This window comes from Astatotilapia calliptera, chromosome 16 (assembly GCF_964374335.1).
Source record: "Astatotilapia calliptera chromosome 16, fAstCal68.1, whole genome shotgun sequence".
NCBI lineage: Eukaryota > Metazoa > Chordata > Actinopteri > Cichliformes > Cichlidae > Astatotilapia > Astatotilapia calliptera.
This window is the reverse complement of record NC_137437.1, coordinates 17,715,747-17,787,104: the sequence shown is the minus strand read 5'-3', so window position 1 is coordinate 17,787,104 and position 71,358 is coordinate 17,715,747. Positions and strand designations below refer to the sequence as shown.

General features: G+C 39.3%; 4 protein-coding genes and 1 pseudogene across 21 annotated transcripts in view; 1 reads left to right on the top strand and 4 right to left on the bottom strand.

The window, feature by feature from the left end:
- LOC113017332 (nectin-4-like) overlaps positions 1-7,213 on the bottom strand; it is a 12,023-nt gene extending 4,810 nt beyond the window's left edge. For both annotated transcript variants that reach the window (XR_013902256.1, XM_026160489.2), the window contains exons 1-4: positions 7,116-7,213; positions 5,497-5,838; positions 5,077-5,379; positions 3,646-3,739 (exon numbers count right to left, since the gene is read on the bottom strand). Coding sequence is in view for 1 of the 2 variants with exons in the window: in XM_026160489.2 (XP_026016274.1) it covers positions 3,646-3,739; positions 5,077-5,379; positions 5,497-5,838; positions 7,116-7,191 (815 nt within the window). In the remaining variant the exon portion in view is untranslated. The remainder of the gene's footprint in view (positions 1-3,645; positions 3,740-5,076; positions 5,380-5,496; positions 5,839-7,115) is intronic.
- A 5,220-nt stretch (positions 7,214-12,433) lies between these two features.
- On the top strand, positions 12,434-14,369 carry LOC113034396 (uncharacterized). The gene is made up of 5 exons (XM_080290981.1): positions 12,434-13,114; positions 13,226-13,294; positions 13,388-13,482; positions 13,898-14,024; positions 14,185-14,369. Exons 1-4 carry the CDS (start codon positions 13,043-13,045, stop codon positions 14,004-14,006), a joined length of 345 nt encoding a protein of 114 aa, XP_080147107.1. The 5' UTR covers positions 12,434-13,042; the 3' UTR covers positions 14,007-14,024; positions 14,185-14,369.
- A 23,739-nt stretch (positions 14,370-38,108) lies between these two features.
- Positions 38,109-50,127, bottom strand: LOC113007416 (nectin-3-like). 16 transcript variants are annotated; one of them, XR_013902253.1, is made up of 10 exons: positions 49,570-50,127; positions 48,941-49,282; positions 48,522-48,824; positions 47,281-47,374; positions 46,094-46,269; positions 45,138-45,234; positions 44,462-44,602; positions 44,073-44,147; positions 39,388-39,527; positions 39,062-39,198 (listed from the first exon to the last, which is right to left on the bottom strand). XR_013902253.1 is itself a non-coding variant. In XM_080290697.1 (9 exons), the coding sequence occupies exons 1-9, from the start codon at positions 49,685-49,687 to the stop codon at positions 38,418-38,420; spliced, it is 1,431 nt and encodes a 476-aa protein (XP_080146823.1). In that variant the 5' UTR covers positions 49,688-50,127; the 3' UTR covers positions 38,109-38,417. The 16 variants fall into 16 exon arrangements, 12 of the variants coding, with proteins under 12 accessions (XP_080146823.1, XP_080146824.1, XP_080146827.1 ...); XR_013902254.1 differs by lacking the exons at positions 39,062-39,198; positions 39,388-39,527 and adding an exon at positions 38,109-38,502 and having other exon boundaries at positions 44,462-44,549; XR_003269906.2 differs by lacking the exons at positions 39,062-39,198; positions 39,388-39,527 and adding an exon at positions 38,109-38,502 and having other exon boundaries at positions 44,462-44,549; positions 46,094-46,248.
- Positions 50,128-56,177: 6,050 nt separating this feature from the next.
- On the bottom strand, positions 56,178-66,611 carry LOC113007574 (nectin-3-like protein). Its single transcript, XM_080290696.1, has 8 exons — positions 65,705-66,611; positions 63,919-64,260; positions 63,494-63,796; positions 62,672-62,765; positions 62,224-62,323; positions 60,736-60,846; positions 60,283-60,386; positions 56,178-59,578 (listed from the first exon to the last, which is right to left on the bottom strand). Coding segments are annotated over exons 2-5 (480 nt in total). The 5' UTR covers positions 63,920-64,260; positions 65,705-66,611; the 3' UTR covers positions 56,178-59,578; positions 60,283-60,386; positions 60,736-60,846; positions 62,224-62,241.
- A 2,144-nt stretch (positions 66,612-68,755) lies between these two features.
- LOC113008240 (poliovirus receptor homolog) overlaps positions 68,756-71,358 on the bottom strand; it is a 21,245-nt pseudogene continuing 18,642 nt past the window's right edge. Inside the window, exon 7 of the transcript XR_013902251.1 lies at positions 68,756-71,358. This exon is cut by the window's right edge and continues 357 nt beyond it. The product of XR_013902251.1 is annotated as a poliovirus receptor homolog (transcript).

Here is a 71,358-nt window from a genome sequence, read left to right as displayed (position 1 = left end):
CGCTGTGTGAGAGAGAGCATGTGAATGTTTAGGCTTTTTATGATAAGGTGGAGGCACCAGAGGCTATAAGAGTTTGAGCAATGCTCCACCATTTTGAGATTTTGAGGCTGTCTGCATCAGTGTCCATCTCCCACGCGTGTGTTCATTAAAATCATCGTTTGACTCAACCCGGCCGGACCAGTGTTGTTATTGTGGTTTTTTCTCTTGTCTCCATCCCCAATATTTTGAACCTTAACAGTATAAAAGTATAGTAAAAATGCAAGGCAGGGTGTCTGTACTGCTGTGATTGGCTGAAAAGCCAAGAAGACAAATGAATCATCAATGCTCACAGCTGATCTTCTTGAGAGCCTCTTTACCATCTGCCTTTCTACATCTAGTAGCAATAAAGGGCATGCTGAAGCAGTTTTCATTACTTTTGAAGAGTCTACCTAACAGATGCAGCAGGTAAATGTAATGCTTTAAGCATTTTGTGTTGCTGTGTTTATGTTTTGTTTTTAATGCAATTTTTGACTGTTTTGCTTTTCCATTACTTTAAGTGGGAACACAGAAGCTGGGAACAATTCTTGCCTTTGTCACTGGAGCTAATACTCTTCCACCAGTTAGCTTCTCTCCACAACTTACCATTTAGGTTTTTTTTTACCAACACCAATCCAGGAACCATGTGTAAACTACCTCATGAATCCTCATATCATGAACAAATTAAATGGTCTTGGGTTGCTTGGCTGCTATTACTTCAACAAAGAATTCTACACCCAACCCTAACATGAGATAATCATCTGTTGAATAAGATTTTTTTTCTTTTTTTTTTAAAATTAGGCGACTTTATGAATTTTACACTCTAGTTGTTGAAAACTTTTAGCAAGGTAACATGGTCGCAGTCTTGTTACCTTTGTTGCCCAACACCAATATAGCCCTGGTTTTGAATCCAAAAACTTGGACTTATAAAGATCTAACTAAACACAAAAACCTTTTAACTATTTGGAAGCAATATCTAAAAACAGTAAAAGGCTAATGTGTGTGTGTGTTAGTCCCCATAGGGAAATTGCTCCTCTGCATTTAACCCATTCACCCAGTGAAGCAGTGGGCAGCCACCAATGCAGCGCCCGGGGAGCAGTGTGTAGGGACGGTACCTTGCTCAGGGGTACCTCAGGGTAACCGTTCAGTGGAGTCGAACCCCCGACATTCCAATCATGGGGCCACCACTCCACCTACTGAACTATCCCTGCCTTAATGTAATTGTCTGGACATTGTAACAACAATTAAATAGAGCTCTTATGCAAAATTCTAGTTTATCCTCACATTTAGACTTTATGTGTTTAAAATCTCACTGTAGGGTTTGGTATAACCTTTGTATGCTTAGGTGAAGTGTGTGTGTGTGTGTGTGTGTGTGTGTGTGTGTGTGTGTGTGTGTGTGTGTGTGTGTGTGTGTGTGTGTCAGTATGACGTCGTAAGGAAAACTGCTTAGCTAGGTGCAATGATGTTTCATTATGTTATCTGCTAACTGTTTTGCTCAGAAGGATGAATCTCAGAGCCAGCGCCAGGGGCTTCCTGGGAAAAGATAGTGGGAGTAGCTTTTAGGTCTTCATCCACAGGCCGTGGGACCTAAAGATACAGAGAGTTGTGTGTGGAGGGGTAAAAGAGAAGCATCCGAAGGGCAGAGCAGGCATGACTGTGAACTGTGATGTTTGATGTGTGTGTTGGCTCTCCTGCCCAGAAATAAATAGCTCTTTCCGTGTTGCAGACTTTATTCCACTTTATTCCATTTTGCAAAATTCCACAACAATACTGACTCACTGTTGGTATATGTATTAAATAGCAATATTTAAGTCCATCTAATTTTCTTTGGACACATGGGCAGCATCTCTGTATTCCCATTCACACATGGAAAATCCAACATCCAATTAGAGTCATCATGTATGTGCTCTAGCGGTCAAGACAATGGCATTACTGAAGACACCAGTGTTACAGTATTAACCTGAAGTGACCTCCCTATAACTTCAAAGTAGTTCAGAGTTAAACCATCTAAAAGTTACATTATCAACCACATTATATATGTACTATACACAAATGAACTGGGTTTATATAGTTTATACAACGATATCAATTAAAGAGGAAAGTGAGGCCACATAGGCAATTTATGGAAAAGCAGCACACTTGATGGTCTCTCAAATGTAATCCCTGTTCATACAAATAAAGGTGGATCAGTTACACGTATAACTGAAAGTCTTATCTTTTCTCTGGCTATTGGCTAAAAGATCAGAAAAATAAAATCTCAATAGCCGAATCTTGATAGCATCTGCAAGAGCTTGCCAAAAAAAACAGTACCTAAAATACTGGTATGAATGACGTTAATGTCAAAAGGTGATGTCGCTATCAATAAATCATCTCCTTGGGTTCCCCTCCAGTTGCTCTTCAGTTTCTGGGATAACACCAATGGGATAGAAGTATGCATGCAAAATAGCTGCAGGTTCAGGTAACTGTCTGTTCTTTTTTTTTCCTTTTTTTAAAATTTTCTTTATTTTTTGCTCAGACACATGAAAAATTAGAGGGAACATTGATCGTGGGACAGAAATAAAGTGAGTAAAAAAACTACCTAAATGCATTTAGAATATATTTAGAACTATAAATTAAATTATCTTAGCAATTATTGGTTTTTTTAATGTCATAATTCCAACCCTCCTCCTTTATCCAGGCTTGGTACCGGTGTTCTGACAAACCATTCTATTTTGGCAAAACGTCCTACTGTAAGTAGTTTATGCACATTTCTCCTGTGACAGAGTAATTCCAGCACAAATATAAGTAGGTATGACAGTTTGCCACTTAACTTTGCCCATCAGAGTATGCTTGTAGCTCATATTCATAAAGCCAGGATGGTTTGCACTTAATTTTACCCTTTAAGTATGCTTGTAGGTCACATTCACAAAGGTAGCATGATTTGGCACGTAATTTTGCCCATCAGTCGCTAAGTTGGCAACACTGTTCATAAGGACAAAGACATGAGCTCACCGGTCCTCTGGCCAGGTCAGCTAACAATAACACAACTTTCCATGGTACCTTATCATTAAGAATCAGAAACTTTATTGTCATTGTCATGAGAACAACGAAATTAAGAATGGTCCCCGATCATTGCATCATCCCTAGCAATATCAAAATATAAATAAAACAATAAAATTCAATAAATAAAATAAGAAAAGAATGACCTCATAAACTTTTTAAAACAGCACCAGTTCTTTACTTTCTAAAAGGATTGCATTAATAGAAAAATGGCTCCTTTCTCTGTCATATGCGTGGGCATACATTTTCTAAATCCATGTTATGGATGTTATTTTCTTAACAAACTGAACATGAGGAACATTATGCTTCTGAGAGAAAGTGAGGTGGAGGATTTTTTTAGGGTATTAAATCACTGAGCAATTAAGTTTAACTGGCTGACCTTTTGATCAGATCGCAGATTATGTGCTTAAAGTACTCACACTGAGCTTTCATCTGATATCATAGTCTGCAGTTTATTTTGCAAAATTCACTGCCAGCACTACAAAAAGAGTTTTTACCCACATGTGTACATGTGCCTCTAAATATAAGTCTCTTTCTCTCTCAGCATTTAAATGAATATTTCAACCGAAACCATTACTAAAACTGCTTTACCTGATCCAGGTGAATTTTGCATTTGGGTTAGCTTCTGTCACACACTCAAACGAATCCTCTGAAATTGCTGAAATTTTCACTTCTGTAGGAGAAACTGCAAAAATCAAAGAAAAAAAAAACAAAAAAAAACTGTAAACCCCAAACTAAGGAAATACTAATCATGTCAAAATAATGTTTCATAAATGTTTGAACCCTGTCACGTCAGGCAAAACCACAAATCTTGATTTTCATTCAGTTTCAAAGATTAATCCTTTCAAACACAGTCAAAGGTGTCACCGGCTCACGTACAGTCACTTTATACTAAAAACAAAATATTAGGTTTCTTGATCTTTTGGGGAATTCCACCAGAAACAGAACACCACAGTTATATAACATCACTAAAAAAAAAAAAGAGCACACAATACTTCAAAACAGCCTCAGTTAATTTTACTTATAGTTTGACATATAAATTGCTTGTTTGATAATACCCATGTTTATATTATATATATATATATAATGTTCTTCCTCTACCCCCCTGCAATTTTTGCACAAGTCGAGGAGCGTGTCAGGTTACATTTCACTGTTTTATACTTGTATAACTATGCATGTGACAAATAAAGAACCTTGAACCTAGGGGAACTGCACAGATTTTCTCACTGGAAAGAGAATGATGCTAATTGAACTCATCATCTAGCTTGAGAAGACAGCTTTTACTTAGTGACATGGTGTTTTGTCATGCAGGAACCAGTAGGACATAACCTCAGGCCACAAACTCTGCAGGACAGGCTGAATATCTGAAATAGTAGTTTATTGGTACTGAGAGGTGAAGGTCTGCAGAGAGAGCAACTAAAATTACGGAACAACTGACAAAAAGTGACATACATTATATTAATAATGTATCTAATAAGAATGCATGTATAGAACCACATTGCACACAAATATTCCAGTATTGTAGTACCAGTCACTGAGGAAACAGACTTGTGTCTGGACTCAACGCCAATAGTTTCATCTCACTGGAATAACTACTGTGGTTTGACTTCATTGTATTTTTTTGGTTACATGATTTCATCTTTTGCAATAGTGGTGTAACAACACCCTTTATACGAGTCTAAATGTCGCCACTTAGTCTTTCTGGTTTTTGAGGAAATCTCTCCGTCTGCTGTGACAACCTAACATTAAGAGACTTAACGCAGAGGCAAAGTCATGCCAGCAGGGATAAGGTTGCAACTGCAAATGCAACCCCCCCCCCGCTAAAACCTTCTCCTGAACAAAGACAGAAATATGAGAACGTTTATGTCTGTTTTTGTATAAAACAGGCTGAGATTGATCCTGGGTGTGTTGGTGTACTTTATTAATGATTTCATTAAACTGTTAAAATTCTTAAATGAACAGTGATTAAAAAAAAAAAAAGAAGAGGAAAAATAATAAACTCCATGAACAGCTGATACTCACAGTAGACCTGTATGGTGAAGGCCAGGGTTTCTTCTGCAGACAGGGAGTCACCACTGATAACACACTGGACCTGGTAACCATTAATCTCTCTCGTAGGAACACCAAACAATGAGCTGACTGTGGTAGTCGTACCGTTGTCATACTGGGTGGAGTTTGTTGTCGTCCTCACTTTGTCTCCCAAAGCACCAGTGAGCCACCTCACCTCTGCAGGAGGCTTCGATCCAGCAGCCGTGCAGGTAGCAAATAAAACCTCTTCTGTGCCCAAAGTGGGAAGATTGTCCATCACACTTGTGAAAGGAGGCACTAGGAGAGTTACAGCACACAAATAAGTTGACATGTAAGCATGACAGTAAAAGTAACTCTATCTACATCGGTTATACAAACACCTAGAATATCTTAAAACACATTTCATTTGTATACCGAGCAGGTTTAGAGGAATCTCAATCTTCTGATTTCCACTTGGAAACAGGGTGAAGATGCACGTGTAGCTGCCTTCATCCTTCAGGGCAACATTGGATAACTGGAGAGTTCCATTTTTGTTGTTAAAATTCCCGACATATTTAAATCGATCATCACGTCCATTGACAAACTGGAGTCCATTTCTGGGTTGGATAGTAATAAAATTGTCATTATGAGGGTTTTTTCTAGTCTTCCTTTGCCAGGTAATCTGTGTCAGGTCATCATTGGTGTCAGTGACATGACACGGTAAGATGGCCGTACCTCCTTGAACCGCTGTCACACTTCCACCAGTCACCTTTAGAGCTGTAAAGAGCATGAAACACTAAGATCAAACCTCAGCTTAAAGATAAGAGACAAGAGAGGAGATGCTTTACACAGATTTAAAGTTACAGCTAAAGCAGTTAATTAGAAGTAGTCTAACATAAATGTAAATGCTGTAATTTGATTATTTTAATAAACCATATAACTTGGATGGATTCGATGCTGGCGTGACCACAGTGCACGTCTGATTTACACAGATTTAAAATTACAGCTCCAAGTCCATCTAGGATAAATTGTTCAAAACCCAAGCAAAAACTCTCAGAGCATAGTGTCTGATTTGGTTATTTGGCCTGTACAGAACCATTTGGAGCCATGGGTGTGGCTTCCTGGTTTTTACCTAAAATGGGACACTCAGCTACAATGCGTCCAGGCTTCATACAATAAAAACACATTTTTCCAAGTTCAATATAGAAGAACTAGAAACGTTGGTACGGCCACTTCCTTTAGCATCAGGATGAGATATTTGTCACTAGTGCGGACTTAATGGGTGTCAGGGTATTTCATACATTATTCCAAATCAAGCACCATGGTGACAACTCAAAACAGTCACTTTATTCAGTCTTGCAAAGTTGCCTGCCTCCAACAGCTCTTTTGTACTAGCAAACAAAAGGAACAAAAGAAAAAACACTAGCAAAACAGTTTTAGTAACTGTAGGCCACAAAGCACAATATAATTACAATACAACAAACCACAGTACAGTAAAGACAATTAAAACTCAAAATACCATTTACCACACAAAATGTGACCGACATAAACACAACTGCACAATTACAAAACTCAGACAAATCAAAGTAAAAATAACCTGTTGGGTAATCGTTGGGTAATTGCTCCAAAATACACTCTGAAAATCTAAAGCATACGCAAGAATCCATGTGCTACCAACTACTACTGACTTGTTTTGCCTTATTAATCTAAAACCTTCCAGGTTCCTACCTATCTGTAAAGTCTGGCTTCAATTGAATTTATTCAGCTGAAGACAAACTTGTCTTATATAATCAGCATTCGCCGAAAAAATGTGAACAAAATATAAAAGTTTTTGAACTTTTCACTTTTTACTTTATAAAAAGCGTTACTGCTGTTTCGGTTTAAATTTAACTTTGTCATACCTGGTTTTTCATTTCTAGTCTGTTTTCCCTTCACTCACGTTATCTAGTCCCACATTTTTCGCTGTTAGATTTTTACAGCCTTCAGTTGTAACATCTGCCAGATTATCTCCCTTCAGCTGCAGCCTATCGAAGTATGGAAAACAAACTACGTACCGTCAGCTTCTCTGGCAAATAGAAGCGCAGATATTAGCAACAAACGACAAGTTATCAGGGGAAAATAGCGTTGCATGACTTCTCGCTGTAATTGCCAATGAAAAAACAGAAAAATCCACTCGCTCTGCTTACTGCGGTCAAGTGAGCCCTCACTTACGAAGTCACAGTCAAGCTAGCCGCCCCGCCAGCCGCACCTAAAATGTGGTTGCACTACTCTTACGCATATTACGGTACAGGTGCCGACTGGCTTAGAAACGAAGTGTTTTCTGTCCTGACACTATTTTACTTCACAATCCACTCCCAGTTTTGGTTTATCTCCACTTTCCCCCCTGTGATCCACAGCCCAAATTACTGTATGATTCAGAGAAAATTAACAATAAAATTTGCCCAATTTACTCTACTGTACTCTTAATATTCTCATCTTTGAGCTCAGATTACAGGAAAACTGTAAGAGGTGACACAGATATTTCACTGGATTCTGACTCTGGGTGACCCCCACTCTTCACACTGTCATCCACAGCAAAAATTACTGTACGGTTTTTGAGAAAATTGATAGTAAAATCTTCCCATTTTGCTTTACTGTACTCTACATATTGACATCTTTGAGCTCAGATTACAGGAAAACTATAAGAGGTGACGCAGATATCTCACTGGATTATGACTCTGGGTGACCCCCACTCTGCACCCTGTGATCCACAGCCAAATATACTGTACGGTTTCTGAGATTGCTGTGTTGACAGAGTATGATAAAGGCTAAGAAAATATACTGCCTAAAATAATATCAAATTTATACAACAAATTACAAAATTGCCACATCTGCTGTTATTGCCATGTGTTAGAGCATTATTTAGTCATAGAAAATACATATCATTGTAATATCATCAGTAAAAGAAATACTCCCACTATGTAAGACATGTTTTTAAATTCAGTTAATAAATATTGTATCAAGTCCATACAGATGTTTAAAGACATAATGCAAAGCATGTTTGTTTCTTATTGCTTACAAATGTGTTTGCCTTTAACATAATTTACATTTCATTTATACATTTTCACAGACGAAACAATAAAAGAGGTTTCCTGAACTGTTCTTGATGGCCCAAATTTTGAATCCTTTTGAGGGTGATGCATTATCCAAGAAAGTGGGAAATTTGTTCATTGATCTCTGACCCTAGCTGACTATGACGCCTCCTAATTCTGCTTCCAGCCTTGCTGATTAATTTGTTCTTCCTTTTGGCATCCCTGTCACTGATGCTGTCACCAGTTGTACACAGCATCTCTGTTTGTCCACCAGTCTAATCTGTAATTCAGGTGAACCCAGAATTACATGTATCTTAAGATAAGATAAGATAAGATAAGATAAGATAAGATAAGATAAGATAAGATAAGATAAGATAAGATAAGATAAGATAAGATAAGATAGAACTTTATTAATCCCTCGGGTGGGTTCCTCTGGGAAATTCGACTTCCAAAAAAAGCACAGCAACGACCGAAGTTACAGTTACAGAATTGTTATATATATATATACACACAAACACACACATATATAAATACAGAGACAAATATAAATAAAATATACAAAGGGGATAAATAGAATAAATAGGAATAAAAAATAAAAATACAAGTGAATTGCACATTTCAAGTATTGAGTCTATTGCACTGTTGACTATTTACAAAAAGTATTGCACAAGGTATTGCACAGTGAGGTGAAGAGGCACTACAGCTTAGTTGTTCCCTCCTTTGTCCTCCTGTTTCCCCTCCCTCTCCCCTCCAGAGAGGAGTTAAACAGTCTGATGGCGTGTGGGACAAAGGAGTTTTTAAGTCTGTTAGTTCTTGTCTTGGGGAGAAGCAACCTGTCACTGAACAGACTCTTCTGATTGTTTATGGCCGTGTGCAGAGGATGCCCAGCATTGTTCATAATGTCCAGCAGTTTCTTTAATGTCCTTTTCTCTGCCACTGTCACCAGAGTGTCCAGCTTCATGCCGACCACAGAGCTAGCCCTCCTGATCAGTTTCTCCAGCCTGGATGAGTCCCTCTTTGCTGTGCTGCTCCCCCAGCACACCACAGCATAGAAAAGTACTCCAGCAACCACTGACTGGTAAAACATCCTCAGGAGCTTCCTGCAGATGTTAAAAGACCTCAGCCTCCTGAGGAAGTACAGTCGGCTTTGGGCTTTTTTATACAGGTGCTCTGTGTTGCATGACCAGTCCAGTTTATTGTCCACCCACAGCCCGAGGTACTTGTACTTGTTGACCACCTCCACCTCCTCCCCCTCTATCTGAACCGGCAGTGGACCTTCTCTGGACCTCCCGAAGTCCACAACCAGTTCCTTAGTCTTTAAGGTGTTGAGTTGCAGGTGGTTTGTGTGACTCCATGCGACAAAGTTCCTCACCAGACTTCTGTACTCCTCTTCCTGATCATCCCAGATACACCCCATGATGGCCGTGTCATCTGCAAACTTCTGAATGTGGCATAATTCAGAGTTGTAGCAGAAGTCAGAGGTGTACAGGGTGAAGAGAAGAGGGGACAGCACAGTTCCCTGTGGTGCTCCTGTGCTGCTGACCACAGTGTCAGACGTGATGTCCTTCAGCCTGACGTACTGTGGTCTGTCGGTGAGGTAGTTGGATATCCAAGCCACCAGGCAGGGGTCCACCTCCATCCTGTTCAGTTTTTCCTGAAGCATACAGGGCCGGATGGTATTAAAGGCACTGGAAAAGTCAAGAAACAGGATCCTGACCGTGCCTTTTCCCCCATCCAGGTGTGAGTGGGCTCTGTGTAGGAGGTACAGGATGGCATCCTCCACTCCGACACCCGCCTTGTATGCAAACTGTAGTGGGTCCTGGGCATGTTGTACCTGTGGTCGGAGGAGGTTGAGGAAGAGCCGCTCTAGAGTCTTCATAAGATGTGACGTCAGTGCCACCGGTCGGAAGTCATTCAGCTCATTGGGCCGGTTCTTTTTGGGGACCGGGACAATGCAGGATGTCTTCCATAGGGCGGGCACTCTCCCCAGTCGCAGACTGAGGTTGAAGACTCGTTGTAGCGGCTCCCCAAGTTCAGCAGCACACGCCTCTTTGTAATGTTTCAAAAAATATACACTATATGTTGATGGGCATTGTCACACTTTTCTTTCCTTTATAAGTAAGAATCTCTATGGTTTTAATGACAATTCATATACAGATTGTGGAGGACATTTAATTCAACATTCAAAAAAGTTCCTCATCAGCAGACTATAGTACAATTTCAGCCCACCGTTAATAAACCCATCCAATGCAGGGTTATCAGAGAAATTATGCAAATGTTATGTTTTCATGTACTGGTAATCTATTTATCATTTATCATGATTCCTGCTCTGATGATTACTTTCTTCTACTTCTGTAATTTTAATAGATAAAGGATGTTGAACATTAAGCTCCAAACAGGATGAGTGAGGAAGACCACAGAGGAGAATCATGGATGTAGTAAAAGAATGCATGCAACCGTTTTTTTTTTCATGGTGGAGGAGCAACTTCTGATACTATCTTAAAGAAAAAACACATCAAATTGAAGAGTAAAAATAATGACAACAATATGTCTACATTTTTTTTATTAATTCCTTAAAGTAAATGCAGTCTTGTCATGGTCAGAGTTGCCCACTCATATTTAACTAATTCAAATACAATTACTGCATATCAATGCTTATGTTCTAATAAAAGGCATTGTTTAATACTTCTTCCATGACAACCCAAATAAATCAATGAGAGGGAAACGGGAAGATTAGTAATCAGGCAAGGTTTACTGTTCATTTACCATTCCCTGATAACAGTAAGCTTAACAAAAGAAAAATGTTGGGGACGAGAACCGGGCGGCTGAGCCAGATCAAAGACATTACTAAAACAAAAAGACGCCAACAGCTTCCCTAAAGTGGAAATAAAATAATATGCAAAACAAAAGGCCTGTCTACCTGCTTGACACATACAGTGGGGCAAAAAAGTATTTAGTCAGCCACCGATTGTGCAAGTTCCCCCACCTAAAATGATGACAGAGGTCAGTAATTTGCACCAGAGGTACACTTCAACTGTGAGAGACAGAATGTGAAAAAAAAAGTCCATGAATCCACATGGTAGAATTTGTAAAGAATTTATTCGTAAATCAGCCTGGAAAATAAGTATTTGGTCAATAACAAAAATACAACTCAATACTTTGTAACATAACCTTTGTTGGCAATAACAGAGGTCAAACGTTTACTATAGGTCTTTACCAGGTTTGCACACACAGTAGCTGGTATTTTGGCCCATTCCTCCATGCTGATCTTCTCGAGAGCAGTGATGTTTTGGGGCTGTCGCCGAGCAACACGGACTTTCAACTCCCGCCACAGATTTTCTATGGGGTTGAGGTCTGGAGACTGGCTAGGCCACTCCAGGACTTTCAAATGCTTCTTACGGAGCCACTCCTTTGTTGCCCGGGCGGTGTGTTTTGGATCATTGTCATGTTGGAAGACCCAGCCTCGTTTCATCTTCAAAGTTCTCACTGATGGATGCAACTCAGTATTCTTCTTCCTCCAAACACGACGAGTTGAGTTTATACCAAAAAGTTCTGCTTTGGTTTCATCTGACCACATGACATTCTCCCAATCCTCTGCTGTATCATCCATGTGCTCTCTGGCAAACTTCAGACGGGCCTGGACATGCACTGGCTTCAGCAGCGGAACACGTCTGGCACTGCGGGATTTGATTCCCTGCCGTTGTAGTGTGTTACTGATGGTGACCTTTGTTACTTTGGTCCCAGCTCTCTGCAGGTCATTCACCAGGTCCCCCCGTGTGGTTCTGGGATCTTTGCTCACCGTTCTCATGATCATTTTGACCCCACGGGATGAGATCTTGCGTGGAGCCCCAGATCGAGGGAGATTATCAGTGGTCTTGTATGTCTTCCATTTTCTGATGATTGCTCCCACAGTTGATTTTTTCACACCAAGCTGCTTGCCTATTGTAGATTCACTCTTCCCAGTCTGGTGCAGGTCTACAATACTTTTCCTGGTGTCCTTCGAAAGCTCTTTGGTCTTGGCCATGGCGGAGTTTGGAGTCTGACTGTTTGAGGCTGTGGACAGGTGTCTTTTATACAGATGATGAGTTCAAACAGGTGCCATTCATACAGGTAACGAGTGGGGGACAGAAAAGCTTCGTACAGAAGACGTTACAGGTCTGTGAGAGCCAGAGATTTTCCTTGTTTGAGGTGACCAAATACTTATTTTCCACCCTGATTTACGAATAAATTCTTTACAAATCCTACCATGTGGATTCATGGATTTTTTTTCACATTCTGTCTCTCACAGTTGAAGTGTACCTCTGGAGCAAATTACTGACTTCTGTCATCATTTTAGGTGGGGGAACTTGCACAATCGGTGGCTGACTAAATACTTATTTGAGTTAGATTTAAAACCGTTGTAATTGATTACAATGAATGTTCTCATAAGAAGAATTATTTGAATTTAGTTACTATTGTCTTGTTGAAACACAGGTCGCATATTTGTGGAAACAACAGGAAACGGAAGTTGTTGTTTCTGTGGTCCCATCTCAGATTAGAGGTAACAACTTTGTCATACGTCACAGTGAGTTCCTGACCCTTAGACCACACAGCTGGCTTGTTGGAGAGGTATGTAAACTAGTTATTTAAAAAAAAAAAGTACTGCATAAGGTTAACGTTAAAGCTGGTGCAGGACATTAGTTTTTCCCTACACATTCAGTAAGTACTACTTTAGATCGACATTCCAGGCATATCCTCATGACTGAATACTGAGTATACGTAAGTTAAAAAAATCTTTATTAAACTTTGTATTCCAAAACTTTATCATGTTTACAAAGTAATAAAAGGTTATTTATTATACTCCTCAGGTCATTGAAAGTCTCCTGCACCACTGGGCCATTCGGCTAAATCAGGGGAATAATATCTACATTATGAACCACTACACGAGCGGTGTGATCCTCTATGGAGAGAGAGAACTAATCAGGAGACAAAGCTTGTCCAAGGTAAAAAAATTTTTTTATATATTCTAGAATTAATTTTTTAAAAGTTCATTAATATCTCGAAATGGAAAAGGTATTGTTGCAAATTTGTAATTAATTCCTAATATGTCACAGGTGAACTTTGACAACTACAGAGCCGTTTTATCCTTTGTGAACATTGGAAATATACACTGGAAGTTTCTGGTTAGTATGAGCAGCATTTCTGTGAAAACAGTTTGTTTCAATAACACATTATTGAAAATTTATGTACTTTTTAAATTTATATATCTATCGCAGTACATAAATGCAGATGACAGCTGTCTGTATTTGGTCGATCCTTCAAGAAACTCTTTGGAGCAGGAAGAGTCTGACCGTGCAGCCAAAAGATTCTGGTAATTATGCGTTATTACATGTATATAATAACATGAAGTATTAGAGAAGTGACAGGAGGACTTAGGAGGTCTTTTTCTAAAGGTGAACGTATGGTTGTAGATTAAAGTTTAATAAAATCTGTGGTTATCAGTTCTTTAAAGAATTTAAAAAAAAAATTCAAAATTACACACATATGTAATTTTAAATAATAAAAAAACCACTGACAGTGTTTAAGCAGTGATACATTTGAGACAGTTAACATTTGTAGATTTAAAAGAACATGTTAATAAGTTTGATACTTCATCTAACATAATGTAGAGCACAGGGCTTTCTGACACACCATTAAAAACAGTGATATGTACTATATGTGTCTTTTTCTGTGTGACTTTTATCTTTCATTTGTATATAAATGTGATGTATGTTATGTTCACAAAGTGAATACTTCAAAATGAGGAGGACATGCTACAACAAAACAGACTGGGTGAATGTGAGACTTCGAGGAGGAGTACTGACACATCCATTTCAACGGGATGGTTCTAGCTGAGGAGTAATGGTCATCATGGTATGGTACCACAGTAACGCAATAATATTTTTCTGTGAAATTAGATAAGAAGATGGGGTGGGGGAAGTTAAAATAACCTTAAAAGGTTAAATTGTGTAAACAGGAAGTGTAACATTTGCAGATGTTTTCAATTAATTGTTTTTGGTTTTTTTTATTTCAGATGGTCAAAGTAGTAATGGAAGCATTCCCAAATAAACCAGAAATGACATTTTTGACGACAAAAAAAGAGATGGCCCAGGCACGAAGGACATTTGCACAGACAATACTTGAGGCCTCCGGTGTGTAATATCTTCTTCAAATGGACATATTTATTTGTGTTAAACTGATGAACACTAACATATGTATATATATATATATATTTTACACCAGTCTTTACGGTAGCGCCTTTTCGCTTTATGTGCCGATTGAAAGCCTATACCCGCGCACACGTGCGCGCGCGCGAACAGTCGCACGCACATGCGCGCACACAAATTACAATGAAACAGCCCGATACAGTCAATACAATTATGGAAATGTCAGAAATTCATTAAAAATCATCCTAAGTAGTTGATGTCCAACTTTCAACACATCCCTCCTCTGGGACACCTACTGTACCTGTGTGCCAAGTTTCATCCAGATTTACTGTAGAATTCCTCAGAAATTAAAGGAAACTTATATTCAACGCAATCAGCCAATACAATAGAATTATGTCAATTTTCAGAAATTCATTAAAAATCATCCTGAGTAGTTGATGTCCAACTTTCAACACATCCCTCCTCTGGGACACCTACTGTACCTGTGTGCCAAGTTTCATCCAGATTTACTGTAGAATTCCTCAGAAATTAAAGGACATTTATATTCAATCTAATACAGCCAATACACTACAATTATGGAAATTTCAGAAATTCATTAAAAATCATCCTTAGTACTTGAAGTCCAACTTTCAACACATCCCTCCTCCGGGAAACCTGCTGTACGTCTGGGCCAAGTTTCAGCCAGATTTACTGTAATATTCTTCAGAAATTGCAGGGAACTTATGTTCAGTTCAAGAAAGGCTGAAAGACGACCACCACTGAACAAGACACACAAGCTGAAACGTCAAGACTGGGCCAAGAAATATCTCAGGACTGGTTTTTCTAAGGTTTTATGGACTGATGAAATGAGAGTGAGTCTTGATGGGCCAGATGGATGGGCCCGTGGCTGGATTGGTAAAGGGCAGAGAGCTCCAGTCTGACTCAGACGCCAGCAAGGTGGAGGTGGAGTACTGGTTTGGGCTGGTATCATCAAAGATGAGCTTGTGGGGCCTTTTCGGGTTGAGGATGGAGTCAAGCTCAACTCCCAGTCCTACTGCCAGTTCCTGGAAGACACCTTCTTCAAGCAGTGGTACGGGAAGAAGTCTGCATCCTTCAAGAAAACATGATTTTCATGCAGGACAATGCTCCATCACACGCGTCCAAGTACTCCACAGTGTGGCTGGCAAGAAAGGGTATAAAAGAAGAAAAACTAATGACATGGCCTCCTTGTTCACCTGATCTGAACCCCATTGAGAACCTGTGGTCCATCATCAAATGTGAGATTTACAAGGAGGGAAAACAGTACACCTCTCTGAACAGTGTCTGGGAGGCTGTGGTTGCTGCTGCACGCAATGTTGATGGTGAACAGATCAAAACACTGACAGAATCCATGGATGGCAGGCTTTTGAGTGTCCTTGCAAAGAAAGGTGGCTATATTGGTCGCTGATTTGTTTTTGAATGTCAGAAATGTATATTTGTGAATGTGGAGATGTTATATTGGTTTCACTGGTAAAAATCAATAATTGAAATGGGTATATATTTGTTTTTTGTTAAGTTGCCTAATAATTATGCACAGTAATAGTCACCTGCACACACAGATATCCCCCTAAAATAGCTAAAACTAAAAACAAACTAAAAACTACTTCCAAAAACATTCAGCTTTGATATTAATGAGTTTTTTGGGTTCATTGAGAACATGGTTGTTGTTCAATAATAAAATTATTCCTCAAAAATACAACTTGCCTAATAATTCTGCACTCCCTGTAGGTCTGTTGACAGAGCTCTGTACAGGTCTGCTCGAGCTGACCTGAAAAGGGGTCCCACCTGTCCAGCAACAACACATGGCATGGAATAATAGACATCATAAACCACAGAGGCAGAACTGTGAAAACAGAAAACCTGAGTGTGCAGCTAGCAGAGGAAATAAACAGCTTCTTCGCCCGCTTTGAAACACCACAACAGCAGCATTCATCTGCCTCAGCCCTGCTCGCATCCTCATCCTCACCTGGTTCCTGCACCGCTCCATTCACTGTAACGGAGCACGATGTCAGATGTGTGTTCCTAGCAGTGAACCCCAGGAAGGCGGCCGGTGCCCACCAGCTCACCCTCATCTCCACCAGAATCTTCAACCTCTCACTGGATGAAGCAGCCATCCCATCCTGTCTAAAATCAGCCACAATCATCCCAGTACCAAAGAAGTCTCCCATCACCAGCCTGAACTATTATTGCCCTGTGGCCCTCACACCGGTAATCATGAAATGCTTTGAGAGACTAGTCCTTCAGCACACCAAGGATTACCTCCCCCCAGAATTCGACCCCCACCAGTTTGCATACCGTGCAAACAGATTCACAGAAGATGCCATCACCCTCCACTCGGTGCTGAGTCACCTAGAACAGCGGCAGAGCTACGCCAGAATGCTCTTTGTGGACTACAGCTCACCCTTCCACCACTCGCCCATTGAGAGCCTACTAACTTACTGCATCACAGTTTGGTACAGCAGCTGCACTAAGGCGGATAGAGCCACCCTCCCAGCATGTTTGCAATGAGTAGGAGATGCTCTGTATCTCACTGTACAACTGTATAGTGACAAAGGTATTGGGTTCTTTTCTAAAAATTGCTATAAACAGAGGAACCCAAACTGATGAAAAGTGGCGAATATTTTTTTTCAAATGACTATTTTTAGTGGATTTTTGATATAGAAGCAGAATGACAGAATGTTAAAAGAAGTTACTTTTAGTCATTCTAAGCTGGGCATTGCGTTCTCTGGCTGTTCAAAGCCATGGAACTTTAGACTTTCCAAGCAAATAATGATGGCCATACTGATGTTCTTTTCAGTACATTTTACTTTATGTTCATTTTCATTTTTATGATGTTTCTATTTTTACATAATTCCTCCCACATAGCAAAATTGGTATGGCCTGGATCTGTCCTACACAATGTGCTTACACATGGCCTGCGCACCGCAAAGAATGACGGCCCTATGGTGGCCCAGATCTGGTTTACCAGAGGTGGCCCACACATGAGCCAGCACAAGGCCAGTTGCAGACACACTGCTGGCCCTGTGCTGGCCCAGAACAGTTTCAGCTCTGGCCCCAGATGTCAGCCTAATGTGTACCTTAGCCATGTAAGCCATGTAATAACAACATGTGCTGGAACATAATAGTGCAAAAGTAACATGACGAAACTCTGTTCAGACAGTGAATGGACTGATTCTTATACAGCACTTTTTTACTCACCCATATTACTCAAAGTGCTCTATACAACATGTCACATTCACCCAATCAGGCCAAATGTGGCATGCCATCACATAAACAGTGCCATCTTACCATGCCAGAAGTCAGCCAGCAGTGCCGGCTTGACACCAGATCCAGGCAAGACCCGTCTGCTATGTGGGATGACTTGTTCTTTTGGCATTTTAGTTGTGGATTATGTTTGGGCTGTGTCTCTTGCCCTTTCAGTATTGTTTTCTTGTGCTTCTAAGTGTCCCTTTGTTTCTTTTTAGGTTATGTAGTATGGGTTAGAGATATTTTGTATGTTGTTTTTGTTTAATAAATCTGCCTTTTGGATTATTCCCTGATGTGCCTGAGTTCTGTTATTTAGTGTCACTTTGAAAGGACACACATCCAGCATTGACATATAATTGTTCTTTCAATTTTTGATAAAGATTACAGTGAATTGAGATGTAACTTGGCACACAGGACGCCCAGAGGAGGGATGTGTTGAAAGTTGTACCTCAACTACTCAGGATGATTTTTAATGAATTTTTGAAAATTGACATAATTCTATTGTATTGACTGTATTAGATTGAATACAAGTTTCCTGTAATTTCTGAGGAATTTTACAGTGAATCTGGATGAAACCTGGCACACAGGTACAGTAGGTGTCCCAGAGGAGGGATGTGTTGAAAGTTGGACATCAACTACTCAGGATGACTTTTAATGAATTTTTGAAATAAACATAATTGTAGTGTTTTGACTGTATTGCACTGAATATGAGTTTACTGTGAATTCCGAGTAATATTACAGTAAATCTGGGTAGAACCTGTCCCAGAAGAGGATTGTGTTGAAAGCTTGGCATCAACTTTTAAGAATGATTTTTAATGAATTTTTGAATATGCAACCAGACTGTCACGATGGCTGTATTGGGCTGTTCCATTGTAATTTGTGCGCGCGCGCGCGTGTGCGCGAGTCTAGGCTTTCAATCAGGATATAAAGCGAAAAGGCGCTACCGTAAAGACTGGTGTAAAAGCGCAAGGAAATCTATGCGGCGGATAGGAGGCGGCTGGCTTGACCGCGGCTCACAAATGACGGCTCACTTTACCGCGGTCAAATAGAGCACATTTCATTCATAATGAGGTAAATCCAAGACCATCATGTATTCATGATTTGAATCCTGGGTTGTGTGAAATCCCAGAAATAAAATAATAGACAAAGTGAATCTGTGAACTAAGGTGTAGGTCTGTTAGGTTATGTTGTGGTGATCCTTGGGTTGGGGGATTTGTGTTCATACTGGAGTGCAAAATTAAAACCAATGGAAGATAGACAAGAAAAGTTCAAAGCCATCAGATGCTCAGTTTAGAAAAAATAGAAAAGAAGAGGAGGAGAAACGAGCAAAAGATACAGGTAAGCAGATGTGTCATTGGATAATGGCAGGTCATCCTGAAACAATCAGAATACTTTAATAATCCCTAAGGAAATAAAATAGAGCACATTTCATTCATAATGTTGTAAATTCATGATTTGAATCCTGGGTTGTGTGAAATCGCAGAAATAAACCCTGGACAACGCAAATCTGTGAACTAAGTTGTATGTTGTGTTGTTCCAAATCTAAGGAGCTTGGAAAGAAAAGCATCTGGACTTCTTTAAATTGCTTGAAGACGTTTCACCTCTCATCCGAGAAGCTTCTTCATTTCTAAGGGTCAAATTGTGGAGAGTCCCAGATTTAACCCAAGTGGGAGTTTCCCCCCAAAGAGAGACAAATGACCCCCTGATGATCCTCTACCTAATCACTAGGCGTGAAAGCGGGTGTGAGTCACAATCCAGAGTTTCGGGTGAGTTCATTGTGAAACCTAGCCCCACCCTATCATGTGATTTCCTGAGGTCAGATGGCTCAGGGTGTGAGTGGGTGCTAAGGCTGCTGGGAAGGGATCTCAAAACTGGATTATGGCAGACAGTCGGTGTCGTAAGCCACCGCCTCTGTTCAAAGATATTTGCTCACAGTGGACATAGATGGCTTCTTTCACTCCTCTTTCAAACCATCTGTCCTCTCTGCCCAAAATGTGAACATTGGCATCCTCGAAAGAGTGTCCTTTATCCTTAAGATGCAGATGGACTGCTGAGTCTTGTCCTGTGGAGGTGGCTCTTCTGTGTTGTGCCATGCGCTTGTGAAGTGGCTGTTTGGTCTCTCCAATGTAGAGGTCTGGACATTCCTCGCTACACTGTACAGCATACACCACATTGTTTAGTTTGTGTTTTGGAGTTTTGTCTTTCGGGTGAACCAGTTTTTGTTTGAGTGTGTTGCTGGGTCTGAAATGCACCGGGATGTCGTGCTTGGAGAAAACTCCCTTGAGTTTTTCTGATACACCGGCTACATAGGGGATGACAATGTTGTTGCTTCTGTCTTTCTTATCCTCCCTAGCTGGTGTCTGATCTTCTGTTCTGTGCCTCTTTGTTGACTTTATAAATGCCCAATAAGGATAACCGCATGTTTTAAGTGCTTCCTTTACATGTGTGTGTTCCTTCTTTTTCCCCTTTAGGCTTAGAGGGAACATGTGTAAGGTCCTAATTATTCCAAGTTTGTGTTCCAGAGGGTGACAGGAGTCAAAGAGGAGGTACTGGCCCATGTGTGTGGGCTTCCAGTAAACTTCACTGTTGAGGTTGCCATTCTCCTCAATGTGCACAGGGCAGTCTAGGAAACGCAAACAGTTATCTTTTGTGTCTTGTTTGTGCCTTCCTGTTCCAACTGTCAGCAGCACAGACACTGTCCAAAAAGGTGGACAGAAACATTTTAAATGATTTAAGAGACATAAAAACAAAAAACAAAAAAAACAAACACCCGAGGCATTGCCAGCATTTTTCTGTAAATAGCTGTATATAACTTTGTTGCTTGAAAAATATGGACATATTTTTTTCTAATTCACAACTTATGTTTCAGACTATGAAAATGAGTTGTTGAACATGTTTGTGGTTTTCACAGAAAAAAAAACCGACTTTTTTTCTACTTTTTGTGGGGGGGGGTTGTGATTTTAGTTCTAGTGTATTAATATAATGTGGGGGTTTTTTTTATAATGTGTGTTTTTGGGGGTTTTTTTGTTGTTTTTTTAAATGTGCAAGCAGACACATGAAGCTGTAAAAATGATACCAACTCAAGGTAAACAGTTTTTAAAGGTGAAATATATAGGTAAAATCAAAAGTTATCAGAAACAGCTTAATATACCGTTTTAACCACATACGGACCCCAGAGGTTTAATAAAGGATTGTTGTGCTCTTTGCGCTCATGTCCACTAGAGGGCAGTATTGATGAGATGAGATTCCATCCTCAAAGCTTTGATTCAGTCTATTCCTCTTTGTAATATCTGCTTCTCTCACATGGCTAACAATATATTTTATTGTTTTATTGACTTTAATACTTAATGCAAAAAATAATGGAAAATTATTGAAAGAGATGGTTATATTATTTCCTACTTGTACTGTTAAATTACCCCAATTCTTTGATCTTTGGGCTGAAGGAAGAACAACACTGATATTATAAATGCTCAATTAACAATCACTTTAATCAATACACTCTTATTATTCCATATAAACACAATGAGCAATACAATCATCCGGATGGGAGATGTGCACAGACAAAATGTCGGACCGTTACTCAAACTCATATAGCCTCTGGTGGCCCCCACCTTCTCATAAAACCTAGAACCTTGGCTCCCTGTTTTTCTGCTCCTGGCTAATGTGGGGGAGAAGCTCCCGTACAGTGCGCTCTGTTCTTTCTACAATCAGAAAAAGAAGGCCATGATTCTCTGCAAACAGTATTCTCTTTATAGATCAGAATAAATCAGCAATATGAAGGACCATAAAACAGTGTAACTCATTCACAGTAAATCAGCAGTATAATGTAATACAAATCAGTCAAATAAATCTAATAATTTCACCTTCTTCTAACTCAGGAGTATAATGCAACCTAAAACTATAATGCGTTCATAAGCTTAAATCAGAGGTATAATGTGGCCTATAGTCATACGATGATTCAGCAACTCTTTGATTAGAGGTATAATGTAACATAAGACAGTGTAATAATCTCACAGTACCAATTTCATCATCCCCATTCACCCGTCTGTTCGTGACACTTATAAAGTCCTAAACACATTTTGCTTGTTGTTTTTAAATTGGAGTTGGGTGTGGAACAGAAGAAGGCTGTAAGTATGCTTAACTGGTCATGTGAATGCATTTGTGAGGATATCATTTAAAAGGGGTTCTTTGCTAAGTCTTCCATTACTTGTAGACACAACACCGGCTTATCCATGAGTTTGGTGCCTTTTGTTTTATGATTTACAGTTCAGTGGTTAGTAGCTTAGTGTTCTGGGCCAGCTGTGAGAACAGTGAGCTCCTGTGGCATGCTGTGACTGAGTTTTAACTGAGATCTGTGAGTAATGCCTGTTCTTTTGTTTGGGTGATATACTGGCACAGCAGTCTCAGCAGCTTTGTCTTTTCCTGGTCCTACTATTATCTTCCCTCATCCTCCAGATCTTATTCAGGGTGAATAGTTAAAAGAGGACAAGCTATGACCAAACCATTTTCAAAAACATTTATTTCAGAGGTGCTCTACAAAACGTACAACAACCACAAGTCAGAATGCAGAAGCAGCAAAGAGATTAAATCACCCTTTCTCACTCCCGAGGCTTAACATCCCGACGTTTTGTCACGTCCCGCGGCGTTCCTGAGGAACGCGAAAGGTGACCGTCCGCATTCTCGTGGTACGCGCCGGGTCATGGATGGAATCCAGTGGAGTGACAGTCCCGCGGTAATAGACGTTCCAGCCCTAAACCTAACCTTATCCCTAACCATAACCATGTTCCTAACGTTAAACAGCACTTTAATGACGTGAAATAGTGTTTTCCCAAGTGATTTTAAGAAAAAGAGCAAACGTGTAGAAAGAGTCCAAACGGTTCTCATGTTTCCTCATTTTTCCGATGTTGTCCTTTAGGAACGTGTTAATATGTTGACGATTTGTCACCTAGTGTAAAATGTTACACTTTGGGAGTGAGAACGTGTTGAAATCACATTTGCAAACGAAATAATGCTGGTACCTTTCTGTAAATAAATGAAACTAAGGGATCCTTTTTTTAAACATGTTGCAGAAAACAGTAAAACAGATTCGATAAAAATCAGTAATGTAACACAATTGTGTTACATTACCACAGCATTTACACATATTCAGGTTTTCAATTATTTTTTTGAAATTTACATTTAATCAACAAACAAACAAACATACAAAAACATATCAGTTCACCTTCATTTCACCTCAGTCCCAAACCCCGCACCCACCCTGGTGATCCATGGTTTTACAGCAATGGCTTTCAGCAGATTATGACCCACAGTTTTTGAACCACTGTTTTAAAGTGCACATGAAACACTACATGCCTAAAGTCTACATCTTACATCATGGAGCCCTGCTCTCAAAAACTGACATAAATTTAACACTGTCTGTCAGTCTGGATTGAAGAAATAAGTGCTTAAAGTTAAAGTTTTTGATTGGCACCAAATTGTGCCAGTACAGAATATCACATCACTGAGTTGTCTGGTTTGTTGCGACAAATAGACTTCCATTAGCTTATGTTAGCGAACTAGTGACAGAACCTGGTGACATAATGATCTGTACTAGGACATGATGTTGCTATACATATTCTTAAACTTTAAGCACCTATTTCTTAAACCAAGCTTCACAGACAGTGCTAAATCTACAGTTGTATGAAAAAGTGTTCACCTGCTTGATTACAAGACTTGATTACAGTTGTTCCTGCTAAGGGTGGCACAAACATTTATTGGTTTAAGTTAATTGCTTAGCTTAATAACAAACACGTTAATTTAGAAACTGCATTTTGTGTGTATTTGTGTCATCTTTGTCCACTGTTTAAATTTGTTTGATGATTTGAAACCTTTGTGAAAAACATACAACAACAACAACAACAACAAAAGAGTTTAGAGGGCAGAGGTGCTCCCAACCAACCTCTTCTCTGAGTCTGGCTCCAGGAGGGGCCCCTCACCCATCACCAATTTGAACTGGGGATCTTACCAGGGGCAAATTGCTCCCAACATCATAGCTCCTAGATTCACTGGGGCACACAAACCACTCCACATTAAGGTGCTAATTAATGAGGGGTGAGCTCATTAATTAGCTCATTGTGAAACCTGGCCAGGTTTCACAATGAGCTCAACCGAAACCACCAGATGCTTTTCTTTCCAAGCTCCTACGATGACCTGGATGACTGAGAACCTTCACAGACGTCTGGTGTGAATGTTTGTTCTGGGTGTCTGAGTGCTGTATTGAACTGTCTGCGTGAGCTTCTGTGACTTACTGGTAATACATCTGTTGTTATGAATGGTTGATGTGTCAGAACTTGTCCTTGCATTAGATTGTAAACTTAAAACGTAACATTAACATTGTTACCCTTAATGAAGGGACATACTAATATCCAGGTGGGGGAAAAATAAACAAATGAATTTACAGTAACTACATTAATATAGCTTCTGATGAAAGCAGTTCACACTCTTGGTAGAAACACAAGCACAGCTCTCAAGTGCCATTAATGTTGTTACACATCAAAACAAAGGAACAGCCACATCCAAAATGCTGTGGCAGAGTGGGACTCAATTAACAATGTTTTGCTTTTGAAATGCTGTAATTACTGCAAATATAAAGTATAGTGACAGCAAGACAGAAACATTCATATCCATGGATTCAAAAAAAAAAAAAGACATTCAGGATTATAAAAGTACCGAGTACCTCGACCTGTTCATGCGTTCATCTACAAGCTGACCCTGGAACATGCTGGTGGAGCCTTCAGTCCAGATGGGCAATTATCTGCGCCCACAGCTGTCAGAGGATGCTGAGGCAGAAAATTCAGAATATATAAGAAGTATTCAGCTTCTAATAATGTTGCAAACATCTATTCAACTTAATACAAGCTACAATGCTTCTTTTAACGTCAGCTTAATTGTTGGCTGACTTATTGTGGTGTTAAAAATAATTCAGAATGAATAACTACAAGTTCCAGCAGACAAATGGAGAAACATTGTTGTAAACACATTGAAACAAATTTGCCGTTACTGACTACGTGCTGTTCTTGCTCTGCTTCATTTGCTGAAAAATTCTTCCAACAAAATGTCACAGTTGCAATCTTCTCCATACTTTTTACCCATTTCATTTACAAAACTGCTTTTTGAGATTTGTGATGGAATTAACCAATTATATTTGTGATTGTTCAAATTTAATCGGTTGACTGAGAGTTGTGTAAAAAAGCAAGCCCTAAAAAAGCCTTATATCTGAAGTCCTACATATTATACTACATATTAGGTGTATACAAAGTTATTGTTCTTTGAAAGCGTCCAGATTTATAAAAGCACCATGCTGCTGTCCCAGCGACATTCAGGGAAAGCAAAACGAGAAATAAGTAAATTTAGTTTTTATATTTCACATTCAAAACTTCCTTGTACTGAAAGGTTTTAAGGTACAAAAACAAAGGAGATGAACTTGCTATGACTTTGGAAAAACCTTTCACAGGGTAGGTGTCATGGTCCGGGTGAGTACAGGGTTTTTCCACTCCGCTGGGCTCCACCTTCAGGCAGAGACTCCAATCAGCTTCCACACCTGGTTCCAATCAAGTCACCAGCATATAAGACCAGCATTCACAACAGACCTCTGCCAGATCTTTTGCTAACTCACGTTAGTGCTAGGCTGCCAAGCCCTTGTGAGAGCCCTTAACTCCTGCTTTTCTCCTCACCGTGTTTTCTTTGTCATAGGACCCACCTGGCAGTCGCATTTCCCAAGCTAAACTACCCACATCTCCGCCTGGACGCTGGTTCTGTCATCTGGTTGCTTCCTTTCCATCATTGGACTACACCTACCTGCCTCCCTGCCAAGTCCCTCACTCCAAATATATTGTGGATCCTCTCTGGACACCCCCTCCTCGCATGACACTTTAACCTACAATGCGTAAGCCCTAACCACCACAGTCTAATCCTTCAGCTGTGATTCACTAGACTGCCACTGACTACTTGTCTCCTCTCATTATAGTGACTGCGTACCTCCATCCAAGCCACTGCCCCTTTTTCCATTCCCAGGATCCATCCATGAAATCTCGCACCTAGTCATAGCACTCAGAGTTTCATGTTCATAGTTTGGCCTCACAGTTCTCAGTACAGAGCTTCCACAGTTCAGAGCATCCGTAGTTTCCTGCTTCGTAAGTTCACTAGGCACTGTAAATACAGCACTGTGTTCACGCCCGTTTTGCCTCCCTCTGTGTCTGCATTTGAGTCCACACCCACAGCCTGGCCCTCTCGGCCCTAACAGTAGGAGAAGTAATGGATTTCAAACCATTGCTTATTACCGTCATAGGGTGAGTCATCCATTTTAATTTAAGTCTAGATGTTAATGTTCCTTTTTATTCCCTTTTATAGAAGTCCACAGAGAAAGAAAACAGAATAACTTCACAATGACACATCTACAAAACCTCAAATCCAAAACTCAGTAACAAAACCAGAAAGATTTAGACAAACTGCAGAGCTAAATCCTCACCTGGTGCCAGATAATGTGAAGACAATCTTAGTTTTAGTAAGGTTTCACACCACACTCCTCGTGCCTATAAGCCAAGTCCTGCTAACTCTGTGACCACAGTCTTGTACATCGGTCTGCAACTTAACAGAATAAAATGGTGAGAAATGTCTTCTTTTTTGTTTTAATGATTTGAGAGCATTCAATAAAATGCAGCCAAACAGGATCAAGTTTTAATACCAGACAATAAAATATTTCCGTTTCACCACTGGGTCCATTAAGCTCACAGTTATGTCACATGATTAACACCAGTGGAAAGAAGAAGAAGAGTTTGCTGTCTCGAGCAGTGAAAAAAAATCAATTAATGTAGTTTTAGAGCTACTTACTGGAAAAAAGAAAACATTAATATTTAAACACACAAATACTGCATTTACCAGGAATTTCTCACTTGTAATGGATCAGCAGTGAAGTACAGACAGAGAAGCCAAGGACTGCTGAGTGACACTGGTGCAGTTTATTGTGAAAAGAGTTTATGTGTAATCAAATATACAGGGCAAATAAAACCGCTTTGTCATGTGAAAGAAAATATTCATATTGCTTGTAATTTCACTGTCGATTTATGAATATAATTCTTTTCTTATTAACTATTACTGTGAAAGAATCACAGCATGGAGCTTAAATGCTGAAGATATTTAATGACGTTTTACAGAATCAGTTATAACAACACATTTACACAAATTCTGTTATTATAAATTTGAGTTTCTTTTACTTTTTCTATTTTATGCAGCTCTATTTCGTAATTGTACTCATCTAAAATGTAAATATACTTTTGCACCCTTTACGCCAACTCATTTGACAATTCAAATAAACATTGTTTAATTTTAGGAATCAGTATTTCATATTACTACGTCCTAACTTTTCGTATTAACTGCATGCCTAATGAAAATAACCTGCCTTAAAGAACAAGCAATTCTAGATCTCAGAACCACCTGAGAAGATGCTGATTTATTTGGTTACTATTTATTTTGGAAAGTGTCATCCATATTATTGACTGACACATCACCTGTCTGTTCCAGTTTGAGAGCAATGAAACAAGCCCAGTTTTTCATCTTGTCTGGTGAGCTGAAACAGCTCATGCAGTCCACATGGACACAGTTCCCAACACCACTACTGCAAAAGCAAATACTGTCTGGGTCTCCACCCAACAGCTCACATGATTTCAGACAAGTTTGAACTGGCTTTTCTGTCACACATCACAATTTCCTTATATTGCACAATGTCCCTTGACTACTGTGACGGAAAATAGGAAAACGGCATTCAGAAAACCATACAAAAATATCTGCTCCAATCTATCACTGGACTTTGGCGTTGGTTAATGACAAAAAACACAACAAAAAAACATCACACTTTTTCTCTAGAGAAAACGTAAAAATGAAATAATCACAAAGTAGGTAATTTTCCATACTTTTTATTGTGCTTTTAAGCTGAAGAAGGCATGATTCATGAGCGTACTGGATTGATTCATTGACCAACAGGATGTCAGTGGAAAATACACTGCTGTTGGCCTTCAGCTTTTAGGCCCATATTCTGTGGCTGGCTTGATTCAAAATTGGTTAAGCTACATACCTCAGATTGATAATGATCTACCTAAATGTAAGAACTTTTTACCAATTTGTAAACAATAATTAAAAACAGCAAAAGGCAAATGTACATTTCTGGACAATGTAATAGTATTGCAAACACAATCAATAAGAACTACGTACTGCTTCACTCGTTTGTTGCAGGAGTTCTTTTCGAAAAACAACCCGCGATAGTTGAAATCCATGAAATAGCTAGCTGTAAAACCCCTTACTACACAGTTTATACAGTTTTCTCAGACAGGCATGAACACTTTCACACTTTTCTCTCCTGTTTAGACTATCCACACTAGCCCTGTCATGGTTCTGGGTCATTTTGACCCAGCTTTTTCTGTTTCTATGTTTTGGTATGTTTCTGATTATGATTTATGTTCTGATTATTTAGTGATACTGTTTTGATTATGGTTATTATTTTTGCAGGTTTAGTTCCGTGTCAAGTCTGTCTCACTCTGTCTAGTCCATGTCTTAGTAAAGTGTCTTGTTTCCTGTTTTACTTTGAAGGTTCAGGTTCATGCCTGATGTCAATGTGTTCAGTTGTATTTTTCCCCTCGTTAGCCTAGTTTCTCCCAGCTGTGTCTCCCTCCTGTTGCCAATTCCCTGATTACCGCCCTGTGTATATAAGCCCTATGTTTTCCTGCGCTCTCTGTTGAGTCGTCTGCGTTACGCCGTGTCAGTCTGCATTACTCTGTGTAACCCGGTGTTCTTTCTGCGTCTCTCTGCCATCTCTCTCTGTGCATTTTGCTCCTCCTCCCGTGAGTGTTTGGTAGTGATGGCCAAATGAAGCTTTCTGAAGCATTGAAGCTTGTATTGAAGGAGGTTTTTTTGGAGGTTAAAAAAAATTGGTTTATTTGTTTAATAAATAGTTTTGACCAGTAAACTCTCCTTGTTTAAACATGCACCATGGTGTGGTCTTTCTTTGCTTGTGACTTCTTGATGTTGGTAAATACAATAATTGAAAAATACCACATTACATATAATATACATATAATAATGTACAACACATTATGGAGTATGCTTCTGCTGTGAGGTCCTGCCTCCCTGCACTTGTGCAAGAGCTAGACGGGTGTATTTATAAATAATATTATATTAGGGAAGTTTTCCTAGACATATTTTTGACCTGTGGGTAGAATTGATTGTGAAATGGAAAGGGAAAATGCTTATGAACTTGCAAATTAAAAACACGATGCATTTAAAGTAACCCTTTTTCATTTTTATTTAAGAAGAGAATTTGTTCTAGTGTGCGATGGCCGAACCTGTTCCTTTTCGTGGAGATCATTTCTCCTGCCTTAAGGAAAATCCCTTCACATGGCCCAGAGGAGGCTGGAGTGCAGAGAAACTGGTAGAGATGCAGTTATACAGTCTACCTGGGCCCCACAAACTATCAGCTAAAGAGAATAAATAAATTCAATTGCTGCACATTTGGCAGACTAACATTTTCAGATTAATTAAACCATAAAATATATATTTTTATAACATTACATGTAAAGAGTCAAGTTTTTTTTCTAAAGTTATTTAATGATATTTATATTATAAAAGCAGATTTTTTTGACATTTTAAGTTTTTTCCCGTTATATTCCTCGCTGGCTTCAAATCTCTCAGTGGAATGATCAGTGGTTCACTATCTGTCACCATCAAAACACCACAAATCCCGCGAATGATTCACTTACTTATAAACCATTGAATCAGACACCGAAGCAGTTAGGCTCTAAATTAAGCTTCGGACGTCACTGGTCACGTGACTCTGGCCAAACGAATCAAACTTCGACACAGTGCTTCTGAAGCTTCTGACCTTTTTTTTGCATTGGAAGACACCGAGAGAATATGGAAGCCCGTCTGTAGTCAAAAGGTTTATATTATTACCTGTTCACAATGAAACAATGAGTTAGAAGTCATTTTATGGAAAAATATTTTTTTCCCAAGTGGACCCTTACAGCTTTGCTATAAGGGTCCACTTGATAGTCATCAAGGACAGGACATGGGATAGATAAAGAAGAAGAAAAAGACTAGTTGGGAAGAAAGTGTACAGAAGGAGTGGGAAATAAAAATAGAGAAACGATGGAGAGAGAGAGGGAGAAAACACTGAAGATCTGCTTCAACACAGACATTCATATCCAAGACCAATTAATCTAATATTATTAAAGTCTGACCAATACTCCAGAAGGAGTAGTGATTCTTGTGAACATGGAAAAGTGCCCATGAAGCAAAATAAATGACCTTGATTACAATTTAGGTAAACACTCATTAGGTGATTCTTGTGCATCTGTAATGAACATTTGTCCATTGGTCTATATTTTTTGACTTGTTTGAGCTATCCCCATTGAGCTATGGGGCGATCGTGGCTCAAGAGTTGGGAGTTCGCCTTGTAATCGGAAGGTTGCCGGTTCGAGCCCCGGCTTGGATAGTCTCGGTCGTTGTGTCCTTGGGCAAGACACTTCACCCGTTGCCTACTGATGGTGGTCAGAGGGCCCGGTGGTGCCAGTGTCCGGCAGCCTCGCCTCTGTCAGTGCGCCCCAGGGTGGCTGTGGCTACAATGTAGCTTGCCATCACCAGTGTGTGAATGTGTGTGTGAATGGGTGGATGACTGGATATGTAAAGCGCTTTGGGGTCCTTAGGGACTAGTAAAGCGCTATATAAATACAGGCCATTTACCATCCTGCTAAGTCCTGGTATACTAAATGGAGAACAGCCTGTGCTTCTATTGATATCTCAAGTGTTTGTGCTGCCTCTTTTAGCCCAAAGAGGAAGGAAACCACAAAACTAGTTCAATGAGAAGATGCCTTTTTCCTTGTTGCATATACAGTGGGGCAAAAAAGTATTTAGTCAGCCACCGATTGTGCAAGTTCCCCCACTTAAAATGATGACAGAGGTCAGTAATTTGCACCAGAGGTACACTTCAACTGTGAGAGACAGAATGTGAAAAAAAAAAAAAAATCCATGAATCCACATGGTAGGATTTGTAAAGAATTTATTCGTAAATCAGGGTGGAAAATAAGTATTTGGTCAATAACAAAAATACAACTCAATACTTTATAACATAACCTTTGTTGGCAATAACAGAGGTCAAACGTTTACTATAGGTCTTTACCAGGTTTGCACACACAGTAGCTGGTATTTTGGCCCATTCCTCCATGCAGATCTTCTTGAGAGCAGTGATGTTTTGGGGCTGTCGCCGAGCAACACGGACTTTCAACTCCCGCCACAGATTTTCTATGGGGTTGAGGTCTGGAGACTGGCTAGGCCACTCCAGGACTTTCAAATGCTTCTTACGGTTTTGGATCATTGTCATGTTGGAAGACCCAGCCTCGTTTCATCTTCAAAGTTCTCACTGATGGAAGGAGGTTTTGGCTCAAAATCTCACGATACATGGCCCCATTCATTCTGTCCTTAACACGGATCAGTCGTCCTGTCCCCTTGGCAGAAAAACAGCCCCATAGCATGATGTTTCCACCCCCATGCTTCACAGTAGGTATGGTGTTCTTGGGATGCAACTCAGTATTCTTCTTCCTCCAAACACGACGAGTTGAGTTTATACCAAAAAGTTCTACTTTGGTTTCATCTGACCACATGACATTCTCCCAATCCTCTGCTGTATCATCCATGTGCTCTCTGGCAAACTTCAGACGGGCCTGGACATGCACTGGCTTCAGCAGCGGAACACGTCTGGCACTGCGGGATTTGATTCCCTGCCGTTGTAGTGTGTTACTGATGGTGACCTTTGTTACTTTGGTCCCAGCTCTCTGCAGGTCATTCACCAGGTCCCCCCGTGTGGTTCTGGGATCTTTGCTCACCGTTCTCATGATCATTTTGACCCCACGGGATGAGATCTTGCGTGGAGCCCCAGATCGTGGGAGATTATCAGTGGTCTTGTATGTCTTTCATTTTCTGATGATTGCTCCCACAGTTGATTTTTTCACACCAAGCTGCTTGCCTATTGTAGATTCACTCTTCCCAGTCTGGTGCAGGTCTACAATACTTTTCCTGGTGTCCTTCGAAAGCTCTTTGGTCTTGGCCATGGCGGAGTTTGGAGTCTGGCTGTTTGAGGCTGTGGACAGGTGTCTTTTATACAGATGATGAGTTCAAACAGGTGCCATTCATACAGGTAACGAGTGGGGGACAGAAAAGCTTCTTACAGAAGACGTTACAGGTCTGTGAGAGCCAGAGATTTTCCTTGTTTGAGGTGACCAAATACTTATTTTCCACCCTGATTTACGAATAAATTCTTTACAAATCCTACCATGTGAATTCATGGATTTTTTTTTCACATTCTGTCTCTCACAGTTGAAGTGTACCTCTGGTGCAAATTACTGACCTCTGTCATCATTTTAAGTGGGGGAACTTGCACAATCGGTGGCTGACTAAATACTTTTTTGCCCCACTGTATGTATATGTGTATGTGTGTGTGTATGTACAGGCAGTGCAGAATTATTAGGCAAATGAGTATTTTGTCCACATCATCCTCTTCATGCATGTTGTCTTACTCAAAGCTGTATAGGCTGGAAAGCCTGCTACCAATGAAGCATATTAGGTGATGTGCATCTCTGTAATGAGAAGGGGTGTGGTCTAATGACATCAACACCCTATATCAGGTGTGCATAATTATTAGGCAACGTCCTTTCCTTTCCTCACAGTTGAAGTGTACCTCTGGTGCAAAATACTGACCTCTGTCATCATTTTAAGTGGGGGAACTTGCACAATCGGTGGCTGACTAAATACTTTTTTGCCCCACTGTACTTGCTGCATCCATGTTTTGCATGTATTCATAACAAACACAATATGTGGAACATTCTTTTTTTGCTTCTGGAAACACCCATCAGCTAAAGTTCACTGCCAACACCACTAAAACAAATTTAAATAACTTCTGATAATAGTTAATATATTTAGTATAAATATAGTTTTAAATACCTGTCTTTCTCTCTCAGCATTGAAATGAATATGTAAAAACTGTTCAAATTACATTATCTGCTCCAGATAATATTTTCACTTGGTTTGGCTTCTGTCAAACACTGAAATCACTGTAATGTTCACTTCTGTGGGAGAGACTACAAAAAATAAAGACATGAAAGTTTTAAACCTGAACTGATGAAATGCTAATGATGTCAAAATAATGTTTGAATCCTGCCACGTCAGGCAAAACTATAAATCTTGGTTGCTTTTCATTTAGTTTCAAGTAGTAATCCTTTTATAGACTTTCAAAGGTGTCATTGACTCATTTACAATAAGCTTGGACTAAAAACAACATATTGGGTTTCTTGGTCTTTTGGGGAATTCCACCAGAAACAGAACACCACAGTCATACATTGTCACTAAAACCCCCCACAATACTTCTTTTTCAAAACATCTCAGTTACTTTTGGTTATAGATTGACACATAAACTGCCTCCTTTGATAATTCCCATGGTAACTGTGCAGATTGTTTTGACTGGGGGAGAAGAATAAAGCACAATGAACTCATTATCTAGCTTGGGAAACCAGCCTGAGACAGCTTTTACAGGACAAATTGTAAATGCTTGGTACTGAGGGGGGAATGTCTGCAGAGAGAGCAACTAAAATGACAAAAAAGTGACATAACTTATTATTAAGTAATGTATCTATCTAGAGTACATATATAAACCTATTCTGCACACAAAGATTGTAAATAGTGTACTAGACTACTGTCAGCCAGTGAAGAAACACTCGTGTCTGGACAGCAGTCGTTTCATCCAGATTCCTCCCCTATCAAAAAACCTTATTGACTGCTTTAATTTGCTGCATTTATTGGCAATAGCCAATTAAATAATTAAAATTATTAAATGGACAGCGACACAAAGGAGGATATATAATAAACTCTATTAACCTCAGCAGGAGGCTTCGATCCAGCAGCCGTGCAGGTAGCAAATAAAACCTCTTCTGTGCCCAAAGTGGGAAAGTTGTCCTTGATGTGTGTGAAAGGAGGCACTAGGAGAGTTACAGAAGGCAAGTAAGTTAACTTATAAGGATGACAGTAAAAGTCAGTCTGTCTACAATTCATGAAAAAACACATCTCTTAAATAAATTTTTTGTTTTGTTTTTCCTATACCAATCACTATAAGAGCTCTGTCTTCTGATTTCCACTGGGAAACAAAGTGTAGCTGCTTTCATCCTTCAGTGCAACACCTCTCATCTAGACTATGGACCATTTCATTCTCCATCTTCTTAATAGCTGCCCTCACTTCTTTACTAAACCTCTGAACTTCCTGGTTCATCAACTGTCCACCATGTCCTCCACTCTCTTGTTTTCTACATACATCAGCTGGAAGTATGCTTCCATCTTCTCAATGCACTCGCATCATATGTTTCCATTCTTATCGCTAATCCCCCTAATTTGCTCCATCTCTTTGCCTAGCTATCCAGCATCAAAGTCACTTAAAACTGTTCCCTTTGCCACCCTGCTCATTACCAGACATCTTACACCAGTACAGCCAGTACTCTTTCTAATCTTTCTGAGTGTCCCACTTCTTAATTGATTCACAGGGGGAAATAATCCACCAAAACATATACCATCATGAGACTGAACTCATTTACAAGGAGCTTCACATTTTTTTCACCTTTTCTTTCTTTTATCTTTTCTCTAAAAAGCAATTCAACAAAGAAATCTCTGAAATCTAAAATATCTAAACACCAAAGAAACTTCAATGCTTCACTGAGCTAACTAGAAACTGTGGCAAATCATGTTTTTCATTTCGTTTATTTATATGTTATTTTCTCTTTCAGTTTTTGTCATAACATGGTTCTCTTTTAAATGGCCTGGGTGATACAAAACTGTAAGTAAGATACAGTGGGGCAAAAAAGTATTTAGTCAGCCACCGATTGTGCAAGTTCCCCCACCTAAAATGATGACAGAGGTCAGTAATTTGCACCAGAGGTACACTTCAACTGTGAGAGACAGAATGTGAAAAAAAAAAATCCATGAATCCACATGGTAGGATTTGTAAAGAATTTATTCGTAAATCAGGGTGGAAAATAAGTATTTGGTCAATAACAAAAATACAACTCAATACTTTGTAACATAACCTTTGTTGGCAATAACAGAGGTCAAACGTTTACTATAGGTCTTTACCAGGTTTGCACACACAGTAGCTGGTATTTTGGCCCATTCCTCCATGCAGATCTTCTCGAGAGCAGTGATGTTTTGGGGCTGTCGCCGAGCAACACGGACTTTCAACTCCCGCCACAGATTTTCTATGGGGTTGAGGTCTGGAGACTGGCTAGGCCACTCCAGGACTTTCAAATGCTTCTTACGGAGCCACTCCTTTGTTGCCCGGGCGGTGTGTTTTGGATCATTGTCATGTTGGAAGACCCAGCCTCGTTTCATCTTCAAAGTTCTCACTGATGGAAGGAGGTTTTGGCTCAAAATCTCACGATACATGGCCCCATTCATTCTGTCCTTAACACGGATCAGTCGTCCTGTCCCCTTGGCAGAAAAACAGCCCCATAGCATGATGTTTCCACCCCCATGCTTCACAGTAGGTATGGTGTTCTTGGGATGCAACTCAGTATTCTTCGTCCTCCAAACACGACGAGTTGAGTTTATACCAAAAAGTTCTACTTTGGTTTCATCTGACCACATGACATTCTCCCAGTCCTCTGCTGTATCATCCATGTGCTCTCTGGCAAACTTCAGACGGGCCTGGACATGCACTGGCTTCAGCAGCGGAACACGTCTGGCACTGCGGGATTTGATTCCCTGCCGTTGTAGTGTGTTACTGATGGTGACCTTTGTTACTTTGGTCCCAGCTCTCTGCAGGTCATTCACCAGGTCCCCCCGTGTGGTTCTGGGATCTTTGCTCGTCGTTCTCATGATCATTTTGACCCCACGGGATGAGATCTTGCGTGGAGCCCCAGATCGAGGGAGATTATCAGTGGTCTTGTATGTCTTCCATTTTCTGATGATTGCTCCCACAGTTGATTTTTTCACACCAATCTGCTTGCCTATTGTAGATTCACTCTTCCCAGTCTGGTGCAGGTCTACAATACTTTTCCTGGTGTCCTTCGAAAGCTCTTTGGTCTTGGCCATGGCGGCGTTTGGAGTCTGACTGTTTGAGGCTGTGGACAGGTGTCTTTTATACAGATGATGAGTTCAAACAGGTGCCATTCATACAGGTAACGAGTGGGGGACAGAAAAGCTTCTTACAGAAGACGTTACAGGTCTGTGAGAGCCAGAGATTTTCCTTGTTTGAGGTGACCAAATACTTATTTTCCACCCTAATTTACGAATAAATTCTTTACAAATCCTACCATGTGAATTCATGGATTTTTTTTCACATTCTGTCTCTCACAGTTGAAGTGTACCTCTGGTGCAAATTACTGACCTCTGTCATCATTTTAGGTGGGGGAACTTGCACAATCGGTGGCTGACTAAATACTTTTTTGCCCCACTGTACACATGTTGTAGTCCATCTTCTGGACAAGGAAAAACTATTAGGAAACGTATGTAGCGGTATGTGTTTTTAATATTCAAACATAGCTGATGATTGACTTTAAAATTCCCAGCTCTGGTAATGGATCACATGAGTAAAAACCTAGAGGAGAAAGACAAAGCACAAAGGAAGGAGGTGCCCTCCTTCCTTTGTGCTTTGTGTCCCACAGGAAAAACTGGAACGAGTGAGTGACTTGGAAATGCAATGGAAAATGAAAGCATAGACAGGATTCCTTTGTTGACCTTCCTGAATTACTGAAAACACTGCAGGTATTATTGGTGCAGAACAATAATACTTGCCTTGTCTTATCACACAAGCCAGTGTATTGTTCTTTCACATGCTTCAGTTTAACTGAGAATTCGGTGAATTGACCATAATGGTTTATACATTTTTAGTCTACATGCTTCCTTCAACAATTTCTTTATTTTTCACAAGCATTAGCCTAGACATGTAGGTGTTCCAGTAAATATTAGTAAGAATAGAGTAAAAATTATAGTTGTACCAAAACTATCCATAATTTCAGTATGCTCAGTTTAGGATTAGTTTCACTTGCATTTTTACTTATTTATTCACTTTTTAAATTTTGCTTCATGTTTTTCTTCTTTTCTTAACGGATTAATCATTCCCCGTTGTGAAGACTGTAGATGACACTACTGATTTGAGTTCATTTATTTTAATATGTCTGTAACTTGTACACACTTGTACTTGCTTTATGTTTTATATTTAAGAGGAGTAAAGTTATTCATATAGTTTTTATTCTTTATAATATGTTGTGCAGATCACTGCAGTCATACTTATCTTTACAGACAAGGTGAATAGATAGGTAGCTAGACAGAGAAAGAGAGAGAGAAAGAGAGAAGATGCATTATTAATTATTAAATCCAGTCTGATGAGAATTCACTGCTTGAGTTCAGTTTTGGTGTTAAACTCCCAAGAATACCACCTGGATCAATAGTCTTTTTTCTGATTATTGGCAAAAGGTTTACAGCGGTCTTCTTCTTAGAGATGCTGCTAAGGCTGTAATTAAGCCAAGAGATACAATAACTGAAAACATGTGCACATAAAAAAATCTCCTGATGAATGAATCACAGGCAAGGTTATGCTGTATAAACACTGTATAAATTAACAGTACTCAGTGCTGGTTCTAACAGCCAGAGCTGCTTCAAGCTTTATCAGAATCACAATCAGAATACTTTATTAATCCCTAGGGAAATTATGCAAGTTACAGTTGCTCCAGTACAGTAACATTAAGAAAAACAGAAAACAAAACCGACTGAGACAGGACTCTTCTAGACACTCTAACACCCACCAGGACAATGTACATTTCAGATTTTTCATTTAAAATTTTCAGATTGTCTATTTTATTTAATTCATGTAATGTACAAAATTCACCCGGGTGGGAGGTATTGGTATTGTCCAACATTGTCCTTATCTTGGACAACATTGTAAATGGTAAATGGCCTCTTCGACACCACCTTAAAAGAGTGCAGCTCCATACACACAACATTACTGGCCTTATGGATCAGTTTATTGACTCTGTCGGCATCAGCAACCCTCAACCTGCCGCCCCAGCATGCAACATCATAGAGGATAGCACTGGCCACACCTGACTTATAGAAAATCCTGAGATTGGTGGTGTGGCTCTGGATTCCAGGCTGACTGCAGGTGAGGTTGTAGGTGAACATCTGGCACAGCTGTCCTGTGCCAGATGTTCTGTTGACCCACTGAGAGAGGCTTCATTTAAGAATCACCAGGAACACTGAAGCTCATTGCACTGATCAAGCAGGACTCATGATCTTCACCAGCAGCTCCCTCACAGGGAAATCTTCAGAGCTCCACCGCAGGCCGACCCCAGGAGATGGATAAACCCAGCATTTCATGAACACTGTGATGGAGACCTTTGGTTTGTGTAATGTTATAAATACTCGTTTTTTTTAATGTGCAAAAAACTGTAAAGGAATTCCAGATCACAAGTTTGTAGTTTGACATACAAGTGATGACCTTTGAGCTTCATCAGGTTTTATTTAATTGTGTCAGAGAAAATCAGCTGTGCTCTTCATGCAGCTGAGTACATCAAGTGTTTAAAACAGAAGCTGTGCAGGTCTGAGATCAGCAGCTCGCTGAAAAACCAAGCTGAGGTCCTGTTAATGCTGATATATAGTGACACAGTTACATGGGTGATTAGTCCTTTTGACTTTTTGTCTTTAACTTTGTCAATAAAACAGCTGCAGCTTTCACTGACAGCACATGTGGTACTTTAACCTTTGTACTGTTTTCATCAGTTCATTTTGCAGCTAACATGTGAACATGATGGATGATCTGTCTGCTCTCACTGGTTGGTGCTGAGGTCCAAATCTGAGGGCAGCTCCTGTAATCACAACGAGAACAGAATCATCACAAACTGAAATATGAAGTTTATCTTTCAAATCCCAAATAAAGCTGATCCTTCTCTGTCCTCACACACCCAGGATCTGAAGCTCTTCTCTTACATTTTTTTTTCAGTTCTACGGTTCAATCCATAGTTACTTATTAATGAGGAGTTACTGAAGTACAAGCTTTAAAAAAAATAAATTGGTGTTACTGTCTTTAAAGATGTGGCAAGAGACTGAAAACATGCTGCTGTTTGAATATATTTAATAATCAGCTCTGCAGCTCTGAGCTGAAGCAGAGTGCAACCTGTTGCTTTTACAGTATAATACTTGTAATAAAAGTACAGTAACGGCAATTAGTGACTGAGCAACTCGGGACGTTTCTCTTGATTTCTTTAGTCAGGGTAAATTCATTCATCTGCACGGATTAGCTAAACGAACTTTAAAAACACGTTTCCCCGACAGCCGCGTGCTCATTTTAGCTAGGTCTCAGGACCTAGCTAAGGACGGTAGTTACGGATGATCTTACAAACACGTTTAACTTACTGAAAAAGTGCAGCAGGGCCTCGGATCCTTCTGTCGGGTTGTCCAGTTTACTGAAGAACACCTCAGGCTGTCAGGTTAAAACAGTCGGTCGTGGTTTTGTAACGTAAACGCTGGCCCTCCTCTCAGAGCCTATGCTCGATCTGCTATTCCTGAACAGAGATACGCAAGTTTCCCCGTGACTGCAGCTCTCAGTCAAAGCTGCTATGATGACGTTACACCCCAATTTAACATCGCCCCGTTAGTAATTAGAATCAGACTTATGGGAAAGGAGACCCCTTAGACATGAATCAACGCGATGAGAACTATTGATAACAAAAGAAAGAATCATATCCACTAACATGGAGGAGGCGAGGTTTATGACCTACACTTCAGCCAGACACCAGGGGGCGACAGAGACGTTTTGGCTTCATTTTTGGGGAGCTATCGCGTCGTCCATGTTTTCTACAGTCATTGATCAAACACTGCAACAGATCTAAAACTACAAAAAGAGCAAAACAACACACACAAAAAATGAAATAAATGTAAAACTTCTTCAGCCATTTGAGGCACCAGTATAGGCTATTTGGTATTAAAATATAATAATAATTAATGGTGATAAATAGTTTTCTGCTTTAACACATTGGTTCTCAAACTTTCTGACATGCCAAAATTACAAATGCAAAAATAAATAATTTTAAAAAAATGGTTTTTTTGCCCACACCAAGGAGTTTGTAATTAGTCAAGTAATTAAACAGTCATTAACAAATCAAAAAGATACAAGATGAATTTTAGTTAAAAGTTGACAATAAGAGCAACAGGCTCTTGTTTTTTAATAACCTTTACAAAAACAACAAAAAACAATCAAAAACTTTTTTTCTCATGATGCTTCAATACCTGGTCCATGTTCCACAGCTTGAGAACCACTGTTAGCATGTGCAGTGCATGGATATACATTAAAAATTAAAACAGTTTTACTGATCTTACTTTTTCAAAAGGTTTAGAAAACAGAAAGTGTCATGTCTTCATTGTTAGGTTTAAAGAAAAGAACAAAAACTTGATAAATAATATAAAGTGTAGAGTTAAAATACACACGCAAGTGTTGCTAATGCTAACAAGAATTAAAATGTATGTAACTGAATTTACCATACTCAGCTATGCAAAAGGCGAAAAATATCTTTACATCCATTATTAAATCTAAACGCAAATTCAGCAACAAGATCCAGACAAAATGAGTCAACAGTTTCTATCCTAAAATAAAAATAAAACAACATGCTGCTGTGGCCCCCTTCCGGTACTGAAGGTAGGCAACATGTAATAATACATACAGTATGCCCTCCAACCAGCCACCATCCAATTCAGAGTCATTTACATTAAATGTAAGTAAACCCCTCAAGTTTTCCTGAACTGCAAACAGCAAATCAACAGATCTGCGAAAACATGAAAGTATAATGTGACCTTTGACACTGCACATTTCATAAATTCTGTTTTTGCTGACTTTGCTTTCTGTCTTAAGTTTGTATACTCGTAGTTCACAAATGAATTCAACACAAAACAGAGGGTTTCATTGACATGACTTTAGAAGCTTGTTTATAAACAGCTGTTAAATATGCTAATTAACCTTTTACAAAAGTGAAGCAGCCAAAACAAAAACTTAAGGCAGTACCAGAATACATTTCTAGTATAAAAAGAGGTATTGTTTTAATAGCTATTATTAATAGCTGCAGTGCTGACATGTCTGCTTGACTGGTTTAAAACTGTAAACATTGTAAGTTTTATACTCAAACATTCACATAAGTACCATCATGACCACTGAGACAATGGAAACTGTGACTCAACAAGACTAGAACATTTAAAAAAACCAAAAAAACCTCAGAATTTAATGATAATAATTTAGAATATGCACTTAACACATGAAAACATGGAAAATCATTAAAAAAAAAATGTAAACTTGACATCACACTAACAAAATGCCCACCTTCTAATCTATCACATAATATTTCAGTCAGTGACCAACAGTGTTGGTCAAGTTACTTGAAAAAAGTAATCAGTAACTAATTACCAATTAATTCCCCAAAAAAGTAATCATATTACTTTACTGATTACTTATTTTCAAAAGTAATTAATTACTTAGTTACTTTTTAAAAACACGATTTACAACCTGAGTAGGTGATAAAGTGATAGATCTTTCAGCCTAATTCTACTTTTTCTGCATAATCCATCATACAAAATGTAATCAAATAGAAAAGTCTCTTTTTAAAACGTGTTTTATTAGTTTTAATCTTTTAACTTTATGCATCAAGCAAAAAATTTAACTATATGCAACATTCTCTGACTTGAATAAATTAGTTTAACATTTAAACTTATTTTCTGCACATTCCAGCACATAAAATATATATTTTTTGTGTTTACACTCACTCTTTCAAATAGATGCAAGTAAAACACAGCAGAAAATAAATAAAATCAAAGACTAGCGGTCCTGTTGCTCTATTTTCACCTGTAAAGCAGGAGTGGGGTAGGCGGAGGTTTGCCCTGGTGCAGGTGTACCGCAGAATCCGCGAGTTTCTCTGTGAGTTTCCCATTACGTGGTAGCGCACTCGGTGCTTGCTTGGAGGTTTAGGGGGTTTTTTTCCACTGTAAAAAGAAGTTTTCTTCCCACGCACAACGGACACTAATGTTTTTGTCACTTTTTATGGAATCAAACTCAAAATAAGGTCAGTACTTCCATGCTTTAAACGCTGCATGCTCATACTCTCTCCCGCACTCGATATATGATCCGTTGTTGATCTGCACACAGCTGTTGTCACGAATGTAGCACTCGCTTACGTCACTTTCATGAGACAGTCTCACACACAAAAAAAAAAAAAATCACGGTTTTAGTAACGCAGTAACGCAGCGTTCCTACAGGAAAGTAACGGTAATCTAATTACCGTTTTTGCAATGGTAATCCCTTACTTTACTCGTTACCTGAAAAAGTAATCAGATTACAGTAAGGCGTTACTTGTAACGCCTTACTGCCCATCTCTGGTGACCAATGTGGTGGGGAAAAAATTTTAATCATAAAACAATGAATGTTTGTTAATTAGCAATAAATTTCATAAATCCATGTATGAAGTGTGACTTTATAGACTGGTCACTGCTCTCCACCTACAGCAGCTGGAGTTATGAATCATTAACAAAGCTTGTTTTGCCTGAGTGGATATTTTAGAAAACCTTTCCATCTCATTATGTATGATAGCCAACAAAGTACACTGCTCAAAAAGGAACACTTGATTATCACCATATATCACAAACCAGTTTTAGCACCCGATTCACATAACACTGGACCACTATGGCCCCTCCAGCAGGTGATGGGTTCACTGGAGTAACTGGGGTCAGCCAGGACCCATGAATAATAGGTTTTTAATAAAAAGCCCCTTGACTAAGCCTGGCTTTATGAAGGGGCCCTGGTAACCAAGATTCTGTCAAGTAACTTCTCATCATCAAACTCTTTTGAATCACACTTGGTCTGGCCCTTTACCCATGACCAATTTACCTAGGGAGACCCTACCAGGACCAAACTGTCCTCGACAACAAAGCTCCTGGGATCAGAAGGACACGCAAACCCCTTCACCGTGATAAGGTGGTGATTCATGAAGGGAGATCACACCTGGACAAATCTTTGCTTTTACTTCTGTATCAATTACCCTATGCTTACTTTGGATCTGTGCCTGAATTTAACTGTTTACTTTTGCTTATCAGTTCCTTTATTAAATCATTCCTCACACTGCGCATTATGACAGGAAGTGAAGATAAGGAAAACAGAAAGATAACATCAAAGGGCAAACTAATAACAATACGTTGTCAAGGTGTGCTGTGTGCAGCAGGATGTAGGACTCAAATGCTGGACTTGGAGACTGAACCTTGGAAACTTGAATATGAATTCAAGGAAACTAAAACTAGAAACTCAAAGCACGAAGCACTAACTAGAAAAACTGGGGAACTGGGAAACAAAACTGCGAACAGAGAACTAGAATGCTACCAGAAACAGAGAGACGAAAACACAGCACAGTGAGGGTACAACACGACACAGAACAAGGAAAACACAGGGCTTAAATACACAGAGGTGTAATGAGGGAACGAGACAAAGGAGGAGTGCACAGCTGGGAGTAATGAAGCGTTACAAGACGAAGGGGAAGCAAAACTGAAAACATTTACATAGGACAGGGACTGTCAAAGTAAAACAGGAAACATGAGACAGATCACAAAGACTGCAGCATCCAATCTTAGTAAATACACCGATTACGATTAATGACTGATGAGAGAAACCAAATTTTCCAGTTTTCCTGGAAAACGAAAGTGTAGCTTTCGTTTTCCAGGAAAGCTGCACTCTCCTGGAAAATGCTGCAACGTGTTACTTTTTACAGTTAAAGGAAAAGATTTCAGCAGGGTGAAGACCTTTAATTTTATTAAAATTAATTTAAAAAAAATAAACAAAAACCCTATGATTCAACACAGTAAAAAAAAAGTCTCATTCTAACCTTTTTAAAGATTTTTTTTCCTCTTTCAAATTTCCTTGTATGTTGCTTTACGTTAGGTTATCCGAGCAAAACATCTGCTTTCACCCCCATGTACAAACAAGGGTGGGGCTGTATTACTCAAGTATTATATACTATGTGGTAATCTTACTGGTTGGAATTACAAGGTATTCAGACGGTGTGCTTCGCTTGACTGTTTGTACTGTCTGAACCTTATGGTCTCTGTGGTCTACTGATAACACTGATAACATTGTTTTAAACAGAAGCCCTGTGGGTTGTTATCCTCAGTAGCTTAACGGCTTGTGTTATCAGGAGATGAAGAACAGAAAGAACAGTTATCTTCTGTGAACAGTCACAGAAAAACTGCCATTCATATTAGCCAGAGCTGGTATGTACACCCTAAATGCTGTGGTAGTGACAAGAAAGCTATAACTAAACTTCATTAAAAACTAAGAGATGATAAACAAAAAGGGGGCAGAGAGATAAACGAACACCAAGTATGTCCACCGGTTCTCCATCTGTTCATTTACCAGCTGACTTGAGAACTTGAGAGCTTCAGTACAGATATAGTCCATCCTTTGCTTCCACAGCTGTCAGGGAGATTGCTGTGGTAGACAGTTCAGAACATTTGTTTAAAATGGTTTTAATTTTAGCTGAACATGCAAAGACCGTCAGTGTATCTGCATATTTTAAAAAGACCATTTAAACTTCTATCATATTCAACACACACACTCATTTTTTAAGAAGAGCAGATTTAATAAAATGACTTGTTTAAAACTAAAACTACTAATATATCTACCATAACTGCAAAACAAAGATTTTTACATTAAATAAAGTCATTAGCGTCAAAATATTCAGAGAGAGAAATTAAACTTTGAGTGAAAAAACTGCATATTTCAACAAATTAACAGTTACTGACCTCTGTCTGACGTTGTTCTTGCTGCGCTGCACTGTCACCAGCTGATTCATTTGTTGGGACACGCTGCCAAAAAAGTGCAAACCTATGCCTGGAATTTTGGGGACATTAATTAAAAATCCCTCCAACACCACTGCAATAGCGCTGAAATAAAACAATCAAGTGAATGAGTAACCCAATGTTAAAAGTCAGATATCCAAATACGTGAAACAAAGGCCAATGGCAAACGAGGAGCTATTGTCTATTGTAACACGCTAACTAGTGCACTTTTTCCCCCCACAGAAAGTATCAAAACTGCCAATTAGGCCATTCCTAAGATTTGCACTCTCTCTGATAAGATTGCTTTGATTTTGCAGCATAAGTATGGCCTGACTAACTACCGTCAAGAGCTCATTTATCCACACTTCCATACTACTTTCCTCTTTAATTTAAGAAAAACTAAAGAAGCATTCCACACAGCTTTTAAATAAAGTGTCCATTTAAATTCAAACACCTCAAAATAGAAACTGTGTATTTAAAAAAAAAAAAACGAAAGTAAAAATAAAAACATTGTTTGGTCAACCCCTTTGAATTAAAGAGTCTATACTTCAGTTTGGACAGTAGGTCCACATGCTTTAAAGTCAGATCTACTAAATATTATTCTACATTTTGGAAACATGCAAGTTAATGTATGAAGTACCTTTGATCTTCATGTTTATAAAAGTACCATACTGCAGCCCCAACGATGCTCAGGAAAATCAAAACACCAAGTAAGGCCCATGCAGCAGAGCACGATCCTGCAGGGACACAAGAATGAAGGATATAATGAGAATTACATTATCTGGCATTTATGTTTTATGTTTCATATATTGAGATGACTCAGACAATACTTAAACATATACCATACACAAATCAAACATGTAGCTCGTGTAGGTTGAGGGCAGGTTAACAATGATCACTTCTGGTACTGTTGGTCAAAAATGTTCTGGCAAAAACTTTTCTAGTCTTGGGTGAAGATAAAGGAAGAGAAGATGGGAAAGGTGTGAGAAAGCTGTCTGATACAGTTGGGGAAAAGCAGAAAGAAATGAACTGTTTCTAATTTTTATGGTAGTTTCATTTTAATGAGACAACATATCAACCTAAAGTCCAGAACAAATAGCCAGAATTCTGGTTTCAACGGACTGACAGACAGATTAAACCAATCAATTAATCACAGATACTTCTGACCTGAACTGAAGAAACCACAGAATTGGTTCCTTCTTTTCCAACTCTGCACCATGGGAAAGACCAAAGAGCTATCAAAGGACATCATGGACAAGAATGTAGATCTGCTGTAATGGATTACAAGACTATCGGCAAGTAGCTCGGTGAGAAGGTGACAACTGCTGGTGTGAATATTTGCGTGCGAGGGGCTGGACGGCGCTAACGTGTTAACGTGTTAAAACAAAGGCACTGCCTTTGTTTTAACCATATTCTATCGCAATATTTCATTTTCTTATCGTTGCCTAACATTATACTGGCATTACCGTGAACGGTATGATATGGCCCAGCCCCAATCAGAATGATGCAACATCCACAAAAGCTAAAATCCAAAAGTCAGAAACAAATCCAGAAAGATTTGGACAAACTGCACGGCTAAATCCAAGCTGACCTCACCTGATGCCACATGCACGTAGAGCTGACCACGTTTACTTCCATATGTGTTAGATGCTTCACACTGATAAAGGCCATTCAGATCAGAGGTCAGGCTCAGCAGTTGTAGCTTTGCACCATCTACTTTGACAGCAGACTCCAGCAAAGACTGGCCAGATCTGGAAAAACATGAACGAGACCTGAACGTGAAATGTACAGAGAAGGCAGAAAAATGTGAGTTGTGCTAAAAGCTAAACATCTACGTTAATGGTGGCAGTTTTATAAATTATGGTCGACATTGAGTGGATGGATCTATGCAGGTCAGATTTTTGGAAGCATCCTTCATGTTTCTTTAAAACTAAAATGAGGTCACTTCAGCCTGTGCAGCTAGTTTTAACCCTCTCAGGCTCAAATTAAGTTTTTGTTGCTAATGCACAACCAAGTCCTGCAGTGGTACTTCTGAGTAAAAAAAACTTTATAAAATATGTATGTGGGGTAATCAGGTTGTTAGTTTTTAACTGTTGCAAATCGGCAACGCCTGCCTCAAGAGGGTTAACCACAGGCCTGCTTAAAAACAGCAAAACCAGTGGAACTATGAGGATATTGTGTGCTCACAGTCAACTGTCTTGTTTGGTGAACACATTGATCGACTTGTACATAGAACTTCAGATAATGTCTCTCCTCTTTGTCTCCTGCTTACCTCTGCAATCCAAGACAAACATTTTAATCAGATTGCAGCTTATATGCCTAAAGTGCTCACACTGAACTTTCATCTGATATTATAGTTTGCAGCTTATTGTCCAAAATTCACTCTAAACACTCTAAAACCATCTTTACTGACATGTGCTTGGTGATAACACCCTTTCCTGGGGGGTGGCTGTAGCTCAGGAGGAAGAGATGGTCATCTACTGAATGGAAGGTTGGTGGTTTGATCCTTGGCTCCCCCAGTCTGCGTGCCAAGCATGCTTGGGGAAGATACTGGCCAGATACTAAAAAGTTGCATCCATTGGAGTATGAATATGTGTGAATGTTAGTTAGTGAGTACTTTAAAAGCATAGAAGAAAGTGTTTATGTGAATGGGTGTGTATAAAGCGCTTTGAGTGCTCTAGGAGAGTAGACAAGCACTATAGAAGACTCAGTGCCTTTAATATTACCACTCCCGTGAAATGAAATGAATATTTCAACTGAAACCAATATTCAAACTACTTTACCTGCTCCAGATAAAGTTTGCATTTGGTTTGGCTTCTGTCACACACTCGAACGAGTCCTCTGAAATCACGCTAATGTTCACTTCTGTGGGAGAAACTGCAAAAAAAGAAAGAATGAAAGACCTGTGTTAATATGTAAAAAACAAACAAGCAAAGAAATGCATTTTGGGTACTTTTCATGTAGTTTCAAGGAGAGATCCTGTCATACACATTCAAGCATGTTGGTGCTCTGTTTAAAAGCATGGCCTTTATGGGGATTTCAACCAGAAATAGAACACCACAGATGAACCGTGTCATTTAAAAAAAGAACCCACACAACTGGAAGCACATGCTTTAACTTTGAAAACAGCCTCTAGTATTTTTGCTTCACTGGACAGATCTGAAACAAATGAAGTCATTGTCAAGCTTTACAAACAGGTTTAAGCTAGTCTGTGCACCATGGTGTCGTGTCACTTGCCTTTAGCTGCTGACAGTTAATTTTTAACCTGAACATCTGCACTCTTACCGAGAGCAAATATATAGTGCAAACCTATATTTCACATGACCAATGTAAATAGTGCATTGCACAACTGCTAGTAAGTTAAAAAAAAACACAGTTGAACTTTGATTAAACAGACATAGTTTCAATTCTACTTTTCCCCTACCAAAGCCGTGCTGGTACACACACTGATGCACAACTTTATTGAGTTTTCTGCATTTCAACTGAACTGGGTGGTTCTGTCTCAGGACACAGATCAGGTTCCATTACTCGTCTCATCATTTGCAAAATCTTTATCCAGCTATTGTGACAACATGAGTGAATGACAGTAGCATGAGAACAAGGATAAAGCTGGTATCCATACTGGGAAAAACAAAAATCAACAAATTAACTCATGAACAAAGAAAAAAAAGCAAAACCATGTCAACTCTTAACACTTAAGGTTACCTGAAAGTATGAAGTTTTGAGGGTTTATGTCTGCTTTTGTTCAAAACAAAGATGCAGGGTATAGTTTTAAAAAAGTGCAGCTATTACTTTTATTTTATCCATAATTGATGAAGCTATTTCTGTTGCATGAGTAGATAACACAGATCAACTGGTAGCAAGTAATTAAGTTATATAGTATTGCTTTGCAGTTGCAGTTTAATCAGTTAATCCTGGGTGTGCATGTGTACTTTTAATATTTGATTTAATAATCAAAATTGTTAAGTCAACAGTATAAAAAAAAGAAGACAAATATTAAACTACATCATCAGCTAATACTCACAGTAGATCTGTATAGTGAAGGAGAGACTTCTGTCTGTAGACAGTGAGCCACCACTGATGACACACTGGACCTGGTGACCGTTAATCTCTCTCGTAGGAACACCAAACAACGAGCTGACAGTGGTAGTTGTATCGTTGTCATACTGGGTGGAATTTGTTGTCGTCCTCACTTTGTCTCCCAAAGCACCAGTGAGCCACCTCACCTCTGCAGGAGGCTTCGAGCCAGCAGCCGTGCAGGTAGCAAATAAAACCTCTTCAGTGCCCAAAGTGGGAAGATTGTCCTTGATGTTTGTGAAAGGAGGCACTAGGAGAGTTACAGCACACAATTAGTCAACATGCGAGCAACATGGTAAAATGTCTGTCTCACAAACAAACACCCACAATATTTGAAATAAAGTTTTGTTTTATGTTTTTTTATACCAAGCAAGTTTAGAGTTATCTCAATCTTCTGATTTCCACTGGGAAACAACGTGAAGATGCACGTGTATCTGCCTTCATCCTTCAGGGCAACATTGGATAACTGGAGAGTTCCATTTTTGTCATTAAAATTCCCGATATATTTAAATCGATCATCACCTCCATTGACAAACTGCACTCCCTCTCTGGGTAGGATAGTGAGGAAATTGTCATTGTGAGGTTTTTCTCTCGTCTTCCTCTGCCAGGTAATCTGTGTCAGGTCATCATTGGTACCAGTGACATAACACGATAAGATAGCAGTACCTCCTTGTTCCACTGTCACACTTCCACCAGTCACCTGGAGAGCTGTAAAAAGCATTCAGATAAAAATTTAATGAATTCTTTTGTGTGTGTATGTGTGTGAGAGAGCGAGGTTGGGGGCGTAGATAATAAATGATGATACACAACCATTCAGTTTGATGAACCACAAAGTTTGATTAAAAAAAAAAAACATAATAAGACCCTGCAGCGCACATTGACGCCATATGTCTTGTACGCCAAATCTCCGAAGCGTCAAAATTAAAATAAGGTGCTGCAGTGGACAAATATAACATTCAAATTCAGTTCATTGTAGCCTAGTCACTACAAAATACCTTCTATATCAGCACATAGAAGAGACACGATCACGAGAAAGACACGTAGTAGCGCAGAGTCACATATGGACGGTATGTTGTGGCAGAAGCTGCCAAAAAAGGAAGCAGCTCCATCCATCCGCTAATCATTGCTGTCCACTAATCATAATATTTACACATTCCAACTTCCGGGAGAAAAAAGTCCACAGCCCAAAAATGTTAGAGGACCGATGATTCTCTTGGGAGTCTTGCAGACAGAAAGAAGGACCCGGGCTGAAAATGGCTGGATACGGACTAGTGATGCGCGAATCATGAACGAATCGTTCAATACTCGAGAATCACTTTACTGACTCATGAATCATGATTCACAAACTCAACTGACTCACTGACTCATCCCTGTTGCTGTTAGCAGCAATGTATCTAGCTTATAATTAAAATTGTGGAGAAAAACACAACATCCAGTATCTTAACAAAATAATTTCTGCTCTGAACTGGAAGAAAAAACCCTGAATAGAAGCTCACATCAAGACAATAGCTCCTCGGTTCACAGTAGCATCGCTCTGCTAACATGCTAACAGCACATTTGAGCTACTCACCCCCTCCCTTATTGTGCTGAATCGTAAGCGTAAGCGAATCACTCAGCACACGCTCACCCCCTCCCTCCTGTGCTGAATCATAGAGCGACGAATCACTCACTCACTCACTCACTAACCCCCTCCCTCCTGGCTCACAGCTTCTTCTTCTTCTTGGTTGGCAACCAATGTTAAGGCGCATTACCGTCCCCTGGCTCACAGCTCAGTGGACATTTAGATGAGAAAATATATACTTAACACATTTAAGGAAAATACTAATAAAATAAAAATAAACAAAATAAATGTTTATTAAGCAATTTTGATAGGAAATTGCTTAATTTTAGAAATGTTTTTGCTCTTTTTTGCTCTATAAAATAGTTGTTTTCTTTTAGAATCATTCGTCTTAGCAGTAGGATTTACATGAAAAGAGAAACAAATTAAGTTTGAGTGAAAATGTACATTTTTTGCACTCTCTGGTCAACTGACTCAGTGAATCAAATGACTCAAAAATGCGATTCACTTTGGTGAGTGACTCATTAAAACCCGATTCAGTAAAAAGAATCAAATTTACCATCACTAATACCGACAGTGACACACAGAGGGGAGATAGAGGGGGGAAGGGGTGGGCGGGTGGTGGAAATAAAACCTTTCACACATGAGATGAATTAAGGATGCAGCTTTCTGTTGAGCCTTTTAAACGGCGTAACCGACGGAAACACACATGGCTTTAAATGTACATCAAAACAACGGCGATCACAGGGAGGAACAAAATCCTTGCTGTCTGCACTGCCTGAGAAAAGAGTGGGGTTTTTTGGTTTTTGTAGCACTCTCGTGTGATGCAACGAGCCAATAATCACTCTCGATGTTAGTCCGCTGTAAAACTTTAATGCGTACGCCAGCACACGACAAAGAACACCGGAAGAACAAAACTCCCCTCACCATACTATTCCGGTTGGACTAGTCCCCCACAGTTATGGCAGGTCTGCACAAACAAATATTGCATGGTGATCATTTAACCAATGATCTACAGTTTTCTTTTCAGGGGTGCATTCAGGATTTTCCTTAATTGGGTGGCACAGGACCCAAAAACCAGGCAGAGGGGCTCACATGAAATCTGAATAAAACACTGGGCGACATTTTCAGGTTAGTATACACCACTGTGTCCTGTTGTCAAGAAAACATGGTGCTGCACAAGGGTTTAAGTATCATTTGTGTTGGATAATTGTTTTACAAAGCAGGAATAATGTATTTAGATTTTATCCTCCAGTAAACAGAAAATAGTGAAAGCTTCTTAGGTAGAATGCTTAGGTAATTCACCTCTGGGAGATCATAAAATAAAAAAATATATACAAATTATTATATTATTATTAGCTGACATTATTGGAATTTTCCTCCTCAATTTAGATGATGCAGTAAAACCAAGAGAAGTGTGATGAATGTGAGTTGATTTCTTGGCACTACCTTATCAGTGATCAGCCAGAGACCATTCATGTGTAAAGCTTCCAAGTGAAGCTTCACTTAGTGTCTTTAAGGTAGTTAAATATTTATCCAGCCTCTTTGTTTGGTTTTGCATTCTGTGGACAGTCCCAGTGCCTTGTGTCACAGTCAGCTGCACAAACACATCAGTGTTATTTGATCTGCATGAAGGATTTAAATTAAAAGGAGGCTGTTCTCTTTGCATTGGGTGAGTATGGAAAGTGAAAAGCCATCCGTGAGCCTGCAGTAAGTCTAGAAATACAAAAAAGGCACAATTGCTAGTGCTTATAAACTGATCTGTAGAGTGTTTCCTGTTTTCATTCTCATTTCAGGGTGGCAGGTGATGGACAGATTCACTGAATATACACAAAATGCTTCAAAATAGCAACTATATCTGCATCCTTTAAAATTAGTCAGTTTGACTGAATTCAGTCTTTACATTTTTTGATTCAGCTAACAGTAACTAACAGTAATTAACCTGTAATACAATAAATTACAAGAATCCATCTTAGTCAAACATTACCATTGGTTTTTTTTCTTTTTAATCACACTTAAAGAATTGGTGGTAACCAAGTTATCAATTTAGGAATATATTGTGGCATAACAGACAAACTGTCATAAGCATATTGTAACTCATTACATGCAGTTATAGTCATAGTTAAGTGAAATCTTTAGTGTAAATGCAAGCTTTGAATGTTTTATGATTGTTATTCATAAAACAAAAAAAATCCAAAAAAACATCTCTGACTTACTTTGATAATAGAGTGTCAGCATTTTATTAGAATGTACATGTGCTGTAGGCTGAGTGGATTTTAATGTATTGTAGGCAGTTTCATTTGCTCTTGGGGCCTCTGGGAAATAAAGCAACAGCTAAAAGCAACTATTTGTAGGCCTAAATGATGTTTTCTTCCTTTCTTTTTAAAAACCATGCTGTGGAAAAACAAGTGAAAATATAATGACTCACTCAGTAAATGCAGGCTATACTGTGTCGTGGTAATGTTTGCAGTGATGGATGTTACAGTGGTGCAGGGCAGGCCGTGGTATCCTTGGTCACTAATGGGTTAGGGCCTGGTGGCAGCAGAGACATCATAAAATAGATTTATGGGACAATTGTGCAACAGCAAAAATCGTTACAGAGCTGTACCTTCAAGGGGATACTTCTATACATGGGGTTTTTATGTATCTTGCTTGCTTCTTGGAGGAGTCATCAATTAAAAATTTAAATGCTACCAAATTCCATTTTGATTCTACCTTTATCCCAGATAGAGGTTGAAGAGCAGCCATTATTGCTAAGCTAACATCTTCTTCTATACTATAACATTTGTGTAAATCAACACAGGGCAACAGCAGCATAGGTCAGCTTACCAGTGACGCATTTGCAGTTGAGTACCTCACCTGCTACATCCCTCTTTAAACCCTTCTTTACTTCTTCTCTCCAGTTAAGTTCATGGTGTAGAGCGCCAGGGGTGTTTTCCTGTTCAGACATCCAGACATCAGATCACTCAGGTCAAAACTGACTTAATCTTCCAAATTAATGAGGTACAAGATCAGGACCTTTTGAAAAAAACAAACAAACAAACAAACAAAAAAGGCTTCTTAGTCTTTATGAACTGTAACATGTCTCCTGTTTTCATTCTTTTTAAATCACTGGAATTAGAATGTAAGTCATCTAGTCTGGCAATTGTTAGTTGCGTGGGCTTGTTTTTATAGCTGCTCCTTCCTCCTCATTGATCTAACAGTGCCTCTTTGTTTAGATTCCTTAAACCATTTCCTTTTGTCTAGGATTCTCACTAACAAGCCTCTTTTTAATTTTTATTTAACCTTTATTTATACAGGTAGTCCCACTTAGACTGGGCTCCATACCATCTAATCCTGCAGATGATCAGCAGGGAGTATGCACAACTCCATGCTGATCAGGGCGGATCTACAGGGGTGGCATGGGTTGTAATCTCGTGCCACCTCTAGTGGTAACCTGATTTTACAAATACAGTGTTGTTTATTAAAATAAGCTAGCATTAGCACTTTGAGCCTAGCTACAATAAACATTGAATATAAATTCTAAAACTGCATAATGTATTGCATAGTGCGTGCAATACACGCCACACGTGAAAAGACCAAGGAAAACTGAGTAAACGATAAAAACGATAACAAAATAACGCTGAAAAACGATAAAAACCCTGAAAACTATACATTTCACACCTGAGCCTCAACTCTCGCGGCCCGGTACCAAGCGACTCACGGACCGATACCAGTCCCGGGGGTTGGGGACCGCTGATTAAGAGGACCCGAGGGAAGCTCGGAAAAGCTAAGCAGAAGTTAATTGGAGAGGAGAGTGACGGCCGTTGGTTGAAAAGAGAGGTAAAAAAAAACTTCAGTGGTGTGAAAACATTATGGGTTCGCGGAGTCAGACGTGGATCAAGTAGGCATTACACCTTTCTTGGCCGCTACTTCGAAGCACATCTGTCCTGGGTGCTGCACAACAACATTGAATATTTAGTATTTACTGCTGTTTACACTTAGCTAGATTAATGCGATGGTGTTGTGTTTAGTATGTTGCTTTGTTTTTTTTGCTTGTTTTCTATTTTTCTCTCAACAGGTGATCCAGGAGATTTTTTTTCTCCCCCCCGTTTCTCACTGTCCCTCTCCCCTTCTGTTTTTCCTTTCCTTCCTCTTTCTTTCTTCCTTTCCTATCCCTCACTCATGTCTGTCCCGTCTGTAAAATCTGAAAATAAAATATAATAAATAATAAAAACAAAGATCGACCAAATGGACCAATACGGCAATGCCACGATGATCCATTTGGCAAAGTAAATCCATTGGGTATCCTTGTTGGTCTTCAGACAACAATTCTGATGGCTAAAGAACCAAATGGGACAGGCAAAAAAAAAAAAAAAAAAAAAAAAAGACGTGGATCAAGTAGGCATAGTGTGTAAACTTTGCTACAATGTCGTAGCTGCCATAATCGAGCAGCCCGGCAAGTTTACATCACTCAGATGGCTTTATTGGAAAAGGTTAAATAAGTCGCTGGGATGAGGAAGATCTGGGCATGTCTAAAACTGCAGCTCAAATGGATAAGTGGTAGCAAATGATTGGATGGAAGCAAACAGAAATCTAAATGTAATAATATGGAAACGGGATTTTGGAAGAATTTCTGAAAATGTTTCCCCCAGTATATGGATAGGAGTGCAATACTGTGGACAGTTTCCCTTTAGAATACAAAAGATTTTTAGCAATTGTACTGATAGTGCAGATCTATAGTTTCAGATCACCTACAAAGACACAATGAAGCTAATAAAAAGTTTAGTTAGCCAACTCAACCAGTGGAATTACAGTAAAAATCTCTCTCTCCTCACAGCACGTGAGAGACTGAAGTTCTGTCTCATAAGACTTATAATTATCACGTATTTCCTGTTTTTGTGAGAGAAGTCAGTTCCCAACCTCATGATCACATGCTGAGTTATGACACTTTGGTCTGTGTATCAAATTTATCCAAAGTATCCAAATGTGATCCTAAAAACTACCTGAAAAGCCTTCAGTTGATTCAACATGCTGCAGAGTACTGACAGTGACTAGAAAAAGAGAGCATATTTCTCCCATACTGGCTTCTCTTCATTGGTTCCCTGTTAAATCCACAATCATATTTAAAATCCTTCTCCTCATATACAAGGTCTTGAATAATCAGGCCCAGTCTTGTCTCAAAGACCTCATAGGTCTGTACCAACCCAGTAAAGCATTTTGCTCTCAGACTGCTGGTTTACTTGTGGTTCATAGGATATTTAAAGGTATTATGGGAAGCAGAGCCTTCAGCTTTCAGAAGCCACTGCCTTGGGTGCAACCTCATGAACAAAAATATCACTTTGGGCCAGACTGCTTTAATGTTGCAAACCATGCCAGTCCTAAAAATATAACACTGTGCAGACATGGATCAATATTCTGCTCGGGTTTTTTGATTTTGTGCAAGACTGAGATGTGCAAGCATGTTTTTTAAATTTTTATGTTTTTAGCTATAACTTTATTTGATATTAAAATAAAACAAATAAAATACATGTTAACTTTTCTGAAGTAAATAAGCTATCTTATTTATACTAGGAATACTAGGAAAGTCAAGCAGTTTCTTCTATGTGGACTTCGCTATGAGTTTAATTTCTCTTTTCTTGTTAATGGACCATCCTACCTTCTTTACTCTTTGCTCAGCCAACCAATTCTAGGAAGCAAAAAGGCTTATAGGTACCCTGTCAGGGAAACATTCTATGGTGATAGGTTAATCATTATTTCAAACAAAACTAAGTAAAACTACTGTTGTCTATGGCCCCTAAGGGATCAGTCATGATCCCTTAAAATCGTCAGCTTTTCCTCCCACACGGTGCCAATGCCAGCTCCACCTTGAATTTCATTGAGACAGACATTTCATCTAGCTGCCACTGGAATCCACCCTTAGTGCTGGGAGTTTCCCACGATGCACTGAGCATTTCTCCTTTCTGACCTCTTTTCATTCACTATGTGTTTACACAACCAGCCTGAGCCAGAGACTTTGACTTGCCTTAAGCTTGTATACTCCTAACCAACAAACAACACAAAACAGATGATGAAATAGATTTTTACTCACATTACAATGAAAGCTTTTGTGTCAACAACAGTGAAATTTGCTAGTTAGCCTTTTACATTTTGGAGCAGTTTCTGGAAGGGGAAGCAGTGACTCTAACTAGCTTAGTTATCAAAAACTGTAGATAATGTCACAGTACATTTAGAGTATAACTCTTTCCTTATCACAATGTTTAACAATAAAGCAAACTGCTGAATAATAATAATAATAAAATAAAATTTTAAAAAGGGGACACTTGTCACAGTATAGCACAAACTAGCAACTGGGGATTGGTCCATCAAGGCCTCTACGTTTTATCCACATTACACTGGACCACCACAGATCCTTCATCAGATGATCTTGCCCGATGTGGCTCCTTTGGGCTAAGCCTGGTCAGGGGCCATGTACTACAGAGGTGACTCTCAACAAGCCCCTTGCCTGAGCCTGGGTCCAGGTTGGAGCCATAGTAACTGAGATATGGTCGTTGGACCATTTTTGAATTTTTCATCAAAGAAGTCTGTTAAATTTCACTTGTTCCGGTTGCTCACCCGTGAACGATTTGCCTTGAGGGGCAAATTGCCCCTGACAGCATAGTTCCTGGGACAACTAGGGCATACAAACCTCTCCACCATGATAAGGTGGCAATTCCTGTCTGTAGTTATGTTGTTTCCTCTCCAGTGCACTGTTGTCACTGCTGAAGGATGGCATGAGTCATTGGAGCCATTTGACCAATCTGTGTTATGAATCAGTCAACTGAGTTGAGTGTATGGAGTTAAAGGTCTGGATGAGGACAAAAAAAAGGAAAAAAAACAATAACATAAAGATTAAAATATGATATTAGGGTCATTCTCCTGGGTCTTTAAAACTGTGTTTTGCGCTTTTGGACTTTCAAGTTTTGTAGTTCTGCTTATTGTTAAATAAATAGTCTCGGTCGTTGTGTCCTAGGGCAAGACACTTCACCCGTTGCCAACTGGTGGTGGTCAGAGGGCCGGTGGCGCCAGTGTCCGGCAGCCTCGCCTCTGTCAGTCTGCCCCAGGGCAGCTGTGGCTACAATGTAGCTTGCCATCACCAGTGTGTGAATTTGTGTGTGAATGGGTGACTGACTAAATGTAGTGTAAAGCACTTTGGGGTCCTTAGGGACTAAGTAAAGTGCTATACAAATACAGGCCATTTACCAAATATTAATATCACGCAAAATAATAAATAATCTTAGTTTACTTATTCTTTAGGTTTTTAACTTCATATTTCAGAGAAGTGTTTTCTCTGTTCCTCTTATGTGTAGTGTATGCGTTCTGGTGATATTTGTGTGTTATTATTCGTTATTCCTCCTCTGCCTCATTGTGTTGATTGTCTACTTGTGCTTGTTTGCCCCGGCTGTGTCCACTTCCCTTGTGTATCTTGTATGTCAGTATACTGATCAGATCAATGATGGATCAGAGAAACCTGATCTTCCTAACTACTCATGGAAAATACATCTTATTGCGTTTTTTAGTTAAAATAAAAATATCTGCAGCAGCCAAGCTTCAATTTTCTTAAAGTTAATAATTATAAAAATAATAATGATAGTAAACATAAATCCAATAGAGAAGCATCTTTTATCAGTAAACTTTTTAAAAATCCCTTTAAGTTGCTTTATATTAAATTTTACTAGTGCAAAACTTGTGCATTCACTGTCAGGAACACACAAAAGGCAGGCCTGTATTATTTATTACATAGTGTGCACTATGTGGCAATCTGTCATCAGACAGACTGATTAATGCATTCAGTGGGTTTGTGTTGTGTGAATGTTGTGTGGTCTAAGTGCTGCATTATAACTACTATCTGCGTGGGCTTTAGTACCACAGAAGTCCAATAGGAAAGCTCTATCTAGTCTTTAAGTGATGACATGATCAATCCTGCTTCCGGGCCCAAACTACTCTGCGTTGTGTTGTTAACATGTTTTAATGCTTTGTATCTTGTTCTATTTAATCTCAACAACTCCCTAAAAACAGTCAGTGATCACTGTCGGCCTCTCTTTTTTATTACTGCTAATCATTTTAAAGCTCAGTCTTTTTAACCCTTACAATGCAACTACAGCACAGCCCATGCAGCAGTATATTAATGACTAACCTCGCATTGTGGATGGATTATCTCAGTTTTTCTCCTGACTGACGTTTGGTCTGTTTCCAGCATCCTGCTATGCGATTACATTTGTCCCTAACCCCTAACCCTCAAATTAACTTTTATGGAGTGGAAAAAAATTCATCCTCCAGCTTCAATGTGTTTATATTATGCTAACATAGCCGTGTCGCAAGCGATCACCTAGCACACCATTATATACCAGCTAGTCCAACTTCAGTAACCCTACAAACATCACTGCTGTTTACTTTCCTGTCTTCATTTATTTTGGAAGTGATAGCAGATCTGTACGTTTTATTTTGTTTCAGAAATCTCTCAGTCAGAACATGGTGTATTATATTTAGATGGAAACTAGCGCGCCAACTCCCTGCTAACTTCTAACTCTGTTAAATTTAATAAAATCTGTTTTCACGAATGCCTGGATGTCAAACTCAATTGATACACCTGGTAAAGCAGCCACACTGATCATTTAATTAAAGATGAAAGAATTTAGACAGTTTTTACCACTGAGAGGAAAATAGGACAGAAAAACTGAGCTTCAATCAGCACAACCAGACAGACCAGCTACAACTGCATTCACACAGTGGCTGTATAGTGTCATGGTGCTTTTCAAATACATAATGTGCAAAAAAAAGACAAAATGTAAAAGTCTGAGTAAGCTTAAAATTTGACATTGTATCCTTAAGGAGAGGTCGTACTAACCAGCGGAGTCTACAGTTACCACATTAATAATACAACTGATGAAAGTAGTTCTGACTGGTGTAAACAAGAAACGGAAACCAAGTAAATATTTCAAGAACCTTTTTATGATTCTTCAAAAGGAAGAGACATGCTAAAGCTACATCCTGAAGGTCTTGGCAACGACAGGCAAAATTAGAGAAAATCAGTGAACAAATAATTAAAATATTTCACTGTATTTCTATCATTAAGCAGGAATCATTTCACATTACTGTAATTTAACACATGGCAGACAGGACAAGAAAGGCAAACAGTGCTTGCCTTGTCAAATCGAAAAATACACATAAATTAAAATGTACCAAAGTAAAACAATTTTTCTCCTTTCATCTTGAACAGTGTTGCTATAAAGTTCCCCACCTGTCTGAATCCATCCTTTACATTACTGCCATCCTGTGGTAGCTGTTGGCAGTTGTTCTTGAAAGCTGTGTTGTTTGTTTCAATCTTCCAAAAGATTGCAGCTCTCTGTTTTGATGGTGTGTGGTGAATGAGGACCCAGGATTGCAGACATGGAGGCAGCACAGAGGAGTTTCAGCCAAAGGAGAGCCTTTTAATGAAAAGGAAGCTAAATACAAACTGTCTAACTAACAGGATCACAATTTGAACATAACGTACAAGTATAAGGGAAGACAGACACAATATATACAAAGGAAGGTGGTTAGGAGAAGTGGACACAGGGAACATGGGAACACAGCCAGAGAAACATAGACATGACGAGATGGGAAGCAAAGCAGAACACGAGGCACATGAGATGACGACTACCAAAGTAAACAGGAACACACAAACGCTGAGACACGGACACAGAGATGTGAAGAGACAGAGAGAGCGAGAGACATGACTGAGGAAACAGGTAGTCTTGTCTCCATGCTTATTAACCTGATTTTACAGTGAGACATTGAGGACAAGACACAGAGACGACACAAAGACATGAACGCAACCTATTATCAAACAAGACACTGCGAACTAGAAATACAGATAAACTCAAGACTAAACTAAGACTAAGAGTCTAAACTCAAGCTCTGACAACTATGAGAGGAGATGGCAGTATGTTTAACCAGCTGCTTTTCCACCAGTCCACTGTCATTTTTCATTACATTTTAATTCACACTGTTGATATTGACAGTCAACCATGTTCTTCAAGCTTTTTATTTGAGCTGATTTATACTATTAATGTATTTTAATATACTTAAAACTAATCAAGCTGTAGGCCTGTTTTTTTCTTGGGGGGGGTTCAGTATACAAGGTATATACCTTCAGGCGACTGTTGATCTGTTTCTTTACCAGCTGACTTTAAAATGACATGTTGGTGGAGCCTTCAGTCCAAATAATGTTCATCTTTGCTGTCAGAGAGATTCCTGAGGGATCATACGGAGCATTTGTTTAGACCTGTATTTAATTTCAACTGAAAATGCAAATACTTTCAGTGTCAGCAGATTTAACAAAGAACATTTAAACTTCTATAACACTTAACACACACATTAATAAAATGTTTTTTTTCTTGTAGCTCAGCTCTTTCAAGTAAGATAGATGTAGTAAAATGCCTTGTACACAACTAAAACTATAATTGAGTCTCCAGTAAACTGCACAACAGTAGTTAACATTAAAATATATAATTAATCCCAACATTTTTTTCAGAGACTTATTTAACTGTGGGAGAAACAAAAGTGAGCTACGAAGTATATGAACAAATTAACTGTTACTGACCTCTTGATCTCTCTGTAGGTCTTCTTCCTCTGGTCCGTGATCTTTGTTTCTCACACTCCCAGATGTTTTGTGTCATGCTGCTTGCCACCATGTTGGTTTAAAGACCTCCTACTGTACAAAATAGCGACACAGTATTCACAGAGGCTGCAAATCAACTTTTAAAATGTTGCCTCTGTACACCAGAACAGTAGATTTGAAATAAAATGATAAAGGTACAATTTAATTGCAGACTCAGTTGCAACTGAAGGAATTGAGCAAAAACTTCTGTATTACCTGCAGCTGAGATTCAACTTGACAAATAAATATAATCATAAACTAAGTCGGAATACTTTATTGAATCCTTTGCAGGCAGTGAGTGAAGACTTGAACTCTTGGACATCATCAAATTCATTTCTATCTTTTTACTGCATTTGTCTTCAGTGACAGTATATTTGTTCATGGCTTCCCTTTTATAAAGAGGGAAAAGGCCATGTAGCATGTGGTTCAATTGGGGTAGACTAGCACAATTGCATACTTATTGGACCAAAGGCCGCTTCTTCAGGACCACAGAGGGTATCACACATGACAGTCTCCCCACTAAGAATAGCAACTACAGCCTCTGAGCTAACTACAGTTTGTTAACCTAGACAATGAGGAGAATGTGCTGGACAGGTGAAGAGAACGTTTAATATTTCTATTGCACCAAGCTAACTAATGCACTTTGCTTTTTGTAACAATGTAACAAAAATGTGATTTGGCCCCTCGTAATACTGGAAAAAACAAACAAACATCCGGATATCTATACTGATATGGACTGGGTAATGTGTAAGGAACAAATGGATGTCACATTGTTCGATGGAAATGAAAATGATCTACCTACAGAGGGATAAATTCAAAGACACCCTGAAAATCAAAGTGAAAAAAAAAAGATACAGCAGTTTTTTGGGTTTAGGAGAGTGATTAGTACCAATTCTTTCATCTGCCTGCATATTCTCGCCTATTAAGGTCAAGCATTATTGTATAAGAGGAGGAAACCAGGATCAAATGAACCAGTGTAGGGCCTGACAATGTGTTCAAGGATTTCACCCTGATTCCTAATGGCAGCCTGTAGAGGTCTCTGCGTCCCTCCATGGATTTGTCTCCCCACATCATCACTGACCTACCATCAAACTGTTCATGCTAAATGATGCTACAGGCAACATAATGTTCTCCATGGCTCCTCTCTACCCTTTCATGTCTGTGACATATGCTCAGAGTGAACCTTTTCTCATCTATGAAAAGCACAGAGCACCAGTGGTGGACCTGCCAAATCTGGTATTGTATGGCAATAGCCAATAAGGCTTTCATGGTACCGGGCGGTGAAACTACATGAAAGGGCTTACTAGAGGATGTCAGGCCTGCCTTTAGATTAAACTTTACACTTAAGACATTAAGTACATAAGCTTTAAAATCAGAAGTATTCTGTATTATTCTAGATATTAGATACATGCAAGTTCATATATGAAGTACCTTTGAAAACATCCATGTTTATAAAAGTACCATGCTGCAGCCCCAACAACATTCAGGAAAAGCAAAACACCAAATAAGACCCCAGCAGCAGAGCATGCTCCTACAGGGACACAATAATTAAGAACATGAGAATGAGATGATTGTTCTTTCCCACTTTCATGACATTTAGTTTGTTATTTCACATTTCATTAAAAAAAGACTGAGACAATAAAGAAACATTATCTACCCAACACAAATCAAGCACATGGCTCACAAAGAATGAGATTTCCACACTGGATCAGTGGGTGACTGTGTTTATAATGAGGGTTTACAATGACTTGTGGCTTTTGGTCAACAGGATGCTGGTAGAAACTGTGCTACTGTTGGCCAAACACAGGTCACTTGAGACAAACAAAAAGAACCAATGAAATGAATGTTTCAGCTGAAACTGTTATTCAAGCTACTTTACCTGCTCCATGTAAAATTTGCACTTGGATTGGCTTCTGTCACACACTCAAATGAGTCCTCAGATTTTGCTCTGATGTTCACTTCTGTGGGAGAGACTGCAAGAGCAGAAAGACAAATAACATGAAAATAATGTTTCGCCTCTGTCTCCTACATCTTCGATCCGAACTCGACAAACTTTTGGGACTGAGGCTGATGCTGTATGGGACAGGCCATGATTCAGTCTTTAGCAATAATTGTGAAACAATGCTCTTTTTTAAAATCAGTCTAGATGTCTTTGTCTTTCAGAAAGTATTTTCCCATCTATTGTGACAACATGCTACTGTGTGACAAACAGGAGGCAAAGTCATGAGATTTGGCATGTTTCACTCCCATTCATTTAAAAAAACAAAACAAAAGAAGAACAAACTCCAAAACAAACTTTCTGGAGTTGATTAGTTTTAGTCATTTGAGGATTTTGTGAAACATCAAAGTAAAACTGCTTTTGTTTACATCATTTAATGATGTAAGGAGTCGAACCAAAGTTTGGTACATAGGATGTTTTGTCTTTACAACACGTAAGGCTTTTAGCAATGTAAGAATTGGGAAAAAGATCATATCTATCAGTCCCTCAGTAGAGCTGTAGGTATTTTGTCTTTTGTAAATAAACTGTTCAATCGTTTCACTAACAGAGTCCTGCGACTGAGTCTGTTCATACATTGCGACAGATGTGTCCACTGGCTAATCCACTAGCAAACTTTGCAGAGATTTCCAAGAAAAAATATAACAAATACATCAACCATGGATAAAAGATAAATAATAAACTACATCCGCAGCTGATACTCACAGTAGACCTGTATGGTGAAGGGCAGGGTTTCTTCTTTAGACAGGGAGTCACCACTGATGACACACTGGACCTGGTGACCGTTAATCTCTCTCGTAGGAACACCAAACAGAGAGCTGACTGTGGTAGTCGTACCGTTGTCATACTGTGTGGAATTTGTTGTCATCCTAACTTTTTCTCCCAAAGCATCAGTGAGCCACCTCACCTCGGCAGGAGGCCTCGAGTCAGCAGCCGTGCAGGTAGCAAATAAAACCTTTTCTGTGCCCAAAGTGGGAAGACTGTCCTTGATGTTTGTGAAAGGAGGCACTAGGATACACACAAAGAGCACACAAATAAATCAGCATGCAAGCAGAATGGTGAAAGTAACTCTGTCTCTGTCTCACACACAAACACAAGAGTATTTTAAAATAAAGGAAAAAAAAGTTTACTATTAGGGGAATCTCAGTCTTTTGATTTCCACTGGGAAACAATGTGAAGATGCACGTGTAGCTGCCTTCATCCTTCAGTGCAACACTGGATAACTGGAGAGTTGCATTTTTGTTGTTAAAATTCCTGATATATTTAAATCGATCATCCTGTCCATTGACAAACCGTGGTCCTTCCCTTGGTTGGACAGTGATAAAATTGTCATTATGAGGTTTTTCTCTGGTTGTCCTCTGCCAGGTAATCTGCGTCAAATCATCATCAGTGTGGATGATTTGGCACGGTAAGATGCAAGGAGGCAGTGCCTCCTTGAACCACTGTCACACTTCCACCAATCACCTGGAGACCTGTAAAGAGCATGAAACACTATTAAAGCTCAGACCTCAGCGTAAAAATAGAAACAAGAAAGAAGCAGATTTGCATAAGGTAAAACACCAGTTTCACAATTACAGCTACAAATCCAAATAGGATCAATTTTTCAAAACCTGAACCAGGACTATCAGAGCAGCTTGGCGTCTGGTCTGGGTGAGGAATACGGAATTAGTACTGTGTAGATCTAATCAGGGAACAGAACTGAATAGTCATATTTTTTCAGTTTCCTTTCAATTCAACACAATTTTATTTAGAAATCACAACAACAGTCACCTCAAGGCGCTTTATTATGTAATGTAGACCCTACAATAATAAACACAGAGAAAAACCCAACAATCATATGAGCCCCTATGAGAAAGCACTTTGGTGACAGTGGGAAGGATAAACTCCCTTTTAACAGGAAGAAACCCTCAGCAGAACCAGGCTCAGGGAGGGGCGGCCATCTACTGCAACTGGTTGATTGAGGGAAGGAAGACAGGACAGAAGACATGCTGTGGAAGAGAGCCAGAGATTAATAACAAGTATGATTCAGTGCAGAGAGGTGTATTAACACATAGTGAGTGAGAAAGGTGAGTGAAGAAGAACTACTCAATGCATCATGGGAATCCCCCAGCAGCCTATGGTTATTGCAGCACAACTAAGGGAGGATTCACGGTTTATTTCTTATCTGTAAGACTTGGGAGAGGGAATGCTACACATGGGAAAGTTAACCTTCACAGCTTTCTCATCAAGTCCAGTCAGGAGGGTTTGTATATATGTGGTCACATGAATTAAAGTGGCAGAAGCCAAAATCTTTTAATGAGAGGAGGGTTTGCAGCTAAAACTACTAAAAGATTTTAGAAAGTTTTTCCTGAACTAATAAAAACAAGTTTCCACAAAATGACTACAGCCTGTCAATTGCCATTAAAGTAAAAATGTAACCCGAAAAAAGGCACAAACATTACGCTTAGCTATTTGGTGTCCCTGCAGGTAACTAATTTTTCCCAAAGGGCTACATGAGAAACTGGAACTGCTGTGTCTGTACCTGAGCCGAACTCGATTCTTCCCAATATCAAACTGGCTCTCTCTTTACAAACTGGTACAAGTAGTTGTTTTAATGAGACAATGAAAACGTGAAATAGGCATGGCAAAAGCAATAGCATTGTAATCTCTATTTAATCAACATTCCCAAAAACAAATGTGATGCAAAATGTGCAGATTTCTGCAACATTTCGCTTTATTCAAAAAGTGTTATTCCTGTTTCGGTTGTACTTCACTTACTTCATGTTCAGTGTTTAAGTTCTTTTTGCTTGTTCAGTAAGAGAACTCTAGCCAGTTAGTCAGATTTGGACAGCATTAATTGCAACACCTGCCAGTTCATTTCATTTCAGCTTAAGCCCATCCAAGCATAAATAAAACAAACAAAATCTTTGTACGTACTGTTCGTTTCTCTGGTCAGCAGGAGCGCAGATATTGTCGCCAAACGACAGATGATCGTGGGGAAATAGCGCGACATGACTTCTCGTAGTAGCATAAAGAAAACAACACGCAGCTTCTTTTCTTCGCTTTTCGCCCTTGTTATTCCCGGATAACTGCTCTGATGAAAAACAGCCCTCCAGGCTCCAGTACTGAGTCGTGTCTGGCATCCAGATGGCGAAGGATACTTCTACTTAAGTTTAGGACAAAAAAGGGTGAAAAAAGAAGAACAATATAATATGTACATCATAGGATTATCAGAACTTGTTGCGTTTGAAAAACTCTCTCATCAGGTAGAAACAGGACCGTACGGTGGGGGTGGGGGAGAGGAGGAGTTGCATGGAGTTTAGAAAAAGTAAGATCAGGATATTCGCTACTTAAACTGTTTTACAATTGCGCTTTGTGTGTGTGTGCGTGTGTGTTAAACAACTATAAAACATTGTTTTGAAAGCAAAAAATTTCGGATTGCAAATATGTTGCCCGCTACACCCCAACATCACACTGCTCAATCATAAAAGTCAGAATGCTAATGAATCGGGTGGGTGGAAAAAAGACAGAACAAAGATTGTATTCCTTGTTCCAACTGTGCTTATTCTACCATAAACAACAGCCCCTTCTCTATACCTCCTGTGCTCATTTTCTTTGCTGCTGCTCACTGATCATCACCTCTCTTCTTAACCTAGCTTCTAGGGTTAAGAAGAAAACTTATTATTTTCCAAATATTTATGCTATAGCTCATCAGCTTTATCAGAAAAAACCTTTTCCTTTGCCACCTTGTTCTTTGCTGGACACCTAACAGTACACCCAGTACTCCTATCTACTTTCTTTTTAATCTTTCTCACTATCTCACTTTGTCTTTAATTCAGAGGGAAAGTTGATCCCAAAAACAATGTTATACCATCATCAGACTAAACAGACTTACAAGCAGCTCCCAAGGCTGTTTCACCGATAATCTTGTAAAAGCAGCAGGCATGGAGCTCTCTCCCAACCGTTTAAAACAAAACAAACATCACAGACAGACAGTGCCCAATTTTGTTACAAATGGTTCAAGCAAAAGAGGAGAGAAAGACTGGCCTGGTGCATGCCTTAGATATGCTAGGGGTACAGCTTAGTAGTCAAATGTAAAGGTTCCTAACTCAGAAGTACATGTGTAACAGCCATAGCAAAAGCCATCTGAAATCTCTAAGAAAGACCCTTCAATGCTAAATAGCAACTGTGGCAAATCATGTTTTTCATTTCATTCCGTGAGTTGCAGCCAAAAAAGTGTTAACAGAAGAGGGGGAAAAAACAAGGGAAGAACAACACACATTTTATTTTCACTTTCAGTTTTTGTCATAATGCTCTTGACCTGGGCGATACAGTACTGTAAGAATGTACTGCTGTTAAGTAGTAGTCACAAGCTGTAGTCCATCTTTGTAAATTTGGAAAAGCAGACATGGTGACATTGTTAAGGAGTCAGCTGGAAGTGTAATTAGATCTTCTGCAAAGTCAAGGAAAAACTATTAGGAAAAGTAGGTAGTAGTATTGAGAGGTTCGTTTTTGTTTGTTTTTTTTGTTAATATACAAACATAACTGATGAACCTCCTAGCTATGGCCATAGACAACATAAGTAAAAACTGAGAGGAGGGTGGCTGTCTCAACAGCCTTTGTATTGCACATGAAGAACTGGAATGAGTGAGTGGCCTGGATAAAGAGTGAGAAATGAAAGCACAAATAGAATTCCTTTCTTTACCTTCTTGAATCACTGAAAACATGACTTTCTTCAAATGCAGAACACTTTTCCTTGGCTTTTATGGGCTCTGTAAAACAGAAGGCAGGTTTAGCACACAAGCCAGTGTACTGCTCCTGCATGTGCTCCAGTTTAACTGAGAATTCTGTGAACTGACCATTATGGGTTATACTTTTTTGGTCCACGTGTTTTTAACAGATTTGTTATTTTTTTATAAACATTACTCAACACGTGTGGGTGTTCCAGGAAATTTAGCAAGAGTAGAGTGAAAATTGTAGCTTAATTACCATAACTATTCATAATTGCAATACACACAAGTCTTAGTTTTACTTACATTTTTAATTATTTGCTCACTTTTTTTATTCGTCTTTTTTTTTCTTAGAAAACACACTTCAGCAATTGAAACTCGTTTCCAGAGACTAAAAACAGCAGTTACACGTGCCACGTTTTAAGGTCCACAACATCTTCTGCTCCTGTCTTCATACAGTTTCAACTTTTGTTTGCATTAACTGTAATTTGTTTGAAAAACAGTCAAAACCATCATAGTCTGGCATTTTTTGAGATTGACTGGGATTGAGAAGTGCTTTTATTTGTCGGTTGCAGTTGCCCACAACTGAGATGACAGACCGTGCCAACCGTACATACAATACACAAACATCACATTGGGGAGACAGGTCAGGCTAGGTAGAAAAAAGGAAAAATAATGAAATGTGTAACACGGAAGGGCAATCTAGGAGAAAAAAAGAAATTCTGCTAATACTGGTCCCCAAAAGGGAGTCAGTATGAGGAGAAAAAGAAAAACTCCATAGCACATAAAGAAAACACAGACATCACGACACCTTAACACAGTAAATCACAGACAAGCAACACTGCATCTGGGACGCTGCAATCTCACGGTTGCGCCTCCGTCTGGCCCACTGTTCACATCGGATGGGAGGAAAGCATGGGAGGCATTGGATTTGGGCGGGGGAGAGTGGGGGAGAGTGGCGGTGAGGGCGTATCAGTATCAGTGTATGTGTGTGGGGATGTGTATCCTGTGTTCAGCCTGAGAGAGTGTCCTTTCACCTATTAGGCGTAGATCAACAGTTCGCAGCCTACGCAGGTGGCCTTGAGGAATAGGGCAAGACAGTCAGTTCATTCTTGTTATCGTATCTCTGGGAAGAATTGTTGTTGTTCTCTTCGGCGTCAACCTTCAAGCGTTGTGCAGCTGGTGCCTTTTTAACCTGTTACCTGTTAAATGAAGGTTCGGGTTATAAAAAAGATAAAAACAACCACATAACAATAGCTGAACTTGAAATCACAATATTTTACCCTCAAACATTTTATTTAAGAACTATCATGCTGTACATCCTGAACTCACCCAAATACTTTTCAGAATCTCGCTCACATTAACCAAAGAAACTATGCATAAAATTAGTGCATGCATAAAAAACTCAGACAGGCTCTTTTGGGCAAAAATTGCATTCTTGGAAGAGTTCAAGGAGAAAACCACTGACTGCTGAGCAAAGGGAACACAATGGCTGGTCTCACATTTGCCAGAAAACATCTTGATGATCCCCAAGACTTTTGGGAAGATATTCTGTGAATCAATGAAAATAAAGTTGATCTTCCTGGAATGTTTGAGTCCCGTTACTGTCATGGTGGGTGGTCGGAAGGACTCAAAATGCAGACTCACAAATCGACAGTTCAGTGCATTTATTTACAGTGCAGGCAGTCTAAACAGGGAAGTAATGAATTTGCAATTGTATCTCGAGAGCAGCAGTGTGGCGGAGGTGTGGTCCCTGGCTCAGCTGCAAGGGAAGGAGTGTGCAGTGAGCTCAAAGGGGCGGTGACAGGAGGAAGGTGAGGCCACAGGTGGTGGTGACTGAACTGATGACAGTCTCTTTTCCTTTTATAGTGAAGCAAGAGACGCGCGCGGGTGTGTGAGCTGAGACCAGCCCTGAGTGGGGACTATGGCATTGTGTGTTTAACATTACAATAAACACTGAGAACTGTGAACACAGCCATTGTGTGCATGGGTTCACCTTACAAGAAGGAAATCCAGAAGGCTCCTGAGCCATGCCAAGGGGATGGCCACAGTGTGGTGGCGATTGAACTACTATATGCCATGCTTTGGTGGACACGGGCTGTACGCAGACCCTCGTGTACCAAAGCTTGGTTCACCCCGAGGCATTGCTGCAGGCAGAGTGGGTGGAGGTGAAGTGTGCTCATGGTGATATTCACAGGTATCCTATAGTGCCGTTGTTGTTAGAATATAAGCCCCGCTTCTCCGGTGAGCCTGGTGAAGGAAAGAGATGAGTTGGGGTCGGAGGTGCCAAATTCCATCATTCCTGCCTCCCTCCATTGTGATAACCATCTCACACAGGCCCTGAGAGCAGATGTTGCCAAGTTGCAACAGCGCTTTGCAGACATGTTCTCCCCCCTGTCCAGCCAAACGTCGCTCATCGAACATAATTTTGAAACAGCCTGGCGTGATGGTGCGTTTACGCCCTACAGGCGATCTGAACATAAAAGGCAAATTGTTCTGAGGAAATTGACTGAAATGCTGAAAATCACAGTAATAGAAGAGTCAGAGTCGGTCAATGCAGAATCCTGCTCTACCTTCAAAAACTCCTGGGTTTTTTTGTACTGTGTGTTGGATCATTGTCCATATATACTGTCAGACACTGTCCAATCATCCTTACTGTATTTGGCTGAAATGAATCTATATTTATAAGTCATGTTAAATCAAAAATAAACATCAGTAGTACATGAGATTAAATTCTCAGTGTCTTAAAGAGGATGTTGTTCTTTTCAGATTATGAGCTTTTCCTCATAAGCGACACTTGGAATCCTCTCCGTACATTTTACCTATTTAATTTATAGCATAGCATATAAAGAATGAAACTTGAATACCTAGAATGAAACTTGAATATATAGAATGTATGAACCTCATGTTTAGAGATGAAGTTTTTTTCTGAGTTTCCTTTATAAAATGGCATCAGCTGAACTGTTTCAGTACTTTGTAGAGCTTGACAACTGTTTTCCGACAGCTGTTCAAACTGCAAATGGTAGAAATAATTTGGAGTTTATATTGCGTCACCTTGAAGAACATGTTTTCATTATTGCAACATTTCTAGTGCTCATGAATAATGTTCAACAAAATGTTTCTGGGAGAAGATTATGCACGCTTCTTGAGGGAATTTATTAATCACTGATGGAGATGTCAACTGAGCAAACACTTCAGGCAGAAGCTGAAGCACATATTATGGGCTCATTATACCAATCTACATCTCAAAGTGGAAGGCCAAGTTAAGTGATAAAAATGGAAACAAATTTATTCATAATGTGTATGGCACTTGACACAGTCAATAGATGGCAAACAAGATAATGAATGCAAGGAATAAGGAAGAAGTTAACATATTTGTTATTTTGTTTCTTTTAGAGGATGGAGAGCAATTCAGCAGAGGGTCTACAATGTCACTGTCCCAAATCAAGTGTGATATGTCTTTTTTTTCTTTTTAAATTCGATTAATATTAATTATTACTTGCTGAATTGCAGTAATTTAATTTTTTTTGCTGTGTTATAATAAACAAAGTTGTATAATGTCTGGGTTGAAATATTGTTTATCTAAAGATTACATGACAGAAGTACAATGCCAAAGTCATAGACCATATACCACACCAAACCATCACTTTTGTTGTTCCAACAGTCTTGGAGGGATCCATCCAATGTGGGATAGTGTCAGACCAATAGCGGTGGTTTTGTTTGTTAACTTCACCATTCACATAAAAGTTTGCCTCATCACTGAACTGAGGGTCCTGTACCAATTTTTGTTTTGCCCATTCTGCAAATTCTGTGCGCCGATCTGGGCCATCCTCGTTGAGATGCTGCAGTAGCTGGAGTTTG

What these genes read in the sequence shown, in the direction of transcription:
- LOC113007416 (XM_080290697.1), bottom strand. Translation starts at nt 49,687, where the DNA reads ATGGATGGAGCTGCTTCCTTTTTTGGCAGCTTCTGCCACAACATACCG. An exon ending in GCAAACTTTATCTGGAGCAG is followed by an intron (nt 46,270 to 47,280) that starts GTAAAGTAGTTT and finishes TTTCACGTTCAG; the next exon opens with GTCTCGTTCATGTTTTTCCA. An exon ending in CTACGTGCATGTGGCATCAG is followed by an intron (nt 45,235 to 46,093) that starts GTGAGGTCAGCT and finishes GTGTCCCTGCAG; the next exon opens with GATCGTGCTCTGCTGCATGG.
- LOC113034396 (XM_080290981.1), top strand. Translation starts at nt 13,043, where the DNA reads ATGAACCACTACACGAGCGGTGTGATCCTCTATGGAGAGAGAGAACTA. An exon ending in ATATACACTGGAAGTTTCTG is followed by an intron (nt 13,295 to 13,387) that starts GTTAGTATGAGC and finishes TATCTATCGCAG; the next exon opens with TACATAAATGCAGATGACAG. An exon ending in CGTGCAGCCAAAAGATTCTG is followed by an intron (nt 13,483 to 13,897) that starts GTAATTATGCGT and finishes ATGTTCACAAAG; the next exon opens with TGAATACTTCAAAATGAGGA.
- LOC113007574 (XM_080290696.1), bottom strand. An exon ending in CTTCACCATACAGGTCTACT is followed by an intron (nt 62,766 to 63,493) that starts GTGAGTATCAGC and finishes CTGCTCTTGCAG; the next exon opens with TCTCTCCCACAGAAGTGAAC. An exon ending in GCAAATTTTACATGGAGCAG is followed by an intron (nt 62,324 to 62,671) that starts GTAAAGTAGCTT and finishes GTGTCCCTGTAG; the next exon opens with GAGCATGCTCTGCTGCTGGG.